The sequence below is a fragment of the Podarcis vaucheri genome, assembly GCF_965113315.1.
Source record: "Podarcis vaucheri genome assembly, chromosome: 6".
In the NCBI taxonomy this organism is placed as follows: Eukaryota; Metazoa; Chordata; class Lepidosauria; order Squamata; family Lacertidae; genus Podarcis; species Podarcis vaucheri.
In genome coordinates, this window is record NC_138764.1 from 104,475,434 (window position 1) to 104,546,898 (window position 71,465).

At 47.4% G+C, this 71,465-nt stretch overlaps 2 protein-coding genes across 4 annotated transcripts in view; one reads left to right on the forward strand and one right to left on the reverse strand.

Moving 5' to 3' along the window:
* The first annotated feature begins 1,587 nt into the window (after nt 1-1,587).
* Nucleotides 1,588-60,529, forward strand: TTLL9 (tubulin tyrosine ligase like 9). Of its 3 annotated transcripts, none has more exons than XM_082226245.1 (14): nt 1,589-1,699; nt 6,683-6,729; nt 11,421-11,513; nt 17,414-17,525; nt 23,681-23,866; nt 36,202-36,342; nt 38,520-38,610; nt 40,591-40,631; nt 41,074-41,161; nt 42,424-42,482; nt 52,476-52,672; nt 56,265-56,378; nt 57,994-58,115; nt 59,946-60,529. In XM_082226245.1, exons 1-14 carry the CDS (start codon nt 1,685-1,687, stop codon nt 60,014-60,016), a joined length of 1,377 nt encoding a protein of 458 aa, XP_082082371.1. In that variant the 5' UTR covers nt 1,589-1,684; the 3' UTR covers nt 60,017-60,529. The 3 variants fall into 3 exon arrangements, with proteins under 3 accessions (XP_082082373.1, XP_082082371.1, XP_082082372.1); XM_082226246.1 differs by having other exon boundaries at nt 36,202-36,270; XM_082226247.1 differs by lacking the exon at nt 57,994-58,115 and having other exon boundaries at nt 1,588-1,699.
* A 2,845-nt stretch (nt 60,530-63,374) lies between these two features.
* The window catches only part of PDRG1 (p53 and DNA damage regulated 1), an 11,821-nt gene continuing 3,730 nt past the window's right edge, over nt 63,375-71,465 (reverse strand). The window contains 3 exon segments of the mRNA XM_082226570.1: nt 63,375-63,826; nt 66,568-66,648; nt 68,481-68,555. Coding sequence (XP_082082696.1) covers nt 63,744-63,826; nt 66,568-66,648; nt 68,481-68,555 — 239 coding nt within the window. The 3' untranslated portion in view covers nt 63,375-63,743.

Below are 71,465 nucleotides of genomic sequence, written 5' to 3' on the forward strand. Positions count from 1 at the left end.
ATGGTTGTGGTTGTCAGCGCACAAGCATCCAAATTAAGTGCTCCTTAACTTTTCCTCATAGCTCAGTCGGTAGAGCAGGGGACTCATAATCTCAGGGTCCTCGAATCGAGTCCCATGTTGGGCAAAAGATTCCTGCATTTCAAAGGGTTGGACATCTCTGCGATTCTAAGTGCAACCTGACGCTCTGCTTGTTTACTCAGAAGCAAGCCCTATCAAGGAAGTAGAGCTTCCTCTCAGGTAAGTTTGTGTAGACATTGTTAACGGAGAAATCAGAGGGCTCCCTTGGATGAAAAGCAAAGACACCAACCAGGAATATTAGAGCAAAACAGCAGCCAGTAGGCTTGGCCTTTATTGAAACTGTCGCGACAGGACTCCAGCTCACAACAAGACGATGCAAGATGGAAGCCCCGAACAAAAGAGAACCCAAACTTTTATTAGCTGCTAATCCCCATGTTACATCCCCCCCAAACTACATCACTCATACATCACAGTTACATCATGAAAGGGGAGGTCTGGTGGCCGTAATCTGAGCATCCTGGACCCTGCCCCATGGTTCCCCTTGCCCTCCACCAAACATCTATCAAGTGTAACAAAATAGATCTTTACATTTCCCTGTTTCCCAGCCAAGTTTATCACACCCTTTTGTCTTCATCTGGGTTTGGTAGTTCTGGAATGGCTACCTGTCTGGCACTCAGGTATCAGGAGGCCAGGGATTATCGCTCAGGCAGAGGGGCTGCTGAGTAGCTGAGCTCACATGTCTATATGAATTTCTGAAGTTTTCCCAGTGAGCCAGTACATAGAGACATTGATCAGTGAATTCTTACATTTGGTATTCTGCAGCAGAGGCCCTTTGAATAGATAGGAAGAAACTGTGATGAAGTGTTTTGTGGGGACAAATCACAAAAGTCACCAAAGTGATTGTGCTGGTTTTGGCAGTGGGCTGCATGTGCATGATATCTGCTGGAGGGGCAATTCCCCCCCCCCCAACCTATACATAAATTCCTACAACAACTTCCAGGAGCCTAAAGGTGCCCAACTTGCTTGGCATTTATTCATTGCATATTATCTCGGAGCGTGCATCCTATTTTGTCCCTACGATGACCCAGTCAGTCAGGCTGAGAAACGGTGACAAAGGCAACTTGTCTCCAGCGTTGGCTTTTAGGCACTCTTCCAATGCAAACCCCTTGTGTTTCGGCAAACCGCTTAGGGATTTTATTTCCAGCTCGGCAATATGCAAAACAACAGCAATAACCTAAAAACAACAAGGAGGAGGAGGAACAGATGCCTTGCTCGGGGCTCAATCCTGCCTCCATCCCGTCGCCTCTCTGATCTCCCTAAGGTATGCCGCGTAGGCGGGCGGGGTGGCTGCAGCGCCGGGGCGAAAAGCACTCCAGGCATGCTCAGAGGCACTCTTGCCCCGCTGCGCTCCAGCAGGTGCCGAGCTCTGCCCAGTTTCAAGGCACGTTCCGGGGCTCAACCCTGCCTGCGATTAGTAGTCCGCCGCCCCCCCAAAGCAAGGACTCCGCGCCTCCCCCTCCTCTCCATTCATGCCTCGCCCGCCCTAGCTCAGGCCCCGCCCACCAGCCTCGAGCCCCGCCCCGGTTGCCGTGGGAACGGGACGCGCCGGATGGCGGCGGAGGCGGCTCTGGGCTGATTCCCCCTCCGGAGCAGAAAGAGGAGCGCCATGGCCAAGAACAAGGTGGGCGGCGGGAGGGATGAATGGGTTGGTGCTGGGGGGGGGACGCTAGGTGGGGAGGGGGACACTGGGTGGGAGGGAGCATTAAGGTGGGGAGGGGAGTAGATGGTTAGGGTACCTCCATATGGTCTTGTGACATTTCCAAGGAAGTAACTTTTCACGTTTAGGTATGCGCCCTCCAGCTTTGCACAGGTGTAAATCGGGACCTGATTCTGACACCCCAGTTGTCACATATAAGAGCATATTGTGGAGCCCAGTGCTTTGCTGTAGGCTCTCCTCCTGCACGATTAAAGGTAAAGGTAAAGGGACCCCTGAACATTAGGTCCAGTCGTGGCCGACTCTGGGTTGCGGCGCTCATCTCGCTTTATTGGCCAAGGGAGCCGGCGTACAGCTTCCGGGTCATGTGGCCAGCATGACTAAGCTACTTCTGGCGAACCAGAGCAGCGCACGGAAACGCCGTTTACCTTCTGCGGGAGCGGTACCTATTTATCTACTTGCACTTTGACTGCTTTCGAGCTGCTAGGTTGGCAGGAGCAGGGACTGAGCAACGGGAGCTCACCCCATCGCGGGGATTCGAACTGCCAACCTTCTGATCGGCAAGTCCTAGGCTCTGCAATACCCTTTAGTCTAAGGTTACCAGATGTCCCCGTTTCTCGGGCACAGTCCCCGTATTTACAGCTTTCTTAGCATTCACATGTACATAGCAAACAATAAGTGTCCCTGGATTCATTGAAATAAATCTGGTAACCTTACTTTAGTCCACTTCTTTAACAGCTACAAGAGAAAAACCTCCTGGGAAAAGCAGGGGTGGCCTACAATATCCCATAATAATGTGTTCTCAGGGGTTCTCATAGAATATGCCTTGGCAGTAGCTGTAGTATCCAAAACAGCAGACTGCCTGCTGCGTGGTGCCTTCTTAGCAGCAAATCAGACAAGCCATGGGAGGCCTGCGGTCAGGACCTCCTGCAGTTTTTCTTAAAATATTAATGGCAGCCACAGAGAGCAGAGGGTGGGGGGCAGGTGGGCGAGGAGCCATGCTTCTCCTATGCTCTTTTCTCAGCTCAGATTACACTACCACCCCCAACCTGCTGTTTGCCCCAAAATATTCCTGCAAGTTTCCCCCCACAGGCCAGACAGTATATCTGAGGGGGAGGGTAGTTTGCAAACAGAAAATGGTTTAGTGGGGAAAGTTGAATCCCTTCTTCACCAGCATTGTGGCTCTGGGGTCCCTTCCAGCTCTTGTTGTTGTTGTTTAGTCGTGTCTGACTCTTCGTGACCCCATGGACCAGAGCACGCCAGGCACTTCTGTCTTCCACTGCCTCCCGCAGTTTGGTCAGACTCATGCTGGTAGCTTCGAGAACACTGTCCCATCTTGTCCTCTGTCGTCCCCTTCTCCTTGTGCCCTCCATCTTTCCCAACATCAGGGTCTTTTCCAGGGAGTCTTCTCTTCTCATGAGGTGGCCAAAGTCTTGGAGCCTCAGCTTCAGGATCTGTCCTTCCAGTGAGCACTCAGGGCTGATTTCCTTCAGAATGGAGAGGTTTGATCTTCTTGCAGTCCATGGGACTCCCCAGAGTCTCCTCCAGCACCAAAATTCAAAAGCATCCATTCCTCGGCGATCAGCCTTCTTTATGGTCCAGCTCTCACTTCCATACATCACTACTGGGAAAGCCATAGCTTTCACTATACGGACCTTTGTCAGCAAGGTGATGTCTCTGCTTTTTAAGATGCTGTCTAGGTTTGTTGTTGCTTTTCTCGCAAGAAGCAGGCGTCTTTTAATTTTGTGACTGCTGTCACTATCTGCGGTGATCATGGAGCCCAAGAAAGTAAAATCTCTCACTGCCTCCATTTCTTCCCCTTCTGTTTGCCAGGAGGTGATGGGACCAGTGGCCATGATCTTCGTTTTTTTGATGTTGACCATACTTCAGACCACATTTTGCACTCTCCTCTTTCACCCTCATTAAGAGGTTCTTTAATTCCTCCTCACTTTCTGCCATCAAGGTTGTGTCATCTGCATATCTGAGGTTGTTGACATTTCTTCTGGCAATCTTAATACTGGCTCGTGGGATTCATCCAGCCCAACCTTTCGCATGATGAATTCTGCATATAAGTTAAATAAGCAGGGAGACAATATACAGCCTTGTCGTACTCCTTTCCCAATTTTGAACCAATCAGTTGTTCCACATCCAGTTCTAACTGTAGCTTCTTGTCCCACATAGAGATTTCTCTGGAGACAGATGAGGTGATCAGCTCTACCAATCTCTGATTCTATGATCCATACGATCCCCGTGGCTTCTGTTAATACTGTATTTCAAAACTTGCGGCAGTGAAGAGCAAAGACTTTCTGTGTCTGGTTTGGCCCTTAATTGTTCACGTGCAGCCATTGACCTTCGCTAGAGCCAAGATTTAGCGCACTCTGTTATTTCGCTACTGGAGACCTGGGAAGGGAGCTTAACCCTGCAACATGGCAGCAGCTCTTATCCACTTGCGCAAAGAAATTTTTACCATGGCATCCAACCCACCCTAAAAAAACTGGGGCAGTGCTTTGACCAGGAACTGTCGCTGGTAAACAAGGACAGCTGGGGCGTCTGAGGATGTCATCCGTCTCATTGGATCTTTTTTGTCAGCCTCAGAATTATTCAGTACAATATTTCAAAATGCTGTCCATATGAGCAAACAAACACTGAGTGGGTGTCTGTGACAATCACGTCTCATTCAGCAGTCTCAATTGCAGCGAATGTGCGATCTGGTGGAGAAAGAGGTATCATATGTTCCCCAACCACAGAGTATCGCAGCTTCAGTACTCAGAGAATGTGGTATCATCAGCACAACGAAAACATTACCAGGAGGGAAGAGAAGTATGGGCTGTGCATGACAAACAGGAAGACAAATACGTGTTCAGAATGTGATCCTAGAGATGCACTCAGTTGCCTTGATGCGATGCGACGGCCTGATCCACATGACAGTCAAGGCAGTCAGGTACCCGACAACTCAAGGAATCTTCTTCTTTGGTGATCACTCGTAACCCAATAAGATTGTCTTCCATGAACACAGTCTTAACAGTGTGTCCATAAGTGACTCTGGAGGCCAATTCTAGATCCACATGCCCTACCACAGTGGGGACATAGGTTTCCGGGCGGAAGTTGATTATGGTGAGGGTTTGCCAAACATGCCTTCCTCTTAGCATGTTCCTCCCTTTTGTCCTGAGTTCAAGCGTCTTCAAAGTCCATGACACCTTTGGTAAAGGCTGTTCTCCAATTGGAGCGCTTGCAGGCCAGTGTTTCCCAGTTGTCGGTGTTCATACTACATTTTTAAAGATTTGCCTTGAGACAGTCTTTAAACCTCTTTTGTTGACCACCGGCATTACGCTTTCCATTTTTAAGTTCGGTATAGAGTAGTTGCTTTGGAAGACGATCATCAGGCATCCGCACAACATGACCAGTCCAACAAGACTGATGTTGAAGAATCATTGCTTCGACACTGGTGATCTTTGCTTCTTCCAGTAACTGGTATTAGTTCGCCTGTCTTCCCAAGTGATGTGTAAAAAATTTTGGAGACACCGTTGATGGAATCTTTCAAGGCACACCTGGGAGCTGGCTTGCTGCCTTGTGATCCAGACGCCTTGCAGTCACGGGGAGTAGCGCCCTGTTCCTTCTTCCCAGACGAGACGTTGACTGCTCAGACCATTAAGCAGCCCATGCTAGTGCTGGGGACGAGCATTGGGTGCTTATTGTGCAAAAGTGGTCCTGCAAGAAGACTCCTGTTGATGTTCATGGCACACAATGGTTGCGATTCCCGCTATTAAAATGACTGTGTCTTGTTCAGCTCTGCTGGAGCAGAAAATCCCTGTTCTTAAGGGCAAAACAAGGGCCTGGTAAAATTACGTGTGTGCCAAGGGCAGAATGTAGAGATGGTGGGACTTTCCCCTTTTTCTTATTTTTCCTTGGCATGTCTCGTCTAGTATCCCCTACCCCCATAGTGGCCAACCCGATGCCTTATGGGAATCCCACAAGCCAGGGCCTCACCCACTTTTGTGCCATAGTGACTGGTACTCAAAGAAGGCGCCTCTGATTCTGGAGGTATCTTAAAGGCATCATTTTATTGGCATAGATAGACCAAACCGTGCTGATTGGAAGGTCAGAAGGTTTGAATCACCGTGGCTGGGTGAACTCCCATTGCTCAGTTCTAGCTCCTGCCAACCTAGCAGTTCGAAAGCACGTCAAAGTGTAAGTAGATAAATAGGTACCGGTCCGGCAGGAAGGTAAACGGTGTTTCCGTGCGCTGCTCTGGTTTGCTAGAAGTGGCTTAGTCATGCTGGCCACATGACCCGGAAGCTGTACGCCGGCTCCCTTGGCCAGTAAAGCGAGATGAGCGCTGCAACCCCAAAGTCATTTGCAACTGGACCTAACGGTTAGGGGTCCCTTTCCCCTTACCTTTAGCTAATTGGTAAATTAACTGATTAAAGTTATTAGCTGCTTTTTTTGAGGCCACCCAAATGAAGATGGCAATATGTACATTGTAATTTACAATTTACTGTAAAACAATTTATCCCTTCACTCCATGTCCCCACCCCACCCAACACCATTTTATCTTCCACAAGGGAGGGAGGGAGAAAAGCAAAAACAAGCCGTGAGTTGTTTTGCAAGAATTTGCAGCAGGGCTTGCCAGATCCCTGGCTTCTTTTGGAAGGAGAGAGAAAGTGTAAAATATTGTATCACTAATATACTTTCTTTTATAGACTGAGTGATATAAGAGACAGAGCCAAACAGAATATTTCAAATTTCTGGGTCATGGTATCACGTTTTTAGGAACTATCATCTCATTTTTAGTCGCCATTTCCTCGTAAAATGGAAGAAAAAAATATTTCTGATGTCTTGCATTATATTTGAGAGTACCTCATCATAACAGAGGAGTTGTTTTTTTTATTTTTAGGATACTCATTATTTCACATTCCAATTTAATTTGCTTTTCTTTTTATCTCGTTGCAGAACGTAAACTACAAAGGGCCTTATGGTTACCAAAAACTGAAAGAACGGTGAGTGATTGGTTGTCCCCCAATCCGATATCTGATCAAATAATTTAAAAATTGTTTCCTCTGGGGCCTGGTGTATTTTTGTGGACTCTCTTCTGTAATAGGCAGAGTGCAGGGAGTTGTATTCCAAACATCAACCGAAGTTAAGATTTTTGATGCAAGAAAAGTGTAGATTTTTCCATCGCTTTGAAAAGCCGAAACGCGTGCTGGGGTGATTTTTAGGCATTTCTCCACAATGGAGTATGGATGGCAGCTAACGGATTGAGGTTGAATCCTGACAAGACAGAAGTACTGTTCTTGGGGGACAGGGGGTGGGCAGGTGTGGAGAACTTCCTGATCCTGAATGGGGTAACTGTGCCCCTGAAGGACCAGGTGCGCAGCCTGGGAGTCATTTTGGACTCACAGCTGTCCATGGAGGTGCAGGTCAATTCTGTGTACAGGGCAGCTGTTTACCATCTCCATCTGGTACGCAGGCTGAGACCCTATCTGCCCACAGACTGTCTCTCCAGAGTGGTGCATGCTCTGGTTATCTCCTGCTTGGACTACTGCAATGTGCTCTACATGGGGCTGCCTTTGAAGGTGACTCGGAAACTGCAATTAATCCAGAATATGGCAGACTGGTGACTGGGAGCGGCTGCCGAGACCACATAACACCGGTCTTGAAAGATCTTCATTGGCTCCCAGTAAGTTTCCAAGCACAATTCAAAGTGTTGGTGCTGACCTTTAAAGTCCTAAACGGCCTCGATCCTGTATACCTGAAGGAGCATCTCCACCCCCATCATTCTGCCCGGACACTGAGGTCCAGCTCCGAGGGCCTTCTGGCGGTTCCCTCCCTGCGAGAAGCCAAGTTACAGGGAACCAGGCAGAGGGCCTTCTCGGTGGTGGCACCCACCGTGGAGAACGCCCTCCCAGCAACCCAGCCAGATGGGCAGGGTATAAATAATAAATTATTATTAGATTATGTCGGGTATTTCTCAGGGGTAAACCGCAAACACGTCTGCAACAAACTCCGCTAAAGTATAATCCCACAAAACTACGACTTGCCTATCTTGCCTGTGGAGATCTCTATGTTAACCAGAAGGTTGGTGGTTCGAGGCCTCTCAGGGATGGCTGTGGGCAGGATTCAAGCATTGCATGGGGTTGGACTGGATGACCTTTGGGGTCCCTTTGAACTCTACAATTCTATGATTCCATCTTCTTGCACACACAGTGGAGGCTGGTTCCCTGCCCCACCAACCTTGGCCTGCTCTCAGCCAGCCCCTACCTGCCTGCTTTCTGTCAGAATCTACGTTCGACTGAGCTACTCCTCCAGTTGAGTCTTCAGAATCCATCAGGCTCTCCTCCTCGGACGTGTGATTAACGACCTAAGCCTTTGATGAGGCTTCAGGCACGTTCCTATTATGCAGAGTATCCAAGCAGCAGAAGGAGATGGAAATATGTGCTACATTGCTACGTTTGTTCTAACTAGGACAGAAAAGAATATGCATCTGCTCTCTGTGGAACAAAAAACCAGGAAATCAGTAACATCAACATCAGTCTCCCGCGAGACTTCCAACAGTCTGGAATGTAAACAGAGTCTTGTGACTCCAAGCACTGCACAGTGGCATAACAGAAACCTAACACTTTCTTCTTACTTATAGCTAATTCCAGGGAGCTGTCAGCTTCCTCCTATTTAGTCTCCGTTTTGTCTTTGTAGAAGTCAACAGGGAGGAGGAAGAGAATGAAACCAGAATTAGTTGGCTCTTCCTCACGTTGGCTCTGGCGCCACCTACTGTTGGCCTCCCTGCCTCCTGCCCTACCAATCCCAAGGCACACCAGTTGCCACTGTGTACGCAAACCTATCCTGGCAAGTTGTGTTACCTAAAAGAGGGACACACACAAAAACAGGAGACAGTTTTCACCTGCCAACCGGATGTACTGACAAGTCTGGCAGTAAAACGAAGGACATCTGTCAACAGAAATGCTGTGGAAGGCCGGCAGACACTGAAAAACAGGGGATAGGAATCTGCCTTAAACCAAGTCCGGCCATTGCTGCCTCTTGATTAGCGCTGCCTACTTGCCATTCATGGCCTCAAACCCAGGCAGCTGGAATCTGCATTGAAATGCATTTCAGGTAGGCGGCGTATAATTTGAGCTGGGACTCCTCCAAACATGCCCCATATGACGAGGCTCAGTCGTCTCGCATTATTTTGATAACAATTGTGAAAGTCCCTTCTGCCAGGGATAGTTTGTCATGTTCAAAATGAAAGGATGGTTAAGCAAAAGGAAGGAGATGTCTTATAATTAGCAGATATTGCCTGGATCCAAAGAGCTTCTCTGTTCCCAGGGCTGGGGTGTTCATCAAATCTTCTCATCTGCATGGAGCACTTCTTTCGAGACAGAGAGGCGACTTAAAAGCGGGGGTCAGGGTGGGGGCTTTGCAATTCACTGCCCCACCTCTAGGAATGCCCAGTCTCTCAGCTGTGTGGCTGCTTTGGCTCCTGAGCCTAGTGCTTTACCAACTGCGCTGGCTATCGGTGGAGTACAGGGTCAGGTTTAAGGTGCTGGTTTTGACCTTTAAAGCCCTATGAGGCCTAGGACCCTCGTACCTACGGGACCGCCTCTCCTGGTATGCCCCGCGGAGCACCTTAAGGTCTACAAAGGACAACACTTTGGAGGTCCCAAGTTGCAAGGTGGTCAGATTGGTCTCAACTAGGGCCAGGGCCTTTTCAGTACTGGCCCCGACTTGGTGGAACACTCTGTCACAAAAGACTAGGGCCCTGCGGGACTTGACATCTTTCCGCAGGGCCTGCAAGACAGAGGTGTTCTGCCTGGCCTTTGGTTTGGACTCAGTCTGACCCTTATGTTTCCCTCCCCTTCTGGTTTTGATCTATGGGCTACTTTTAAAATGAGGCTGCATTTTAAATTGCATTTTAACCTGTATTTTAAATTGGGGATTCCCCCCCCTTGTGTTTTTACTGTGATTTTATTGGTGTTAGCTGCCCTGAGCCCGGCTCTGGCCAGGGAGGGCAGGGTATAAATAAAATTTATTATTATTATTATTATTATTATTATTATTATTAATCACACAAGCCCTTTTTCTGCCACATGGAGTGGAAAACTCATCTTTCCTATTTCCATTTGGGTCTCATGTGCCTTGCAAGCAAGCCACAAAGGTGTGACAGAGTACGTTCAGGATGGTGTTTGAGAAATGAGAAGAACTAGCAAAAGAAGAATGGATACAAAAACTTATGGAACATCATCATCATCATTTTATATGTATGCCGCCTTTCCGTTGTTGAAGCTACGTTCAAGGCGGCTTACAACATGACAAGATTTACATAACTACGAACATAACAGAAGTCATAAGCAATAAATAAAACACAACAAAACGTACACAACCAAATTGAAACAATTTCCACGCAAATCATAAGATCTAAAACTAAAGAGACAACAATGGTATCAATAACAGCAACAGCTCTCTCAGTCCTCCGTGAACAATACTTCAGCCCAAGAATCTGTTCAACAGCCTCCACTTTTGTAGCTGGAGTCAGAATATACAGAAATGGTGAAACTTACCAGAAAAATAAAAAATCAAGATAACAAACTTTTTATAAAAGAATGGAAACGGTTTATTGAATATTTACAAACAAACTGTAAACCGATAAGGACATTGGCAGGATTATTGTAATGACCAGCAGTTTTGTAAGAGCATATATTTAAAGCAGATGAATAAGAGAATAAGTTAGGTTAATTTGTAAAAAAAAATAATTTAAGGGACCACAGAAAGAGGAAGAAGGAAGTCGAGTTTTGATATGTTAGAAAGATTGTAAAACTATTGAAAACCGTGAGTAAAAATTAAAAGAAATAAATAAAAATAAACGAGAAGCGGTGCATAAACAATACATGGCAGGCTTTTGTAGGAGTCCAATAATTCTTTGGCGGAAGTTCTGTGACAGGTAAATTGCTATTGCTACAGGCTAGTAGTGTGTTTTATTTATTTATTTATTTCATGGCATTTATATACTGCTTAATAGTCATGGAACCACTAAGCAACTTACGAAACAAAACTGACTTAGAAGTGCCTTTACAGTTCTGCTGCAGCTGCATAGCTTAGATTTAGGAAGCCCACGACCCTCATCCATCGTGGCCAAGCTGGCGGGGGCTGATGGGAGATGTAGTCCAAAAAATCTCCCGCGCTCCAGGCTGGGGAAGGCTGCTCTAAGGTCTGGAGAGTGAGCGTTTTGCATCTTCCTCCCTGCCAGAGCCACCACCGCCCTTTAAACGCATCTTAATTGCATTTGTTGTGTAATTTGCTAGGTTAGAGAGAGAGAGAGAGATTAACAGATGACTTATTTGCAATGCAATGCACCGCTGCCCTAGAGCTGGGTCAAGACAGCAACTAGAACTGTTAATAGGGTGTATGAATACGTCCACAATATATATACACAAAAAGAAAACTATAGCTTAAACCTTAAAATGCCAACAGATTTTATTATAGCATAATGTTTTATTGAATTGAATGCATTCCAATTAATTGATTGTGATTTTATGTAAACTGTGTTACTTTTATTGTTGTTGGATGCTCTGAGCCCGGCTTCAGCTGGGGAGGGTGGGATATAAATACAATTATTTTATTATTATTATTATCATATCATCATCATCATCATCATCATCATCATCTAACGGGATCCATGTGTCTTGCTTATACACAGAGAACCCCGAGCTTGCATCCGGTTCAAGTGTGCCCTTACAAACACCATTTTAGACGTCCTTCGACAGCGACCAGGATGGGTTGAAGTGAAAGAGTAAGGCTTGCGGTTTTCTTCTTAAGGGCATGATGGGTGGCAAAAGGTCTGCAGGTCTTCCAGGACTCCGCTATACAGCTGCAAATAAAACGTTTTAAGTGGGTTGTAATGCGCATTATTCAAACGTTACACTAGATGACGACGTTGAGCTATGGTAAATTCAATATATTTTTCAAAACGTTTTTTTAAAAGCATTTTCACAACGTTTTTTTTAAAATATGTGTGTTGATTTCACCCCAGCCAAGATGAAGCTTCCTCCTCTTTTTTGTGTGCTGGGGGGGAAATGGATTCTGAAATTCCTACCAGGGATAGCTTTCAGGAAGGAGATTGCACACACACACACAGTTTTCAGACACTTGCACATGCTCAGAGAACAATGCACACAGTCAGCACTAAACAAAAGAGTCCTAGTTCACTGGGATTCTCTCATCGCTCCCAGCAGCCCCTTCTTCTGGCTTCAGTCCCAGAGAAATACATTGTCTTCTCTGCACACTGTTACTAAGGGCAGGGAGCGCAACTACCTCTGGGCTCATGTAGAGATTTGAGTACGTGGAAGGAAGAAATGGGAATGATGGGGATCCCAAACTGTGGAGTTTGGAGTTAATTTTGCTTCCTCTGTCTGCCTGCTGCAGCTTAGAAGTCAGCCAGCGGGACAGATTCATTCTGTATTGTCCATCAAAGCAGCTGCAGGTGATCATCCTATATGGATGTTTGCAAGGGGTTTGTATTCCCAACAGTGCCGGATTTACGTATAAGCTAAACAAGCTACAGCTTAGGGCCCACTCTCTTAAAGGTAAAGGTAAAGGGGCCTCTGACCATTAGGTCCAGTCGCAGACGACTCTGGGGTTGCGGTGCTCATCTCGCTTTACTGGCTGAGGGAGCCGGCGTACAGCTTCCGGGTCATGTGGCCAGCATGACTAAGCCGCTTCTGGCGAACCACAGCAGCGCACGGAAACGCTATTTACCTTCCCGCCGGAGTGGTACCTATTTATCTACTTGCACTTTGACGTGCTTTCGAACTGCTAGGTTGGCAGGAGCAGGGACCGAGCAATGGGAGCTCACCTCGTTGCGGGGATTCGAACTGCCGACCTTCTGATTGGCAAGTCCTAGGCTCTGTGGTTTAACCCACAGCGCCACCCGCGTCCCTTCCCCACTCTCTTGGGGGCCCCCCCAAAAAAATTAAAGGAAAAAACCCCTGGATGTACATTTCCAAAATATAAGATAAAAACGAAGCAAAAGAAAACCTACATACAGCAACCGTGTTTTGTGTTGTGTAGGCTCCTAGGATGTAAGTCATGGGCTCCGCCTGCTAGCCTGCTCCCTAAACTATCACTGGTTTGCTCATTTCTATATATAGGGTGCCTACATTCTGCATGGACTGGTTGCAGGGCAACATGTGCAAATGGCTTTAGATACCTTTTAGGTCCATCAGTTACCATAAAGCAGGGGTGAACGTTTTTAGGATTGAACTTATTGAGCTCTTTTTAAGGATTGAACTTGTTGAGTTTTATTAAGGATTTGACCCCAATAAATAAACTGCCCCCAAAATGGATTTTGGACATGCCTGCCATATGGCATATATTCCACAAAGGACAGCTGGGCATATAGAGGGCCCCATTACGTTTGGTGGCTTAGGGCAGGGGTCAGCAAACTTTTTCAGCAGGGGGCCGGTCCACTGTCCCTCAGACCATGTGGGGGACCTGATTATATGGCGGGGGGGGGAGAGAACGAATTCCTATGCCCCACAGATAACCCAGAAATGCATTTTACAGTGGTGCCTCGCAAGACGAAATTAATTCGTTCCGCAAGTTTTTTCTTGCGAGTTTTTCGTCTTGCGAAGCACGGTTTCCCATAGGAATGCATTGAAAATCAATTAATGCGTTCCTATGGAAACCGCTTGCCAGGCTGGCGGTGCGGAGAAGGGCTTTTCTCCCCACCGCAAGCCTTCAGGACAGGTACGGGAACAGAGGGGAAGGGGCGCAGCGCTTCTCCTCTGTTCCCGGGGCTTGCGGTGGGAGGAGGGTTTTTCCTCCCCACCGCCAACATTCAGAACAGCATTCTGAATGTTGGCGGTGGGAAGGAAAACCCTCCTCCCACCGCAAGTCTTCAGGACAGCCATCCGAAGGCTGGCGCGGGGAGAAGGGCTTTTCTCCCCACCGCCAGTCTTCAGAGGAGCCTTCCGAAGGCTGGCGTGGGGAGAAGGGCTTTCCGCCCCACCGCCAGCCTTTGGAGGAGCCTTCCGAAGGCTGGTGCGGGGAGAAGGGCTTTCCGCCCCACCGCCAGCCTTCGGAGGAGGTCCGAGGACAGCGGGGAAGACGCGCTGCGCTTCCCCGCTGTCCCGGAGATTTCCCTATGGGCTTTCGTCTTGCGAAGGAAGCCCATAGGGAAATTCGTTTTGCGAAGCGCCTCCAAAACGGAAAACCCTTTCGTCTAGCGGGTTTTCCGTCTTGCGAGGCGTTCGTCTTGCGGGGCACCACTGTAAATAAAAGGACACATTCTACCTCATGTAAAAACACATTGATTCCTGGACTGTCCACAGGCCAGATTTAGAAGGCGATTGGGCCGCATCCAGCTCCCAGGCCTTAGTTTGCCTACCCATGGCTTAGGGCCTCATCAAACCTAAATCCAGCCATGATTCCCAGCAAGGCAAGGGCTTCTTTTTTCAAGCCTCTGTGTTCCCCATATTTTCCCCCAAAGCCCCACATTCAAAGCTGCATCTCCTTTCCTCACTAAACACACCCGATTTCTCCTCAAGTCCTGGATATAAATGCAAACACGCTTCTCTCTTCCCGCTCTCTGGTCGTTCCCAAACATCAGTCGCTAGCCATATTCTTCTTCAGTCCCAGGATCCCTGTTTACTCCTCGGAAATGAAAAATGTGTGGGATCCATTCAGGCTGGAGATCATACATGCCTGAGCATAGATGCCTCCCTAGGCGCAGATAAATGGATGTCTTTGTGCTGCGTACGCTTGCTGTATTTACATTTCCAGAATGGAGTCCTGGAACAGCCGTGTAAAGAGGGACTTTCGTCTCCCCCAGCAAATGATCCTTTCTGCAGAACTACTTAAAATCAAACCACCTGTGATTGGGTGGTGGGTGAAGAGACCTGTGGCCATTTCCTTCTTTAAAAAGAGAAACTATGGTGGAATCTACACACGTAAAAAAACCACAACGCTGTGAAAACGCTTTTATAACACAGTCGTACCTCGGGTTGAATACGCTTCGAGTTGAGCGCATTCGAGTTGCGCTTCTCGGCAACCCGGAAGTAGTGGAGCGCGTTACTTCCGGGCTTCGCTGCTTGCACATGCGCAGATGCTCAAAATGACGTCACGCGCATGCGCAGAAGCGGCGAAAAGCGACGCAAGTGTGCGCAGACATGCCGTTGCTACTTACGTTTACTTCTAGATGCGAACGGGGCTCAGGAACGGATCTTGTTCATATCTAAAGGTACCACTGTAAATGTTTTGAAAAATATATTGAATTTGCCATAGTTGACCATCGCCGTCTAGTGTCACATTTGCATATTGCACTTTACAACACTTAAATCGTTTTATTTGCAGCTGTATAGAGAACTTGCAGAGTCGGCACAGCAGAGGAACACCCTTTTGCTAGATGTAATTTCCGCAATGATGATTTCAACTATTGCTGCTCGTTACTATTATTATTTCATCCCCTTTTGCACACACAATCTGCTTGCTTAAATATGTGGAGACCCTGATTCTGGCCTTGTTGGGGTCTGGGGTTTGAATGATGGGGCGTAAAGGTTCTCAGTGGGTAGATGGGTCAACTTTTTTTCTACCCACACCTGTTGAGAGTGTTGGGATGCTGCTGGGAGTCGGGGGCAATTGGAAGGCCCCCAGCTGGCTCCAGCCACCGGCCGGTAGCCGGGTGAGCCTTCTAGCCTCGACCAGGACGATCAGCTTCACACACCTCTGTCTCTGCCAGGATCTCGCAGCAGCCTTACATTCCTGTAAGCTACAGATAGGTAGCCGTGTTGGTCTGCCATAGTCAAAATAAAAAATATCCTTCCAGTAGCACCTTAAAGACCAACTAAGTTAGTTCTTGGTATGAGCTTTTGTGTGCATGCACACTTCTTCAGATACACTGAAACAGAAGTTGCCAGATCCTTCTATATAGTGAGAAGGTGTGGAGGGGTATTACTCAGAAGGGTGGTGGGAATGGGAGATTGGCAGATAGCTGAGATGAGCCTGTTGACGACTCTTAACGACTGCAATAGGTCCCCTTGCCTTTTCCTGTAAGACCTATTGCAGTCGTTAAGAGTCGTCAACAGGCTCATCTCAGCTATCTGCCAATCTCCCATTCCCACCACCCTTCTGAGTAATACCCCTCCACACCTTCTCACTATATAGAAGGATCTGGCAACTTCTGTTTCAGTGTATCTGAAGAAGTGTGCATGCACACGAAAGCTCATACCAAGAACTAACTTAGTTGGTCTTTAAGGTGCTACTGGAAGGATTTTTTTTATTCCTGTAAGCGCCATGGATCTGGGCCCAAAACCCTGTTGTTGGGATGCTGTCAGGGGCAATTGGCAGGCCCCCAGCTGCCTCCAGCCGGTAGCCGGGCAATACTCCAGTTCTCAGAACAGCGTCAAAACTGCGACTTAAGCCTCAGATATCTTTAGAGACTCTGAGCACACAAACCAGCAGAGATAAGACCTCTTTTGCATCAGAAGAGGCGGTCAGAGAAATGTGTAAGCATAATGTACAGCATTTTATTTAGTATAGTTCAGGAACAAAGGAAAACATGTCTGCTTCCCTTCGTCTCCAGCAAAACAGCACAAAGCAAAAGCTATATACAAACGGAAGTTCCCAGCGAGACTGTGCTGGAAGTAAACAGGCACATCAGTCATGCCTGTACTCTTTTAAGGTGGAACAGAACTATGTCCTAACAGAAAGTGGGTGCTTTGTTTCTGCAGGGGACCATTTCCTGTTGGTCTTTGAGGCCATAAAAGTCAGCTCTGGGGTCCACAGCTCACCTTGAAGCCCTCCCATTGATTTATAGTGCTGCTCTCCATGTTAATCCTATGCTTCATATTGCATTGACATTTTTTGGTTATTTATTTGAAATATTTATACCCCACTCTTTAGTGGGAAAGGCTCCCCTAGCAACTTAACAATCATCCGTAATAAGATAGTTCCCTGCCCTCAGGCATACAATCTAAAAATACATGACACATGAGGAAAAGCAGAGGAGAGGGGGGAAGCAAGCTCAGGCACCAGTTCTTCAAAGTTATAGTTCTTATAAAACGAGATGAGAATTGGCAAAGCTTTTGCTAAAATTGTTCCTGTCAGTGAGATGTCCCCTAAGAACAATCTTCAGAGGGCCATTCCATAATATGCTTTTGCTGCCAGTTAAAAATGAGGAGAGTTGCTCTAACAGAGATGCTTGGACGTGCTTTTCCTGGGCAGGAAGATGAGAGGTTTTCTGGGACTCCTTGTTTCCATTGCAATTCCTGGGAGATGAAACAGTGTGGAATATCAGAAATGCAACATGTTACCTGACAGCCGCCTCATTTGGCAGTCAAGGAAGCCACGTCGAGTCTTTATTTAACATATATTAAAAGGGCTCAGGTTGCACCTTTAAGTCTTAACTGAAATGATTTTGTTCCAAGAGCGACTGATAGGCTCTCATGTGACAGTTTGCAATAAACACACTGACATAAAATGCCTCTTTATTCATAGTTCTAGAAAATTGATATGCTCGGATGAAAGCAGTCCTGGGAGCGACATATGCTCTTAAATTAAAGGCCCAGGATGTTTATGGCATTTTAAGCCAGCCAGTTAATGGATCCATAAAAGCGGCGCAGCGAAGGAGCAAAAGGGACCTTGATGTGCTGTTTTTTGTGCCCAACTCGATGTTCTTCGACCTTTTCCCGACAGCGAAGGGGAGTGGGACTTCTACTGGTGTGATGTCCGCTGGCTCCAGGAGAACTTTGACCACACTTATATGGATGAGCATGTGCGCATCAGCCACTTCCGCAATCACTACGAGGTGAGAGGAACTTGGTGACTTGGTGCCAGCCGGGTCACACTAGAACGGAGTAGGGCTGGGCGATACCTGGTTTTCAACATCGCAATATATCACCAGCTGAACATAGCGATAAAGGTAAAGGTAAAGGGACCCCTGACCATTAGGTCCAGTCGTGACCGACGGGGGTTCAAACCGCCGACCTTCTGATCGGCAAGTCCTAGACTCTGTGGTTTAACCCACAGCGCCACCCGCATCCCTAAACATCGTGATATACATCGTGAAATAAGGATGGACTATGCAAAAGCTAAAGGGACGTGGGTGGCGCTGTGGGTTAAACCACAGAGCCTAGAACTTAGAATCATAGAATCATAGAGTTGGAAGAGACCACAAGGGCCATCGAGTCCAACCCCCTGCCAAGCAGGAAACACCATCAGAGCACTCCTGACATATGGTTGTCAAGCCTCTGCTTAAAGACCTCCAAAGTAGGAGACTCCACCACACTCCTTGGCAGCAAATTCCACTGTCAAACAGCTCTTACTGTCAGGAAGTTCTTCCTAATGTTTAGGTGGAATCTTCTTTCTTGTAGTTTGGATCCATTGCTCCGTGTCCGCTTCTCTGGAGCAGCAGAAAACAAACTTTCTCCCTCCTCTATGTGACATCCTTTTATATATTTGAACATGGCTATCATATCACCCCTTAACCTCCTCTTCTCCAGGCTAAACATGCCCAGATCCCTTAGCCGTTCCTCATAAGGCATCGTTTCCAGGCCTTTGACCATTTTGGTTGCCCTCCTCTGGACACGTTCCAGTTTGTCAGTGTCCTTCTTGAATTGTGGTGCCCAGAACTGGACACAGTACTCCAGGTGAGGTCTGACCAGAGCAGAATACAGTGGCACTATTACTTCCCTTGATCTAGATGCTATACTCCTATTGATGCAGCCCAGAATTGCATTGGCTTTTTTAGCTGCCGCATCACACTGTTGGCTCATGTCAAGTTTGTGGTCAACCAAGACTCCTAGATCCTTTTCACATGTACTGCTCTCAAGCCAGGTGTCACCCATCTTGTATTTGTGCCTCTCATTTTTTTTGCCCAAGTGCAATACTTTACATTTCTCCCTGTTAAAATTCATCTTGTTTGTTTTGGCCCAGTTCTCTAATCTGTCAAGGTCATTTTGAAGTGTGATCCTGTCCTCTGGGGTGTTAGCCACCCCTCCCAGTTTGGTGTCATCTGCACATTTGATCAGGATGCCCTTGAGTCCATCATCCAAGTCGTTGATAAAGATGTTGAATAAGACCGGGCCCAAGACAGAACCCTGTGGCACCCCACTAGTCACTCTTCTCCAGGATGAAGAGGAACCATTGATGAGCACCCTTTGGGTTCGGTCAGTCAGCCAGTTACAAATCCACTGAGTGGTAGCATAGTCAAGACCGCATTTTACCAGCTTCTTTACAAGAATATCATGGGGCACCTTGTCAAATGCCTTGCTGAAATCAAGGTAGGCTACATCCACTGCGTTCCCTTCATCTACCAGGCTTGTAATTCTGTCAAAAAAACGAGATCAGGTTAGTCTGACATGACTTATTTTTCAGAAATCCATGCTGACTATTGGTGATCACAGCATTCCTTTCTAGGTGCTCACAGACTGTTTGCTTAATGATCTGCTCCAGAATCTTCCCTGGTATTGATGTCAGACTCACTGGGTGGTAATTATTTGGGTCCTCTCTTTTCCCCTTTTTGAAAATAGGGACAACATTTGCCCTCCTCCAGTCTGCCGGGACTTCGCCTGTTCTCCAGGAATTCTCAAAGATGACTGCCAGTGGTTCTGAGATCACATCTGCCAGTTCTTCTAATACTCTTGGATGCAGTTCATCTGGCCCTGGAGACTTGAATACATCTAAACTAGCCAAATATTCTTGTACTATCTCCTTAGTTATTCTGGGCTGTGTTTCCTTTGCTGAATCATTTGCTCCAAATTCTTCAGGTCGGGCATTGTTTTCTTTATCGGAGAAGACTGAGGCAAAGAAGGCATTGAGGAGTTCAGCCCTTTCTGTGTCCCCTGTTTGCATTTCACCATCTTCTCCTCTGAGTGACCCCACTGTTTCTTTGTTCTTCCTTTTGCTACGAACATACCCATAAAAGCCTTTTTTGTTGCTTTTAACCTCTCTAGCAAGCCTGAGTTCATTCTGTGCTTTAGCTTTTCTGACTCTGTGTCTACACGTGCTGGCTATTTGTTTGAATTCCTCTTTGGTGGTTTCCCCCCTTTTCCATTTTTTGTACACATCCTTTCTTAATCTTAACTCAGTTAAAAGTTCTTTAGATAGCCACCCTGGCTTCTTTAGGCACCTTCCATGTTTCCGTCTCATTGGTATTGCCTGACGTTGTGCTTTTACTATCTCCCTCTTAACAAACTCCCAGCCATCATGAACTCCCTTTCCTTTTAGTATTACTGTCCATGGGATCTCACCCAGAACTTCCCTAAGTTTTATGAAGTCGGCTTTCTTAAAGTCAAGAAATTGAGTCCTAGTATGCTTGACTGCTCCTTTTCGCTGTATAGTAAACTTCAGAAGAGCATGATCACTCGCGCCTAATGATCCTTCCACTTCTACCCCACTAACCAGGTCATCAACATTGGTTAGGACCAGATCTAAAATGGCTGTTCCTCTTGTTGCTTCTCCCACTTTCTGGACAATGAAGTTGTCTGCAAGGCCAATGAGGAATCTGTTTGACCTTATGCTCTTGGCTGAGTTTGACATCCAACAAATATCCGGGTAATTGAAGTCCCCCATTACTACTATCTCCCTTCGTTTTGCATGCTTGGCCATCTGTTCCAGGAAGGCATCATCTATGTCCTCCGTTTGGCTTGGGGATCTACAGTAAACTCCCACAATGAGGTCTCTGTTATTCTTCTCTCCCTTAATTTTGACCCAAATGCTCTCACTTTGGCTTTGAGGTTCTAAATCTTGATGATCAGAAGGTCGGTGGTTCGAATCCCCACGACAGGGATCCCAATGCTCAGTCCCTGCTCCTGCCAACCTACCAGTTAGAAAGCACGTCAAAGTGCAAGTAGATAAATAGGTACCGCTCCGGCGGGAAGGTAAACGGCGTTTCCGTGCACTGCTCTGGTTCGCCAGAAGTGGCTTAGTCATGCTAGCCACATGACCCGGAAGCTGTACGCTGGCTCCCTCAACCAAGAAAGCGAGATGAGTGCCGCAACCCCGGAGTCGGCCACGACTGGACCTAATGGTCAGGGGTCCCTTTACCTTTATGCAAAGGCTGGCTTCACGGTTTCACCCACATTGGGATTTTTTTTGCATAGAACATACAGACCACAATTCACAATATATTGCCAGGTCAAAAACTATGAAACCGATATCACAATACGAACTTCAAACCGGTTTGGGTTGATGTATCAATAGATCACCCAACCCTGGTTTGAACTGAAAGCAACTTGGATAACATGGTCCCCCATGGAATCACCAGGTTTGCGGCTCTGCTCACAACCTCTTCCTCAAAACCCATCCATTGTTCTGAGAATCAGTGTCTTCCTTAAAAACAAGAGTAGTAGTAGTAGTAGTAGTAGTAGTAATAATAATAATAATAATAATAATAATAATAATAATAATGTATACCTCGCCCATCTGGCTGGGTTTCCCTAGCCACTCTGGGCGGGTCTCAACAGAATTAAAAGCACAATAAACCATCAAACATTAAAAGCTTCCCTAAACAGGGCTGCCTTCAGATGTCTTCTAAAAGTCAGATAGTTGTTTATTTCCTTGACATCTTATGGGAGGGCGTTCCACAGGGCGGGTGCCACCACCGAGAAGGCCCTCTGCCGTGAGTTTGGCCTTCATGGTTGTAGAGATGGGGGCAGCAGTGGTGGAGCTTCATACTCCAGCACCGGGGGGGGGGCAGAGAACAGGTGGGGGTGCGATGGCACCCTGCCTGGATTGTGCTCCCACGGGCGGTCTGCTCCCCCGCACTCCTCTTCCTCCTCCAGTAGGGGGCAGTGTCTCTTGTGTCAATTAACCATTTTATGCAAACAGCCTTGAGCTGTGCATCTTCATAAGAACATAAGAAGGGCCTGCTGGGATCAGGCCATCAGTCCACTTAGTCTCTCGGTGACCTACCAGATCCCCCAGTGGGAAGCCTGCAAAGCAACTGGAGCTCACCCCGTCGCGCTGATTCGAACTGCTGACCTCACGATCGGCAAGCCCAACAGGCTCCGTGGTTTAGACCAGAGCCACATGTGTTAAGTTGTGGGTGAACATATCAGATGACACAGCGATTCTTCAAACAGCTCTTGTTTATTCACAGGCCAGAACAGACCTGAACTGAAGGGTTCAGCCAGCCTGCTTATATAGAGCTCCAGTACAACACAACAGTAACCACTTTCTTTAACTATCCAATCAATGAACGTCACTTTCAATCCCTTATTTGCATATGTGGACCTGAGTGAAAACTATCCCCTTGCTGGCCCAGGGTGAGAACTTCAGTACATAACACCATGCATCCCCTCTAGGCGGGGGGGAGAGAGATCACGGGATCACATTCATCCAGTGGTGGAGTCCAGGGTCAGGTTTAAGATGCTGGTCTTGACCTTTAAAGCCCTATGTGGCCTAGGACCCTCCTACCTACGGGACCGCCTCTCCTGGTATGCCCCGTGGAGCACCTTAAGGTCGACAAATGACAACATTTTGGAGGTCCCAGGTCTCAAGGTGGTTAGATTGGTCTCAACTAGGGCTAGGGCCTTTTCAGTACTGGCCCCGACTTGGTGGAACGCTCTGTCCCAAGAGACCAGGGCCCTGCAGGACTTGACATCTTTCCGCAAAGCCTGCAAGACAACGCTGTTCCGCCTGGCCTTTGGTTTGGACTCAGTCTGACCCTTATGTTGCCCTCCACTTATGGTCTTGATCTATGGGCTACTTTTAAAATGAGACTGCATTTTAAATTGCATTTTAACCTGTATTTTATATTGGGTTTTTTTTCCTTATTATTTTTTTCCGGAATTTTACTGGTGTTAGCCGCCCTGAGCCCAGCTCTGGCCGGGGAGGGCGGGGTATAAATAACATTTATTACTATTATTATTATTGTTATTGTTATTTGAAGTTGACAAGGTTAGAGCAAAACCCCTTCACATTTTCAGCTCTCATTGATTTCAAACCTATTTCCTTTGGACACTTTTCCCCCCTTTTACTATTCTGAGTTGTCACAAGCCGAAGGATAGCCAATTATTAGTAATAGCTATTTCTTTTCTTATAAATTACTTACAGTACATCTGCGATAGGTGAAGGTCTGTGCATGTTTGGTAAGTCGTTCTATATAAACAGGCTTTCTCTCGCCCTTCTGTTTTCATTAGGAAGAAGGCATAAAAACATTTTTCACGCAGTATCTGTGATCAGTGAATCATCAGTTTTGCTGAATTAATCAAACAAAGTGGTTTTAATTGGGTTTTGAATAAATGCGCAGCTAATTGTTACTGTTTTGAACTGTGTTGTGTTGCTGTCTTCCTCAGCAGGTTGTGCAAACGGCTGTTCTGAACGATGCAAAGTAAATTAGTTTTTTACTTTTAAAAGACAACTGAAGGCGGCCCTGTTTAGCGAAGTTTTTAATGTCTGATGCTGTATTGTTTTTAATATTCAGTTGGAAGCCGCCCAGAGTGGCTGGGGAAACCCAGCCAGATGGGCGAGGTATAAATAAAAAATTATTATTACTATTATTATTATTATTATTATTATAGGGCAGGGTAGTGGGAACTGCTCTTGGGACGCGGGTGGCGCTGTGGGTTAAACCACAGAGCCTAGGGCTTGCCGATCAGAAGGTTGGTGGTTTGAATCCCCGTGACGGGGTGAGTTCCCGTTGCTCGGTCCCTGCTCCTGCCAACCTAGCAGTTCGAAAGCACATTAAAGTGCAAGTAGATAAATAGGTACCGCTCCGGCGGGAAGGGAAACGGCGTTTCCGTGCGCTGCTCTGGTTCGCCAGAAGCGGCTTAGTCATGCTGGCCACATGACCCGGAAGCTGTACGCCGGCTCCCTTGGCTAGTAAAGCGAGATGAGCGCTGCAACCCCAGAGTCGGCCACGACTGGACCTAATGGTCAGGGGTCCCTTTACCTTTACCTTTACCTTTACGACTGTATAGTATATGAGCTGGTTTTTTCTCATCCTTCGTGCCCCTGCAGCTGACTCGGAAGAACTACATCGTGAAGAACCTGAAGCGGTTTCGGAAGCAGCTGGAGAGGGACTCTGGGAAGCTGGAAGCCATGAAATGCGACTTCTTCCCCAAGACCTTTGAGATGCCCTCGGAGTACCACTTGTTTGTGGAGGAGTTCCGCAAGAACCCTGGAATCACCTGGATTATGAAGCCGGTAAGAGGGCTTATGGCCGAGGGGAAATGGGACGAGGTGGCTCCACCATTTATTTATTTATAATCATTTTTATTGATTTTCCAATAAAAAAATCCAATTAATATATCCAATCATAATACAGTAGTACCTTGGGATGCGAACGGGATCCGTTCCAGAGCCCCGTTCGCATCCTGAATAGAACGTAAGACACGACTGCATGTCTGTGCGTGCGCGGGTTGCATTTTGCCGCTTCTGCGCATGCGCGTGATGTCATTTTGAGCGTGTGCGCATGCATGAGCGGCAAAACCCGCTCCGTTACTTCGAGGTTGCCATGGAGCGCAACCCGAAAGCGCTCAACCTGAAGCACATTCAACCCGAGGTATGACTGTACTCCAATTAAAATAACAAACTAAAATAAAAAAGACCAAAACTATAGTCCGAATTATAATTATTTATTTTTTGGAGCTCCCCATGGTCTGGATCTCTGAAGCATATCTCCACATTCCAGTCCTGCCTTTCCTCATTGTTTCCATGTTTTCCATATCTCGATTTTGACACTTTATAATTCTCCGTCCCTGAGTTCACGATTCTCAATCATGTCAAACATCATATACTTTCATCCGTCAATTACAGCTTTATTAGCACTGTATTTTTCGCTCTATAAGACGCACCCGACCATAAGACGCACCTAGTTTTTAGAGGAGGAAAACAAGAAAAAAAATATTCTGAATCAAATGTTGTTGAAGAGGCTTTGCGTGGCTATCCCTGAAGCCAGAACAGCAAGAGGGACTGCTGCGCGCACACATTTCCCCTTACTTTTTAGGAGGGAAAAAGTGAGTCTTATAGAGCGAAAAATACGCTATATATTTTCCCAACTGCCTTTTTATCAGCGCAGCTTCCTCTGACTCCATTCCAATCTGGGATGTTGTCCAAGTCTGTTATCTGAAGTTTAATGGCGGAGCAACTCCCAATCATTAATTGTCCAAACCTTCCTTTTGAGCTTTATTGAACCAGGACCTTCCAAGTCAAATTGTTAGGCAAAACTGTTTGCAAAACTGTACTCCACAAATATCAGTCATTTGGCGATCGATCAGCCTTTGGAGACTGCACTCTTCCCCCTCCGGGCCCTAGAAGGGGGGGCTGCTAGACACCCAGGTGGCTCCACCATCGTCCTGGCACAAATTAAGCACACGCTTTCTCTGGAGGAGATTATGGCAGGGTCCACGGTGCTGCTGCTCCCAAGCTCCAGGCAGGCGGAAAAGGCAGCTGTGGCGAGGAAGGTTACAGTTCAGGTGTAGAAAGCACACTTCACCTGGGGGGAGCCTCTGATTTAGGGAGAGGATCTCAGGTAGGGAGGGGTGCGTGGTGCTTATAAGAATGTAATAATAATAATTTATTATTTATACCCCGCCCATCTGGCTGGGTTTCCCTAGCCACTCTGGGCGGCTTCCAACAAAATATTAAAATACAATAATCTATTAAACATTAAAGGCTTCCCTAAACAGGGCTGCCTTCAGATGTCTTCTAAAAGTCTGATACAGTGGTACCTCTGGTTACGTACTTAATTCCTTCCAGAGGTCCGTTCTTAACCTGAAACTGTTCTTAACCTGAAGCACCACTTTAGCTAATGGGGCCTTCTGCTGCCACCACGCTGCCGCCGCACGATTTCTGTTCTCATCCTGAAGCAAAGTTCTTAACCCAAGGTATTATTTCTGGGTTAGCGGAGTCTGTAACCTGAAGCGTATGTAACCTGAAGCATATGTAACCCGAGGTGCCACTGTAGTTGTTGTTCTCTTTGACATCTGGTGGGAGGGCGTTCCACAGGGCGGGTGCCACCACCGAGAAGGCCCTCTGCCTGTTTCCCTGTAACTTGGCTTTTCGCAGTGAGGGAACCGCCAGAAGGCCCTTGGCGCTGGATGTCAGTGTCCGGGCAGAATGATGGAGGTGGAGACGCTCCTTCAGGTATTCTGGACCAAGGCCGTTTAGGGCTTTCAAGGTCAGCACCAACACTTTGAATTGTGCTCGGAAACATACTGGGAGCCAGTGTAGGTCTTTCAGGACTGGTGTTATGTGGTCTCGGTGGCTGCTCCAAATCATATGCGTCTTAAACAGGTGGGGCAGTGTTTTCAACTCGGGTTGTGTGCAAGGGAGGCGAGCTGACTTTGCTGTGTTCTCTTAGCCAGTTATGGAGAAGGGGGGTGCAGTGAGGGCGGCATGCTACGGGTGTCATCCCTGAGGGGTGTGTGTGACAAAATCCCCCGTGGGCAGATCGCCACTGTGCCCATAGGGATGGGATGCACAGCGCCCATAGGGAAGAGGGGCACCGCGGGGCCTCAGCCGCCCTGCAGCTGGGGGGGCAGCAGTGGGCGGACAGAGGATGGGCCGGGCTGTCCCTATGGGCACCATGTGCCCCACCCCGTTCCTCCCTGTGGGCGGTTTGCCCCTCCCGGATGAGCGCACCATTCCTGGTGCCTGAGAGACTCCCTTCGCCGCTGCTCTTAGCTCAGGAACGTTGCACCCAAGCAGGGCACACCTATGCAAACCTACCGTATTTTTCGCTCTATAACACGCACCCGAGCATAACACGCACGTAGTTTTTAGAGGAGGAAAATCCGTAGGCATGCCACCCGTAGGCATTCCCTCCATAACACTCACAGACATTTCCCCTTACTTTTTAGGAGGAAAAAAAGTGAGTGTTATGGTGCAAAAAATGCGGTAATTTCTCCTAATATACACAGTTTGGCATGCAATAATTTTACCCAACATTCAGTTTTAGAAAGCAGAAAGCAACACATTTTTTCTATGCTAGTACAGTGGTACCTCGGGTTAAGTACGTAATTCGTTCTGGAGGTCCGTTCTTAACCTGAAACTGTTCTTAACCTGAAGCACCACTTTAGCTAATGGGGCCTCCTGCTGCCGCTGAGCGGCCGGAGCACGATTTCTGTTCTCATCCTGAAGCAAAGTTCTTGACCCGAGATACTATTTCTGGGTTAGCGGAGTCTGTAACCTGAAGCGTATGTAATCCGAGGTACCACTGTATCTGCATTTGTACTGGCACTTAGCCCACGTTTTGAACGTGTGCATGCATTATCCGGCACTGCAAAATTTCGGTTCCAAGGGATGGCTGTGTTTCGGTTTGAATATTGTTTCGGAAAGTGGAAACCAGGTAGGTTTTAAATGAGATCTGACTTGAATTTCTCTCTCACTCTCTGTGTGTGTGTGTGTGTGTGTGTGTGCGCGCGTGCACATAGATATATATAATAAATGAAACACTCTGAATTTTTTTCAACGGGTCTCTGTCGCCTTCCGTCCCCTGGAGCTCCGATTGCCCCTTTCGCAGACCTTAAGAGAAACAAGCTTTTCCTGGATGTAATATTCTGCTCACTCGCTTCCCCAAGGGAGCGGGGGGGGGCAAATCTGCCTCTTTGGGAGGCTAGCAAAGAAGCCGAGAGGAGGCGAGGCAAGGCATGCCGTCGCTGCCAGATGATGAGAGACGTTTTAGCATCATGGATACGGCCCCTCCGCGCATAATTACCTCCACACCCATCTGCGAGGCTCGCAGTGGGGCAGGTCGTTTGCCGGCCGATAAAAGCTGGCACCAGCCGCTTTTCGCCTCCCGCCTGCAAATGAGGGGCAGGCCTCCGAGTGGGGGAATGGGAGGCAATTATGCAAACGAGCGCGTGAATTACTGCCAGGAGGATAACAGCCAGCGATTATCTAAGTCTACAAATGATAATTTGTGTTAATTGCCAGCAAGAAACCTTGCATTAAGCTGATTTGGGCCCACATCCTCAATTAACATTGGGGAGGGAAAAGCAGGATACACGGAACGAGACTGTATTAAAAAGGTTGCAATTACCAACGTTGCGCCGACAAGTGGAAGGACGCAAGTTGAAGAAGGCTCTGGAGGTGGAGGCAGGAGTTCAGTTCTCCTCAGGTTCTGGTTAATAGATCCGTTTTTACTACCTTCTCCCTTTCGAAGGGGGAGAGGAAAATTAAGTTAAAAGTCAATATTCGCTTAAATACCTCGTTCACGCTGCGTATTCTAGAAAGGCCTTGGACTAGCAGGTGAAGTTGGTGCTTCCTCAGAGAGGTTGAGTTTGAGTGGTGCCTAATGAGAAGGACCTGGGAGTTCTGCGCTGCAAATTCTGCGAGCTGAAACCCGGAGTTTTATGCCTGCGATGTATCAAGGCGGAATATCTCACTGTCGCTTCATCGTTAGAGAATGGGATGCAGAGCAGAGCAGATGGAGATGCAAAAGAGAGCTTTTGTAGCGTTGGCAGCCCTGGGATCTAGGAAAGAATTAGGCAAAGGGTCTGGAACAGGAAGAGGGTCTGGAAAAGAAGGACGGGAACAAGGAGCAGCCAACCTCTTCGCTAGCCAACCTGGTTGCTAACCCAGTGGCCTACTTATCCGGTGTCAGGAGCCAGCCAGCGGTAACTCACACCCTGCAAGTTGGAGTTAACTCTTAATTAGCAAAAATGCAATCAACACAGGAGTGCCAGGCCTAATGAGCATGGCAACTCACTCCAATAGATCTTGCCCCCATGAAGCAATTGCTCAGACTGAAGGTCCCCACCTCCCCAAGTCCCCACCTCTCCAGGGTTTTCCCCAAGCAATCTGAGACTGCGTGTGATGGCCTGGGAATCGGATTCAGAGGCTGAACCTGAGGGATCCCAGCCTGCGCAGGAGTCCCCGCCTCCAGGACCAGCTGAGCCGGGGCTGGGGCTTGAACCTGAAGGGCCCTCACCTGTGCTGGATCTTCAGGAGCAGACACCAGCTGAATCTGCTCTGGCTCCTGAGGTGATGGAGGACCCATTGCCTGCAGGTGCTCCTCTCTCAGCCCCGTCAAGGGAAGGTGAGGTTGCCTCTGGGTCCGGGAACCCTCCAGCCTCTCCTGAGCTGCAGAGGCTCAGGGCAGAGAGGCGGAGGGAACTAAGTTCCCGCAGGAGGAGTGCCTGCCTCCAGGCCAGGAGAGGCGAGTCATCTGTGGACCGGGACTGCCCTATGCCTCGGGACAGATAAAAGCCAGCCAGCCCCAGTCCCAGGTTGCAGGAGCAACATTGTTGGTAACCTGTTTCTGCCGGCACCCTGTCCTGCTCTTCTGCCAGAGTTCCTGATCTCACCCGACTGCTTGCCTTGGACCCCGCTTCAGCCTTGACGGACAGCCTCCATACCACACCCTCGACCTCGGACTGGACTCAGACCACGCCGCCCGGTAACTCCCCAGGACCAGCACACTGCGCCTGAATGAAACTAAGATCGCCCAATCCTAGGCGCGCAGGAGGGTGGAGCGGGCTGGCCGCCTCAGCGTCTTGCTGGCTCGTTCACCCCCGAACTCGCGGTGCAGAGCTGCCCGCGGCAGAAGAGCCCACCACAGCGCTCTGACTGGTGGGCAGGCTCTTCCCCGGACTCAACTCTCGGGCCCCGGACTCTCGGGCTGGCGCCCCTGAGAGCCCGGCGCCCGGGTGCCCCGCACCCCTAGTGCCTATGGGTAAGACGGCCCTGTCTGGGAGACCGGTGGGGGGCTTTTTGCAGCAAGAGTGGGAGACACTCACCTGTGCATCTTCACTGGCCTGACCCATCTCTGTCTCTTGGCTTCCCTCCCGCTTCAGCTTCTGCCTCTGAGTCTGAACTTATCTCTTCCACAGACTCTCCCCACTCACTAAGCCCTGTTGCCTCTTCAGCTTCTGACACCTCCTTCTCCCAGTCTTCTTGAGAGCCAGTGTGGTGTAGTGGTTAAGAGCGGTAGTCTTGCAATCTGGTGAACCGGGTTCGCGTCTCTGCTCCTCCACATGCAGCTGCTGGGTGACCTTGGGCCAGTCACGCGTCTCTGAAGTCTCTCAGCCCCACTCACCTCACAGAGTGTTTGTTGTGGGAGAGGAAGGGAAAGGAGAATGTTAGCCGCTTGGAGCCTCCTTCGGATAGTGATAAAGCGGGATATCAAATCCAAACTCTTCTCTTCTTCTTCTCCTTCTCCGTCATCCCACCAAGACTCCCTGGACTCTGGGCTTTCTGTCAGGAGTTCAGCCTACACTCGAGTAGGACTCTGGCAGAGACACATGCCCTACTGGCATGTTCTCTCCCTCCTGGTCTTTCGTTGGGGAGCTTCAAAAGCTTTCTTCAGCCCGAACATCACGGCGACCAATGCCAACCGATACCGGCACACTTAGAGATCCGCAGAGTTTGCGCACCTTGTGTGACAGACCTCAGCAACTCAGCATTTTGGCTAATCTACTTTATTTAGAAACACACAGGGAGCACTGCAACATGGCTACCTCTCTCTCTATCATCAGACATCAAAGAGAAAAAGGACAAAGGACAAAAGTCCCACTTCACAGAACACAGTAACACAAACATCCTGTTTCCGTCACTTCCCACTCTGTGGAGTCAAAACATACACCGTCATGTGAAAGACAACAATCCCATGACTGCAATCATGGAGCAGGAATTCTAACATATTCTTCCCCTGGGGTTTCCCCATCTAGTTCCTCCCACCATTCCTCAGCATCCAACTGGCCCATGACATCTGGGATCTCTAGGATGGGGGGGGGGCAGATACAAATGCTTTGCAGGCAATAATAATAATAATAATAATAATAATAATAATAATAATAATAATATATTATTTCTACCCCATCCATCTGGCTGGGCTTCCCCAGCCACTCTGGGCGGCTTCCAACAAAATATTAAAATACCGTAATAAGGCCCATATAGTTAAAGCTATGGTTTTCCCAGTACAGTGGTACCTCGGATTACATATGTTTCAGGTTACAGACACTTCAGGTTACAGACTCCGCTAACCCAGAAATAGTACCTCAGGTTAAGAACTTTGCTTCAGGATGAGAACAGAAATCATGCTCTTGCGGCGCGGCAGCAGCAGGAGGCCCCATTAGCTAAAGTGGTGCTTCAGGTTAAGAACAGTTTCAGGTTAAGAACGGAGCTCCAGAACGAATTAAGTACTTAACCCGAGGTACCACTGTAGTGATGTATGGAAGTGAGAACTGGGCCATAAAGAAGGCTGATCGCCGAAGAATTGATGCTGTTGAATTCTGGTGCTGGAGGAGATTCTTGAGAGTCCCATGGACCCTAAGAAGATCAAACCTCTCCATTCTGAAGGAAATCAACCCTGAGTGCTCACTGGAAGGACAGATCCTGAAGCTGAGGCTCCAAGACTTTGGCCACCTCCTGAGAAGAGAAGACTCCCTGGAAAAGACCCTGATGTTGGGAAAGATGGAGGGCACAAGGAGAAGGGGACGACAGAGGACGAGATGGTGGGACAGTGTTCTCGAAGCTACCAGCATGAGTTTGACCAAACTGCGGGAGGCAGTGGAAGACAGGAGTGCCTGGTGTGCTCTGGTCCATGGGGTCACAAAGAGTCGGACACGACTAAACGACTAAACAATACATCAAACATTGAAAGCTTCCCCAAAACAGTAATGAATACTGTAGTAGATAGCACAGTTCTCTGCAGTGTCAGCCCAGCCCAGAGTGCATGAACCACCTTCCTTTGCTGACTAGCACCTGTCAATCCTCTCCCAGGCCCCCAAAGTCTGACCATCTTGGCACGGAAGGCTCCATGCCATACTCTGTTCTGATTTAAGCAGGTGCCGCTTAAACGAGGGGTGGGAGGTGTGGAGAATCTCGTGAAAAGAGCTGGCAATAAAAATATTTCTTTCTTTGCCTTACAAAATGTTCTGCTTGGGGGGGCGGGGGAATACATGGGCCTTAAAACTAGGAAGGTAATATACGAGACTGAGACAGGGACGTTTTAACAGCCCAATATCTCACTTCCTGCAAGGCTCGGAAAGCTTGCTTTATCACCTGGGGGAGCTGGGATTCCGGGATTTCAGAGCTGGTTTCGAGGAGGACACGGCCCCAGAAATCCAGGGGGGCTGTGTGTGGCTTTAGATGATTCTGTACACAGCCAGGGGCTCAGGTGGTAAGGATCAGGCCGCCCACTTACAGGATTGGCCACTGACATGCTAGGAGCCTGAGAGTTTCATGTACAGTGGTATCTTGGGTTACAGATGCTTCAGGTTACAGACACTTCAGGTTACAGACTCCGCTAACCCAGAAATAGTACCTCGGGTTAAGAACTTTGCTTCAGGATGGGAATAGAAATTGGGTGGTGATAGCCACTAGCTTAGATGGCTTTAAAATAGGAGTAGACAAATGGATGGGTGGTTCATAGCCATAATAATAATAATAATAATAATAATAATAATAATAATAATAATAATAATAATTTTATTTATGTCCCACCCTCCCCAGCCAAAGCCGGGCTCAGAGCGGCTAACAACAATAAAAGTAACACAGCATTCCAAAATCAATTCATTCTAAAATCAATTCAAAATCAAATTAATGGCAACCATTGGGCTAGAGTTCTGTGAGGATTACCAAAGGAGTGGGTTAGACTGCGCCTTGGCCAAAGGCCTGGTGGAACAGCTCTGTTTTGCAGGCCCTGCGGAAGGATGTCAAATCCCGCAGGGCCCTGGTCTCTTGTGACAGAGCGTTCCACCAGATTGGAGCCACAGCCAAAAAGGCCCTGGCTCTGGTCAAGGCTATCCTAACCTCCCTGTGGCCTGGGACCTCCAAGATGTTTTTATTTGAAGACTGTAAGGTCCTCCATGGGACATACCAGGAGAGGCGGTCCTGTAGGTACGAAGGTCCTAGGCCGTATAGGGCTTTAAAGGTCAATACCAGCACCTTAAACCTGATCCTGTACTCCACCGGGAGCCAGGGCAGCTGGTATAGCACCGGGTGAATGTGATCCCGTGGCAAGGATCCTGTAAGGAGTCTCGCTGCAGCATTCTACACCCGCTGGAGTTTCTGGGTCAGTCTCAAGGGCAGCCCCACATACAGCGGAACTTCAATGTACAGAATCAATTCCTACCTCCAAGGTGGTTTTCTCATCAGCATGGACTGCAAAGGTAACTTTAGCAGCCCTTGATTTACAACCAAAACATCTGTGGGGGTGGAAGCAGTCCCATTTAAAACTCCCCCCAATACTTGCAAGGGAAACTTTTTCCCTGTGCCGCTGGAGAGACAGGCTGCATAGCAACATGCAGAACCATAAAGATTTTACCAGCTCTCCTCTGGGATGGCCGGCATAACTCACCCGTGGCACCACCACTCATGAGTAATGCCACCATCCCAAATTTGTGCCCGTAAAACCTTTATATCATGGCACACCATCAAGCATTCCCTTTTATATTGCTAAATAAAATAGCATCGTCAGCTTGAGAAACACAGCAGGGAGGAGGCGGAGAGCTGTTCCGCTGAGCTGCAGCTGGAAAATTTGTGGGTGGCTGGTTTTAAGACAAACCGGGCGCCTCTTTGTAGCCTTCCTCCCAAACGACTTAAGGCTTTTCACAAATATCTTAATTGCTGGGTCCCAGAAGGTGCCTGTTATGTGATAAGGCAGTGTTTCCCAACCACTGTTCCGTGGCACACTAGTGTGCCGCAAGGTGTTGCCTGGTGTGCCGCGGGAAAAATTAAAAATTTCGAAAGATATTTTTTTTAAGTCAAATTTTCGATTGGGGCGCCGTCACTAGATGACCCCTGGGGTTCCCTCCCTCCCTCCCGCTCTGCGCCTCCCTCCTCCTCCTCCTCCGGGGAGGCCCTTCCTGGCTCTCGGCCAAGGCTTGGCGGCTGCCACTCACTCACTCGCTCGCCCACCCGTCCCTCCATCCCTGCACCCGGCCTCTCCTCCTCTGTCCCCGGCGCGGGGGCTGCCGGGATCCGTAGTCCCCTCGCCCTTGGGCTCCGCGCCCGCGCGGGGTGTGCAAACTACGTTTCCCAGCGTGGCCTGGCGGGCCGGGAGTTTTGTTTGAAGCGCTCTTCTCCCGGCCATGGAATGAGCGCAGCGGCGGCGGCCGGGCGGGCAGGGGCTCTTCCGCGCAGACCCCGCGCAGCCTGCCTGCGCCCCCGCGGAGATTGGGTGGCAGGATGGAGCCCGGGGATCCCCGCGGAGGCAGAGCGGCGGAGGCGGAGGCTGCCCCCCAGGTAGGGCTGCGTCGGGGGTGGTGGTTATTTTTGCAATGCTGCATCCGTGTCGGAGGGGACGCATCGGACCACGGGGAGACCCCTTGGCGGGCATGCAAGGCAATGCATGTGTGCAGGCGTTGCATGGAGTGCAGTGCAATGCAATGGCAACGCGGCGCCCTGCATGCATGCATGCAACTTCCACCGGCGCTCCGGACTTGGCAGGTGAGGGGGGTCCCCAGTGGGCGGCAGAGAGAGCCAGGGGGGAGCAGCGCTGCTCCCCGAGCCGAGCCCGGGGGGAAACTTCGGCGTCGTTGCGCCGGGTGTTGGAAGCGGAGGCTGGCGGGGGCCCCCTCACCTGCAAAACCTGGTCGCCTCTCATATATTTCTGCATTGCATTCATCGCCCGCTTTCTCCTCCAAGGAGCTCCCGGGGGCGCGCGTGGTTCTCCCCGTGTTATCCTCGCAACAACAGCCCTGCGAGGTGGGTCAGGCAAGTGGCCCAAGGGAGCACCCAGGGATTGTCCTGGCCAGGTGGGGTGATTTGAACCCTGCTCTCTGCCCGGTCTTCGTCCTCATTTAGCCCCCACATGTGCATGACTGTGCATGACTGAGGTTTCCCCCCCTCGTCTTGGCTATGGTGTGAGTCTGTGCTGTTAATTAATGGGGTTCTGCCTTCGGAGAAGATGAGCCAGCCCTCAAGGAGGTGATTATGTAATTTGCTAGCAATTCATGTCCCTCCCGGCGTGACGCTGCGCGCTGACGTCACGGGGCTGTAATGGTGGTGTGCCTCGAGATTTTTTTCATGAAACAAGTGTGCCTTTGCCCAAAAAAGGTTGGGAAACACTGTGATAAGGGACACAGGGGCCCCCTAAGCTGAAGTGTGATTCAGGTTCTACACTAAAACACAAACAAACGAAAAACCTCCTGTTCAAAGGTTTCAATTCTGTCATGTATATCCACACGCTTATTTTGCAGAAAATAACTTTATAGTGTTGAATGCGTCGTTTTCTTCCACAGGCAATGTTTGCAGTTTTTCATGGGCAGTGTTAGCAAAGGGACCGTAGTAATATTTATCACATCCGCATTCCATCTCTTCTCCAGGGAGCTCAAGGCAAAGTGCACGAGGTTATGCCATTTTTTTCTTAACAAGAAACCTGTAAACGTTGAGGGATGATGACTGGCCAGGGGTCACCTAGCAAGTGGCTTTGGATTCTGAACTCTGAACAGCCAAGTTAGCCAAATAATTGTAGGATAAAAGGTAAAGGGACCCCTGACCATTAGGTCCAGTCATGACCGACTCTGGAGTACTGTGTCCAGTTCTGGGCACCACAATTCAAGAAGGACACTGACAAACTGGAACGTGTCCAGAAGAGGGCAACCAAAATGGTCAAAGGCCTGGAAACGATGCCTTATGAGGAACGGCTAAGGGAGCTGGGCATGTTTAGCCTGGAGAAGAGGAGGTTAAGGGGTGATATGATAGCCATGTTCAAATATATAAAAGGATGTCACATAGAGGAGGGAGAAAGGTTGTTTTCTACTGCTCCAGAGAAGCGGACACGGAGCAATGGATCCAAACTACAAGAAAGAAGATTCCACCTAAACATTAGGAAGAACTTCCTGACAGTAAGAGCTGTTCGACAGTGGAATTTGCTGCCAAGGAGTGTGGTGGAGTCTCCTACTTTGGAGGTCTTTAAGCAGAGGCTTGACAACCATATGTCAGGAGTGCTCTGATGGTGTTTCCTGCTTGGCAGGGGGTTGGACTCGATGGCCCTTGGGGTCTCTTCCAACTCTATGATTCTATGATTCTATGATTCTATGGGGTTGCGGTGCTCATCTCGCTTTACTGGTGTACAACTTCCGGGTCATGTGGCCAGCATGACGAAGCCGCTTCTGGCGAACCAGAGCAGTGCACGGAAACGCCGTTTACCTTCCCCTCAGAGCGGTACCTATTTATCTACATGCACTTTGACGTGCTTTCGAACTTCTAGGTTGGCAGGAGCAGGGACCGAGCAACGGTAGCTCACCCCGTCGCGGGGATTCGAACCGCTGACCTTCTGATCGGCAAGCCCTAGGCTCAGTGGTTTAACCCACAGCACCACCCGCATCCCCCAGTTGTAGGATAAAAAGATGCAAAATGGTCAGCTTCCGATATTGGCTTAACTGGGGCAGGTTTTCAGAATCTGTTTCCTCTTGGTGCATCATGTGAATTGCTTTGGAGCAGAATTTATTGAGAAAGTTGTCATTTTATTTCTCTGCGAAGGACAGAGTGCAAAACAGTCACTTCGCAGCTTCCTTTTTTTGCAGGCCGAGAGAGAGGAAAACGGCAGGCGGACGAAGGGCTGGTAACGTTTTCCCTCTCTTTTGCAGGTTGCCCGGTCTCAAGGGAGAGGCATTTTTCTCTTCCGGAAGCTCAAGGATGTAATTGATTGGAGGAAGGTGAGATGCCTCCTTCTTCTCACCTCTCAGGAAGGGATTAGTTGGGAACAGCCTACCATACAGTTTTGCCCGGTGAGCAGCACCTTTGCATCAGCTGCTTAGGGATTGGGGCCCATATATTTCTTCCTGCCCTCTACTGTTTAGGGTGCCTTATGTATGGAGATCATGGGTGACCCTGGAGGCTTCTGGTCTCTCTGAGCCCTGGGAGATTTTCAGATGTAACTTGGCTCACACCAGAAAAGCACAAGAGTTCTAGTACGATGAGTGGGCTGACTATACTATTCACTCTGGACAGCACACCCAGAATCTTACTTTGGTTTAAAACCAACCAGACAAGCAGAATCTTCTAATTGCCATGATGTGCAGCTGCACACTTTGGCCTTTTTTGTTGGTTTTTGTAATATGGTTAAAATATAAAAGGAGGACTCCCTGAATGCCTAGATCCAGGTTTGGGGCAAATATTCCTTGGTGAGTGAGCTGCAGTGGAGATTTAAAATCACAAGCCATGCAGCAAAGTGAAGTGTGGAAACATAGGCTGTTAGACCTTTAAAACATTCCCTTGTAAGCTACTTCCAAGTTTCCCACTTCCTTCAGCATTGAAAGAGACCATGTTTGGTAAGTTAAAAATGGTTGACTTACAAACTCTTTAAAGGTCAGGTTCATGTGCTTTTCCATACAGCAGCAAGAAAAGACAGGCAGTACAACTTGGTTTCAAAAAGTGGTAAATGTTTCTAAATCATTTTTATAGAAACACAAAGATGGCTTACTAAAGCCACACAGTCTGAACTTGGAGCATCCAGATAAGACATTCTTATTGGTCAGGTTCATATGGTGGAAAATAAGAAGAAAAATCTTTGTTTCCTGAGAATGCCTCTAGGCATGCCCAGATGTAGTCTGGGGAAACAGATGGCAGCTGAAGGTCAGGGCTTGGCGTAGCAGCACAAACTGCCTGCCTGGTAAATAACATTTATTCAAAATTAGGGAGGGTTAAGGGGGCTTGCTGGTGCTGAGGGAAGTGTATTGGGGTGCCCTGGTGTGTTAGAGTAGAGCGCCCAGATTTAGGTGTATGGGGTCTCCCTCTTCCTCTTATTCAGGCCATAAAGGTAAAGGTAAAGGGACCCCTGACCATTAGGTCCAGTCGTGACCGACTCTGGGGTTGCGGCACTCATCTCACTTTACTGGCTGAGGGAGCCGGTGTACAGCTTCCGGGTCATGTGGCCAACAGGACTAAGCCGATTCTAGCGAAACCAGAGCAGCGCATGGAAACGCCGTTTGCCTTTCTGCTGGAGCGGTACCTATTTATCTACTTGCACTTTGACGTGCTTTCGAACTGCTAGGTTGGCAGGAGCAGGGACCGAGCAACCGGAGCTCACCCCATCGCGTTGATTCGAACCGCCCACCTTCTAATCGGCAAGTCCTAGGCTCTGTGGTTTAACCCACAGCACCACCCGCGTCTCGAATTCAGGCCATAGCTATCTCCGTATTTGGCTTTTGAAACGAATTTTCCTCCAGGTCTAGAAACCTAACAACGTTAGGTGGGATATACCTCCTGCTATATCAGATTTACCAAATGTGATGTTCCCCAGATGTTTTGGCCAACAACCCCCATCACCCCTGACCATCGGCCTTGCTGGCTAGAGTTGTATTCCAAAGCATATTGTGGGCAGCCTGCTACTGCCATTGTTCTTCTTATGTTGCATCTGTTAGTCGCTTTATACAAAAATGAAATGTCATGGGGGGAAAATGCAAACAGAAACAAATGGACTTTGGTGATTCAGCTTCTGGCTCCTCTTTATAGACCACTGAGGCCTGGATGTCTGGGTCAACGTGTGAGAGGCAATTTGGTCTAAAGGCCATTCTGGCCCTTCCTGTGTCTCTGTATTTCTCTGCTTTGTACAATAGCAGGCAAGCAGCCCTGAGCGAAGGCAAAAACACTTCCCATATTTAAGGCTGAATCTGACCTCAGGGGAAACGTCCTTCCCAGGCCCCCAGTGTAGCAGCGCACGGAAATGCCGTTTCCCTTCCCGCCGGAGTGGTACCTATTTATCTACTTGCACTTTGACGTGCTTTCGAACTGCTAGGTTGGCAGAAGCAGGGACTGAGCAACGGGAGCTCACCCCGTCGCAGGGATTCGAACTGCCGACCTTCTGATAGGCAAGTCCTAGGCTCTGTGGTTTAACCCGCAGGAGAATGTTAAACAGTGCTTCCATTCTTCCTGACCTAAGCAAGTCACCCGATCTCCTTCACAGGACGGTGTCCGCGTGGATGACCAGAAAGATGAAATTCCGGTAGAGAATTACGTAGCGCAGCGCTACATCGAGAACCCGTATTTAGTCGGTGGTGAGTTGCCTGCTTATCAGCCCAGAATATGTGTGCACACACAGACACACAATCCTGCGCCTCCGTCCCAAATTTGGAGTGAATTTCCCTTACCACCACTGTCTCATTAATAAGGTGGGTCACATGCACACACAGCCCCCTTTCTGGGATAGGCTGCCCAATGGAGATTGTATTTCCTACATCAGACTTAAGATGACCATTTGTACTAGTCTAAATGTACATGTCCGTGTGGCATGAATGGTTAGTGCCCACTCTTGCCCTCTGCATGTAGATCAGCAGATAACTTGTCTCTTTGGGAAGTCAGAGAGAAGCTCTAATTCCCACTAGTTCCAGCTGCCTGCAATTGATACTGTATGCTCCGTCGGAGGTGAATGATGTTTGCGGCTCGCTCAGTAAACTATCCGGTGATTTGTTCTGTAGCGGATAAGGCACTTCTATTGTTTCTGATTGACTTTGACTTTTCTACAAGTATCTGTTTCTGTGGTTTTTGTTGCTTAACCCTGACAGCTATTGGTAGCAATTACACAGCCTTGAGCGGTAAAACCTTCAGTTCCTCTGTTTACCTTTCAGCCGCTTCGCTGATGAGGCTGAAACATCCCAGCAGGGCTTTGGGTTTCCATGTTTCAATTCTTTCATCTATCATCATCATGGTCCTTTACAACCCTAAAATTCTATGTATGATTCTATGCTATAAAGATTCACACAGGTCCTGCTTTAAAAACGTTTGCTATGAGAAAATTCACTTATCCAAACACAACGAGTTAGTACCCAAACCTTGCTATACACACTGTGGATTCAGATATTCAAACACAGAGCATTTTTACTATTGCCTTTTGCTGGTTGACTGAAGAACAGGGGGGGAAGAGAGTGGCAAGAGCAATTTTTTCCTGGGTTTTCCTCTCTCTTTTTGCCCTTTGGAGGTCAACATTCTGTGCTTGGGAACGCATTAGAAATCTCCCCATAGGAATCAGTGAAAATCCTCAACTTGTTATGTGAACACTCACCTAACGGATGATATCCAGGGAACACATTCTGTTCTGTAAGTGGGACCTGCGTGTACATAATAGTCCTTACATAAGCAAAAAAGACAGTTTGCTGCCCCAAGGTGCTTACAGTCTAAGAGTACCTCCAGACTGGGAGTACGGGTGTATTCTGCAACATGTCAACAATAAGAGTGTACTGGTGGTGGATTTGTACCAGACCACCCACACAACCCTCTCAGTTGTCCTGCAATGCTTCCCCAGTGCTGCTGCATTAGTGCTGCCTGAAGGGGCACTATTGTGATAGTAAAGGTAAAGGGACCCCTGACCATTAGGTCCAGTCATGACCGGCTCTGGGGTTGCGGCGCTCATCTCGCTTTACTGGCCGAGAGAGCTGACATTTGTCCGCAGACTGTTTTTCCAGGTCATGTGGCCAGCATGACTAAGCCGCTTCTGGCGAACCAGAGCAGCGCATGGAAATGCCGTTTACCTTCCCGCCGGAGCGGTACCTATTTATCTACTTGCACTTTGACATGCCTTTGAACTGCTAGCTTGGCAGGAGCAGGGACAGGACAACAGGAGCACACCCCATTGTGGGGATTTGAACCGCCGACCTTCTGATCAGCAAGTCCTAGGCTCTGTGGTTTAACCCACAGCGCCACCCGCGTCCCAGCACAACAAAAGTGGACACCCCCCCCCCCGGAATATTTGTGGTATAAAAGTTACAAGACTTCAGGAGGAAGTTACGGGGCAAGCGCTGATTGGAAGTGAAGCGCTTTGTTTGCCCCCAAAACCTTTGCAGATACAAACAGTATCGAACATGGGATTGTGTATAACTGCCCTGATACCGCCAGGAGCACAAATCACCATGAGAGCCCAAACGAAAGGAAACACAGAGGAAACTAGCGCAAATGTAATGCCATCCTTCAGTCCTGAGAATGAGGAATAAATAGCACAGGTGGAGCAGTAATTCATAAAGCTATTTCTCTTGGGTTCACAGGGCGGAAGTTTGACTTGAGAGTGTACGTCCTAGTCATGTCGGTGAGTGAACAGGCCGTCACCCCTGCAGTGCCTAGCCCGTCCCCTAAATTGATGTGATAGCCAGCTGGGAGGGACTTCTACCTGAAGGAGTGTCTCCACCCCCATCGTTCAGCCCGGACACTCAGGTCCAGCACCGAGGGCCTTCTGGCGGTTCCCTCCCTGCGAGAAGCCAAGTTACAGGGAACCAGGCAAAGGGCATTCTTGGTGGTGGCACCCACCCTGTGGAACGCCCTCCCACCAGATGTCAAAGAGAGAAACAACTACCTGATATTTAGAAAACATCTGAAGGCAGCCCTGTTTAGGGAAGTTTTTTATGGCTGACATTTTGATGTGCTTTTGGTCTTTGTTGGAAGCCGCCCAGAGTGGCTGGGGAACAAAGAATAAATTATTATTGTTTTTGTTGCTGCTGCTGCTGCTCACCACCACTTTCTCTTCCTCCCAGTATATCCCACTCAAAGCCTGGCTTTACCGGGATGGCTTTGCTCGCTTCTCCAACACCCGCTTCACCCTGAACACCATCGATGACCACTGTATCCTGACCTGTCTGCACATTGCATGAGCTGCTTCAGGATGGAACAACTTTTTGTCAGCTGTTGGGTGGGGTGGGGGAGGGACATTTGCAACAAGATGCCCGTGTCCTTGGTGCAGGAAGATTGCAGAGCAGGTCTGGCAGCCAAGGTGAGCAGCCTTGCCTGAAGTCCCTGGCAGATCAAGGCAGCTGCAATCACTGAAACAGTCTTCCAGCTCATTTTGGGACCACTGAGGACCAAACTGCATGTGATGCTAAATGCATCACTGCATAGGAAGCTACTCCATATCTGTTTCTATATGTTCTATTTATTGTGTTTATACCCTGCCCTTTTATGTGGGAGGAAAATATTAATCCCTGTGACCCACGTGTGTGGGGTGAATTGGCTGGGTGCCTGGATTCAAAATGCAGGGCTAAACTCACACTCCAGCAGGAAAGAGACCTCACTAGCAGAGTTTAAACACACAGAAGTCAAGCAGCAATATAGCGTTAGGAAGGCAGGTTGTTAGAACTTTTTAATCTGCATGCGAACAGTGCCCTTCTCTTTCTACCGCTTTTGCAATGAACAGACCACACACAGTTAAGTAAGTTTAAAATAATTTACTTACAAAACATTCCATAGGTCAGATTCATGCATTTATCCAAGCAGCAGCAAAGAGAACGCAGGCAGAATAATCTTGGGTAGAAAACAGAAAGATAGTGTCAAACACATGCTCTAAGCTTGGCGCTTGCTTAGGCATGTCTTCCTTGGTCAGTTACATGATGCAGAGAGAGTGAGGGAACAGGAAGAGAAGGCTTCACTTCCTCCCTCATTGGAGATGAGTGGGCGTGACCTACGTAACTGAGTCTAGGAATTTAACTCTGTGATCTTAACCCATTCAGTCACTAAGACTGAATCTACACACAAGAAAAACCCGCTATAAATAAGTCATAAATTGTTATAACGAAAGAAAAAAACTGTATGTAAAATCACATGGGCAAAGTTTTGTGCTCTATATCGCCCTCTGGTGCCGCATGTTTATAACGAAGTTATAGCATTGCAACATGGCTGATGTAGCCGAGTCCTAACCTCTCCTCCACGGAGCGCAAGGTGGCACGCAAGGTGCTCCCCTTCCCCATTTAATCCCCATGGCAACCCCATGGGCAGGAGGATAGATGAACTGAGTAGCCAGGGCAAAGGGAAGCCGTTTTGGATGCCAGGTTCATATTTTGGATTCCGGGAGCATCTCTTTCATATCATCCTTACCTCCCGCCTCCTGCCAGATGTTCACCTGACAAACGTAGCCGTGCAGAAGACAGCCCCTGACTACGACCCCGAAAAGGTGAGCAATGAGGGCCCAGCAACCCAGGTACCCAAACCCTTCTGTTTAAGGGGCCGGGGTGGTTTGGCTGGGGGCTGGGCGAGGCCACACTTAAAATCCTCACCTGTAGCAGGAAGACCAATGGGTTAAGAGTCAAGATAGATGCAACATTTTAACTGTAGCCCCTTTGGGCTCTGCATTTTGGGGGTGCCACTTCACCCTTTTTACAACTTGCCCTGCACATAGGTAAAGGTAAAGGGGCTCCTGACCATTAGGTCCAGTCGTGGACGACTCTGGGGTTGCGGTGCTCATCTCGCTTTATTGGCCGAGGGAGCCGGCGTACAGCTTCTGGGTCATGTGGCCAGCATGACTAAGCCACTTCTGGCAAACCAGAGCAGCGCATGGAAACGCTGTTTACTTTCCCGCAGGAGCGGTACCTATTTATCTACTTGCACTTTGACGTGCTTTTGAACTGCTAGGTGGGCAGGAGCAGGGACCGAGCAACGGAAGCTCACCCCGTCGTGGGGATTCGAACCGCCGACCTTCTGATCAGCAAGTCCCAGGCTCTGTGGTTTAACCCACAGCACCACCCATGTCCCTGCACATACAGTAAGCCAAATGCAAGGTTTGGCCTCAATTCTTTCCCCTCCTTTCGCTGTCAGGTGGGCTGTTCAAAAGTGGCACATGCACATTTAAAGTGATGTGTATGTCTGCCAGCTCTGCTTCAGGGATTTAAAAACAATTGCAAAACTCCTCTGGAAACCAGGCAAGGAAAGAAAGTGTGTTGGTAACATGAACTTTGCCCAACTAAAACTGAATCAGTCCAAGTTACTTCAAACTGAATTGAGGGTGGGGTTCACTCCAGGGGAGGTACATAGGGCACTTTGAAACCACCTCTGTCTTCACCCCTGGGCTCTCACTTATGGCTGGGGGAACTGGAAACCTCAAGGGCTGCCTCTTTTCATATGAACTTACCCAGAACCTGAGATCATCTTCTGAGACCCTCCTTTCATGTGCCTCCTCCTCAAGAGGTCTGGAGGGTGGCAACACGAGGACAGGGCCTCCTCTGCAGTGGCTCCCCATCTGTCGAATGCTCTCCCCAGGTGTATAATGAAGGCACCGGGCACCAATACATCGATCTATTGCCCAAAACCAGTTTGAAGTCCATTTCATGAAATCAGTTTCATACTTTTTGACCTGGCAATATATTTTGAATCCGTGCAAAAATCACTGTGGGGGGGAAAAACACGTGAAGCCAGCCAGTGCCTCTACACAGCTCCCTCCCTATTTCAGACATCATGATATCGCAATGTTTAGCTGCTGATAGATATATTGCGATGTTGAAAACCAGAGGTTTCCCAGCCCTACGCAAGGGCTAGTTGAAGAGGCCTGGGGAGCCACACTCTGCTTCTGGCCTGAGGTTCCCCACTCTGAGTGCAATACTTTAGGTGCAGGGAGTGCCTCAGTACTGTGCTGTTCCTGTAAGGTACTTGACATGTGGGATGTAAACACAGGAGCAGTCAATGACAACATTCCTAGAGTGTACATGTTAGAACATGGGGAGGGATGTCTGTCCAGCAAGCAGGTAAACTTCCTGGGGACGGACTTCCTCCGCGTGTGACCAGAGGTGGGTGTGGCCTCACCTGTGCAGGTAATGACAAAAGCACAGGGCAGGCAGCCATCTCTCTCTCTCTGCCATTTTCCTTCGACGAGGAAGCATCTAAAGATGCTCTCTTGGGACTTCCGGAGGCGGCGCGAAGCAAGTAATGGCGGTCCTCTTTGCGCTGCGAAGAGGGGCTCCGCAGGAAAGGGTCGTTCGCTGCGGCAAAGCGACGACCCACTAAGAAAAACCACGAGCAGAGTGAGCTCGTGGCCGTGGGATCCGGCGGGCACCAAGAGCGACCCCCGAAACGAAGAAGGGACCCCGTAAGGGGTTCCGGAAGCGCGGAGGGGAAGCGGTGCTGTGGATTCATCGCTCTTTCTGCGGGAGTGAAGCCGCGCGGCTGTTACTGATGAGCGCCGACCTTTCTTCCTTCTACATTGGATTACAAATCAACTACTCGTGAGTAAGACTTACTCGAAATTGGATTACAAATTTATGAATTCGGCTGAAAGCGGGAGACGAGAAAAAGGAAGTCCGTCTCCCGACGATGCTTAGTGATCAAAGGCAAAGATCTGACAAGCTGGAAGCAGCACAGAGAGGTTTTAAAGTGAGAGACATCATACGTCCAGAGAAGTCGGAAACTGAAGGAGGCAAGTTACTCTTATTTTCTTGTTTTTTCTGTACCTTATTTGGGGACTTTCTCCTCTGCTAGACCTTTAAAAACTTTAAAGACTTTAAAACCCCCAGTCCCCGGACTTGCAGCGGGACAAAAGGCTACTTTGCGGATACATTTACAACCTGAAATGGATATTTAGAGGCATTACTGTTGGATACAATTAAACAACTGTATTTTGCACCTTTTAAGAAACTTGTGGCAACATAGTGAGAGCTCTGCTAGAGGGAAAAGGTCTTTTCCAAGGATTATTGTTAATTTACTTAACTGAAGGAACTTTAATGGCGACTGAAACTTTGTTTCTTCTTTCCTGAACTGTAACATCACTCCCTCTAGTGGAGTTTGGGATTTACAACTTTCTGGGAACCAACTTTGCTTTGTCTCTCTGCGGTTTGGTTGTTTACTCCAAGGCCTGCCTTTCTCATGAAATCTTTGACAGTTTGACCTTGAATCCTAAGACAGGTGTGGAATGAGTGACAGAGTGAAAACAAGAGCTGCGTCGAAGGCAGGGAAAGGCAAACTGACACAAACAACCCTGTTTTCTCAGGGACGTAGATCTTCGGTCCCTGCTGTTTTACAGACTGCACCCTCGCCAACAACTCCAGCTGAAGAAGCTGAACAATTAACAGGCGAGGATATGGCATCAGGAGGATCTAACACTTTGTTAGAGGAAATGCTACAACAATTCGCAATTTTGAATAAAAAAGTGGATGATCAAACTGCAAAAATTGACTTAGCCACATCCTCAATTACCAAACTTTCTGAACAGGTGGCTAAACACTCACAAGATATTGGTAATCTAAACGACGTAACATCTGAAAATCGAAAATTGGCGGAGGCTGCGATTGGGAAAGCAGAGGCTGCAGCCAAAGGAGTGGAGGAACTGAAAGGAGAGGTAAGGCCGCTCCACAAACATATTACGGACCAGCAGGCCTACCTGTCTTTGGTGGAATTGCGAAACAGGGAAAATAATTTGAGATTACGCTCTATCCCAGAGATTGAGAAAGAGGATTTGACTGGTTTCTTAACGGCAGAATTTTCCAAATTCTGGGGTATAAATCAAGATACAGACTTCAAAATAACGACTGCATTTAGATTGGGAAGAGTTGCCGGGAAGGACAGGCCTAGAGACTGTTTGATTATTTTAAGGACTAAACAGGAGAGAGACAAGCTACTTGATTTACACTTCAACAAAGCACTCGTGATCCAGGACAGAAGAGCACAAATTTACAAGGATATTCCTAAACAATTACTGGATCTAAGAGCTAACTATACGGATTTAGCTGGACTTTTGAGAGGTAACGGAATACCTTACAGGTGGGAGTTTCCACAAGGTCTTTCGTTTAAATACAAAGGAAAGAAGATAAAAATCAAAACGAAAGAGGATAGCCAGAAGTTTCTACACGACCACGGAGAAGACTTACAGAAAGGAGCGGCAGCTATTTGGCCACCACCAGAGTTAGGAAAAGAGTTACCACCTTCGGATTCGGACAAAAAAGAAGATACCCAACAAGAGTAACAACAGATTGACACAAGATGTCTCTGCAGCTGTATAGTTGGAACATTAATGGCGCGAATTCCCCTGAAAAACGCAAAAGGATCTTCCATATTTTAAAGAAAGAAAATTTGGATATAATTTGTTTGCAAGAAACACATGTGACCAGGCTACACAGGAAGGTGTTAACAAATAAAAGATTAGGCCAAGAATTTATCTCATCAGACAGAGTAAAGAAGAGAGGCGTGGTGATTTACGCCAAAGAGAATCTTTCACCAAAATTTTTGTTTAAAGATGAACAAGGAAGAATCCTGGCTATTGAAATTTCGACCCAAGGAGAAAAAGTTTTGATATTGGGAATTTATGCACCAAATGAGGGGAAATCAGAATTTTATAAGAAGCTGCATGAGACATTATTGGACTATCTGGACTATTCTAACATCATTATGATGGGAGATATGAATGGGGTTGTCTCTACTTTGATGGATAAGTCACAGAATCAGAACTTGACTAAAGACGGAAGACTACCAAAAACTTTCTTTGAACTAACTGACAATATGGATTTAATCGATCTATGGAGGACGAGAAACCCCCTAGGTAAAGAAGGAACTTTCTTTTCTGAAGCCCACCTGTCATGGACAAGAATCGACCAAATTTGGACAACTAGAGGGCTGGCACCTAAGACTACAAAAATAGAAATCTGCCCAAAGACTTGCTCCGACCATAACGCTTTGAAAATGGAAATGAGATTTACTACTACCGATTCCTTCAGATGGAAAATGAATGACAACCTGCTAAGAGATCAAGAGATTGTAAAGAAGGCCCAAAAAGCTTTAAAGGACTATTTTGAAATCAACTTAAATACCTCGGTGGAAAAAAGAACAATCTGGGACGCGAGTAAAGCTGTTATGAGAGGGTTTCTGATACAACAGAATACGATTAAGAAAAAACTCTGGAATGGTAAAAAAGACAAGATATTGGAGAGGATAAGAGACGGTGAGAAAAAATTAAGATTGAATCCAAAATCAAAAGAGACTTTAAGAGAAATTAAATTCCACCAGTCACAATATGCGCAACTGATCAACCAAGAAGTGGAATGGAGAATTAAACAAATGAAACAAAGATCATTTGAGTCGGCAAATAAATGTGGGAAACTGCTAGCTTGGCAGTTGAAAAAGAGACAAAAATTAAATTATGTTACCAATCTAGAAGTTGAAGGAAAGAACATCCAGAAACCCGGAGAAATTAGAAAGTGCTTCCAGAAATATTTCAAAAAATTATACACACAAGGATCCGAGGATGTAGCCGAGATAGAACAATTTTTGAAAGAAAATGGCCTTCCAGAACTATCTCAAGAGAAGAGATCAATCTTGAATTGCAAAATAACACAACAGGAAATTGAGGATGCCATTCAGAATATGCAGTTGGGCAAATCTCCAGGACCGGATGGACTCACCTCCAAGTATTATAGGACGTTAAAAGACTATTTGATACAACCACTAGAGGAGGTTTGTAACCAGATTATGGGGGGAGGGAAGGCACCGGATACGTGGAAAGAAGCATTCATCACACTGATACCTAAAGTGGAAACTGAAAAGACTCAACTTAAGAACTACCGCCCCATCTCACTCCTAAACGTGGATTACAAAATATTTGCGGATGTTTTGGCTAACAGATTTAAAAAAGTATTAAATGAAGTAATCCATAAGGACCAAGCAGGCTTTCTCCCAGGTAGACATTTGTTTGACAACACCAGGAATATTATCGATATTCTGGAACTTTTACAAACAAATATTAACACCAAAGCAGTGTTAATTTTTATTGATGCGGAGAAGGCCTTTGACAATATTTCTTGGAAATTTATGAAGAAAAACTTGGAAGGGATGGGAGTGGGAAGGGGGTTTGAGAATGGAATAGAGGCAATCTATTCTGAACAAAAAGCTAAGTTGATAGTGAACAATGTGGTGACAGAAGAACTTCATATTGAAAAAGGAACACGCCAGGGGTGCCCCCTATCCCCTTTATTGTTTATTTCGGTCCTGGAAGTTTTGCTGAACATGATAAGGGAGGATCGGCAGGTACAAGGAATACGGGTCGGAGCGAAACAATATAAACTGAAAGCATTTGCAGATGATCTGGTTTTAACACTACAGGAGCCAGAACCCAGTACAAAAAGAGTTTTGGATCTGATCCAGAAATTTGGTCGGGTGGCGGGTTTTAAGCTGAACAAGCAAAAAACTAAGGTGTTAGGGAAAAATCTGACGGCTATGGAAACAGAAGGGTTTCAGAAAGAGACAGAACTAAACATTGTTAAAAAAGTGAAATACCTGGGGGTGAACTTGTCTTCTAAGAATTTGAATTTATTTAAAGACAATTATGAGAAATGTTGGCTAGAAGTTAAAAAAGATTTAGAAATTTGGTCAAGACTGAAATTATCCTTGTTAGGCCGAATTGCAGCTATAAAGATGAACGTTTTGCCAAAGATGTTGTTTTTGTTTCAGGCCCTGCAGATTGTGGACAGAGTGGAATGTTTTGGAAAGTGGCAGAAGGATATTTCTAGGTTTGTCTGGCAGGGCAAAAAGCCCCGAATAAAGTTCAAAATATTAACTGATGCAAAAGAGAGAGGGGGGTTTGCCCTGCCGGACTTAAGGTTATATTATGAAGCGGCGGCCTTCTGCTGGATGAAAGATTGGATTTTACTAGAAAACACTGATGTCCTAGATCTGGAAGGCTTTAACAATTCGTTAGGTTGGCATGCGTATTTGTGGTATGACAAGGGTAAATCATATGGAATGTTTAAAAACCATATTGTCAGAAAAGCAATATATATGGTCTGGAAAAAATATAAAGACTTATTGGAGAGTAAAACTCCGAGGTGGATTTCACCAATAGAGGCCAAAGCTCGGAAAACAACCAATATGGAGGCATACTGGCCGAAATATTGGGAAATAATAGAAAATATTGGAGGTAATTGGAGACTGCAGAGCTTTGAAAAACTAAAGGATAAGGTGCAAAACTGGCTGCATTATGCCCAAATTAATGAGGTTTTTAAGTTAGATAAAAAAACAGGTTTCCAGGTGGAAAAATCGAAACTTGAGACAGAATTGCTTGAACCAAAGACCAAGTTATTATCGAGAATGTATAACTTGCTGCTTAAATGGAATACTCAGGATGAGACAGTTAAATCAGCAATGATAAAATGGGCCCAGGACATTGGTTATAATATTATGTCTGAAGACTGGGAAAGGTTATGGACCACCGGTATGAAATTTACTGCATGTAATGCTTTGAAAGAAAACATTATGAAGATGGTATACAGGTGGTACATGACCCCGGTTAAGCTAGCTAAGATTTACCATTTGTCCGATAACAAATGTTGGAAATGTAAGGAAGCTGAGGGGACATTCTTTCACCTCTGGTGGACTTGCCCAAGACTGAAGGCCTTCTGGGAAATGATCTATAATGAGTTAAAAAAGGTGTTTAAGTACACCTTTCCCAAGAAACCAGAGGCCTTCCTTCTGGGCATTGTCGGCCAGAAGGTGCTTAAAAAGGATAGAACCTTTTTTATGTACGCTACAACAGCAGCAAGAATTCTTATCGCCAAGCATTGGAAGACCCAAGATTTGCCCACACTGGAGGACTGGCACTCGCAACTGATGAACTACATGGAACTAGCCGAGATGACTGCAAGGATCCGGGACTTGGGAGAAGAAGCAATGGAGGAGGACTGGAAAAAATTTAAAGACTATTTGCAAAAGTATTATAAGTTATATGAAACATAAGATGTCGTATGATTGGGAACTTAGCTCCAGTAATGAAACTTGAATATTTAAGAAATTTGATAAGATTTATGAAAGAACCAAGATTTAAATGGGTAAAAACGATATTATGGTATATTTTTAGAGTATATGGTGACCAAGAGATTTAAATCTAAATTGCAATTGAAAATATAAAGAAATACACGAAATAAGGGTATAATTTGCTGATAAATTTATTGTTAAGAATGCATTGTGCGGGGGACGGGGGAAGTCCAATGGAAATCTGAAATAAGTCATTGAAGTGGTTGTGTTTCTTTTCTTTTTTATTTCTTTTCTTCTTGTCTTTTCTTTTTATTCTTTGATTGTTCTGTTATTTCTGTAAAAAATGTAATAAAAATTATTATAAAAAAAAAAAATAAAGATGCTCTCTTGGCTCTCAGCCAAGAGAGGAGATAAGGTCTATCTTGCAACAAGATAGATTCTAAATATATGTAACCTTTTTAAGCCTGTCTGCCTTCCGGGATCATATTGTGAACAGGACGTGAGTAAACTCTTTTATACTTTTATAAAGACTGTGTTGTGTCTTGTATTTTAAGAGGGAACAAAGGGGAAATTACCAGAGTAATTATTATAGAGGTTCTAGCGAACCTGTGCACACGTTACCGTTGCGAACTTGAAGGGGAATGTCTATAAACTCTGCTGATATTTTGGGAACTTGTTAGCACAAGTTGGATAAGGATATAATTAGTCAATATATCCTCTCCTGCACCCCAGAACATTCCCACATGACATTGCTGCCGTCCCACCAGCTGCTGGGCTACCAGCCTCATGGAAACATTCTTGTGATATAAATGGAGTACCAACGCTAGATGTCGAGTTGGGTTTTTATAAGCAGCTGCCACTGTCGCTCTTGGCTGTTTTGGCCTGTGTCCAGTCTATCGATCCTCTTTAGGGCTCGCCCTTTTTCCACAGAGCTCAGAGCAACAGCTGATCTCTTTTGGTCTCTTAGCAATCTTGAGAGGTAGAGTAAACTGAGAGGCGGGGGACGAGTGGGGATTTGAACCCGAGTGTAATGGGTATGAGTTACTCGTGCGTAAACTGGTGCCTTTCTTGGCTAATTTGCCTTGTTAAACCTTTCTGACTGCACAGCCCTTGCTCATTGCGGCTGCCTCAGTCGCTGGCAGAATCCGTCAGTGGGCATTTCTTGAACCTCTTCCAACATAAAAGTTGTTTGACACCCAGTCTCCTCCTCCTCTCACTGCGCAGGAGTCTTCTGCGCAGGGAAGGCGTGGGTAGCAGAGGACCTGGGCTTTCCTCACTGATGTCCAGTGAAGAGTCCTGGAGCCCTCTCTCCAATTCCCCCATCTGCCCCCCTTTATCCCTGGTGTTGCGCTGATTAGCTTCCCCCTCTCCTGAGCTGTTTCTCCCCCTGCTGCTGGGTCCTTCGCCAGCATCATCTGGGAGCCTCCCCTTCGCCTCTCCCTCCGATGTCAGTTCCCTGACACCGAGTCTCTCCAGCCCAAACCCATCTCTCTGTGTCCCTCTTTGTTGGCAGTCAGTAGAAATTGCACAAAACAAATGAAATACCATGAAAATCCCTGAAACGAGAACTAATCGACTGGAAATATTATCTTATGAAAATAAACTCAATAATAAACATCAAAGAGTTTAAGGAAAAAATTAGAAAAACCTCAAATTGAATGAAATCTTAATGGGATGCCAGCTACAAACATCGTTTCACTGAACTATTCAGTTTCCTCAGGAGGAAATAGAAAAATCATGAACCTTGAATGACCAAAATTCACAGGAAGGGGGTAGAACTCCCAAAAATTCTGAAATATTTATAATCCTGGGCCGACCTAGGTGAAGCAAAGCGTAGCAATAAAGGACTGAGGACTCAAAGGTACAATTTCTAATATTGAATTTACAAAAAAGGTTTGGAAACCCAAGTGGCAAGTTTTAAACAAAGCCAATTTAGAGGAAGCAAAGCCCAGTAGTAAAGAGTTGGGGACTCAGCTGTGAAAATTCTAGTGTTGCCTTTACGAAAAGGTTTAAAAAACCTAAATGGCACAAATTGAAAGAAAGGAATACAAGATAAGCTGTTTTAGATTTTTCCCCCTTAAACTCTTTGATTCTTATTATTTAGTTTATTTTCATAAGATAATATTTTTAGTCGATTACGTCTCGTTTCAGGGATTTTCACGGTACAGTGGTACCTTGGGTTACAGACGCTTCAGGTTACATACGCTTTAGGTTACAGACTCCGCTAACCCAGAAATAGTGCTTCAGGTTAAGAACTTTGCTTCAGGATGAGAACAGAAATCGGGCTCCGGCAGCGCGGCAGCAGCTGGAAGCCCCATTAGCTAAAGTGGTGCTTCAGGTTAAGAACAGTTTCAGGTTAAGTACGGACCTCCGGAAAAAATTAAGTACTTAACCCGAGGTACCACTGTATTTCACTTGTTTTGTGCAACCTCTTTGTCGGCAGGGCTGCAAGTGGATGATCCAGAAGTTTCGCCTCTACCTGACGGCCAAGCACGGGGCGGAAGCCGTGGAGAACCTCTTCGCCGAGATGGACAACATTTTCATCAAGAGCCTGCAGAGCGTCCAGAAAGTCATCATCAGCGACAAGCACTGCTTTGAGCTCTACGGCTACGATATCCTGATCGACCAAGACCTCAAGCCGTAAGGGGGGGGGGAGAGAGAGGGTCAGAGGATACTCCCAAGGGAAGGGAGTTGCTCTGGATCAGAAGAGGAAGAGGAGGAAGAGGAGAGACAGCAGGAACTGGAAGGGCTAGCTGGGCAGCAGACAGTTCAAGGGAAGGAAGGAAAGATTGCAAGGCGTTGGAAACAGGAGATTTTTTAAGGGTTCGTGGGTATCTCGCCTGCTCCCAATATCCAGTTATGTGGCTCTTTCCAATATCACACAACAGGGCCGCCACATAGTGGATTCAGATAACCAAAGTAGAAGGAGGGTTAAGAGCAGCCTTCTCCGACGTGGTGCCCTCCATTTGCTCTAGACTACAACTCCCATCATGCCTGACCATTTGCTGCACTGGCTGCTGGGAGCTGGGAGTCCCGACTGTTAATGGAGAAATCTGAGGGCTCCCTTGGACAAAAAACAAGGACACCAGCCAGGAATACCAGAGCAAAACAGCAGCCAGTAGGCTTGGTCTTTGTTGAAGACTGTCGCGACAGGACTCCCACCTGTCACAAGGTGGAACAAGATGGAAGCCCCGAACAAAAGAGAACCCAAACTTTTATTAGCTGCTAATCCCCATGTTACACATACCCCCAAACTACACCACTAATACATCACGGTTACATCATGAAAGGGGAGGTCTGGTGGCCATAATCAGAGCATCCTGGACCCTGCCCCATGGTTCCCCTTGCCCTCCACCAAACACCCATCAAGTGAAACAAAAAAGATATTTACATTTCCCTGTTGCCCAGCCAAGTTAATCACATCCTTTTGTCTTCATCTGGGTTTGTTATTTCTGGAATGGCACTCAGATATCAGGATGCCAGGGATTATCACTCAGGCAGAGGGGCTGCTGAGGAGCTGAGCTCACATGTCTATATGAATTTCTGAAGTTTCCCCAGTGAGCCAGTACATAGAGACATTGATCAGTGAATTCTTACACTTGGTATCGTGCAGCAGAGGTCCTTTGAATAGATAGGAAGAAACTGTGATGAAGTGTTTTGTGGGGACAAATCACAAAAGTCACCAAAGTGATTGTGCTGGTTTTGGTAGTGGGCTGCATGTGCATGATATCTGCTGGAGGGGCAACCCCCCCCCCCCGCCCCAACCTATACATAAATTCCTGCAACACGACAACATTTGGAGGGCACCAAGTTGGGGAAGGCCGATTCAGAGCCCTACAGAGTTTTCAGCACAATCCTATCCATGCCTACTCGGAAGGAAGTCCCTATGGGTTTCACGGGGTGGGGGGGAGTTCCCCCACGTAGGTGGATATTGAATTATGGCCGTTGGCTGTCTTAACTGCTGTATTCCGAGGGGAAAGCGTAGATCCGTAGGGAGTAGGACTCTTTAACTGAATTCTCAGTTTTCTCACAATGCAGTAAGTCTCGGGGGGTTGGGGAAATTGAAACTGGTTTAAATCCAATTTTCGTTCGCAGGGGCAAATGTAGTTGGAGGGGAACCTTTGCATCTTGCCATTCCCTTCCATTGTCCAAAGGAAGAAGAGGTCAGCAAGGCAGGATTGTGCCTTTTCTCGCCCTTCTAGCCTCCAGCCATCCTCTCGCCTGCCCACCCATGTTTCCCCTCCGCCCTTGGCAAGGAAATCTGGCACAATCAATTTCAGACCTGCCACTCTCCTTTCGAGCTCTGCCCTCTTGGCCTTGCCCCCCTTCCCTCCCTCTGCTGTGGCTGCTGGTTCAATTAGCGCCTTGGTGGCTTGTCAGCATTGCTCCGGTGCCTCTGCCTCAACCCTGGGGACAGCTTTATTTAAAAGGAGCCGATAAGCAGACGCCAGGCAGCCACCGTCTGGAGCAGCGACTCTGCATTGTCTGACGCGCTCAGAGGAACATGGAGCCTGCCTCCCTCGGCACTCGACAGAGACTGAGTAGCAAATCCCAGGGCCTTGCAGTTAGAGGACTGTAGCCCAGCTTCTTTGCATTATTCGGCTGGCTCTTCCCAGAGCCTTTGGGTGGGAATTTGCACCCAGGTCTTCAAAAGTCTGGGGCAGATGGGGCTTGCTTACCTGGGAAGGTAGCCCATCTAGGAGAAGGAAGACTCTGGTCCTAAACCTCCCAGGATTCATTGAGAATGAGAATAATAATAATAATAATAATAATAATAATAATAATAATAATAATAATTTATTATTATTATTATTATTATTATTATTATTATTAATTATTTATACCCCGCCCATCTGGCTGGGTTTCCCCAGCCACTCTAGGCGACTTCCAACAAAGATAAAAAATACATTAAAATGTCACACATTAAAATCTTCCCTAAACAGGGCTGTCTTCAGATGTATTCTCAATGTCAGGTAGTTGCTTATCTCTTTGACATCTGATGGGAGGGCGTTCCACAGGGTGGGCGCCACCACTGAGAAGGCCCTCTGCCTGGTTCCCTGTAACTTGGCTTCTCGCAGTGAGGGAACCGCCAGAAGGCCCTCGGCGCTGGGCCTCATCATCCGGGCAGAACGATGGGGGTGGAGACGCTCCTTCAGGTATACAGAGTGTTTGCTGTGGGGGAGGAAGGGAAAGGGGATTGTTAGCCGCTTTGAGACTCCTTAAGGGGAGTGAAAGGCGGGATATCAAGTCCAAACTCTTCTCTTCTTCTTCTATGACCAAGCAGAAGAATCCAGGGAGGGTCTATGGAGGTTAGAAGGGGCTGAATTCTCAGTAGTCCCATTCAGTCCTATGGGATGAAGCAGTTGGCAAGGTTGTTGGGGATAGCCCCAAACTTGCTTCCCCTACAAGCCACTGATGGCACAAATAGCACAGCCTGGTAGCGTGCTCAGATACACCCCTTTAATTTCCTCACCTATAGGGACACTTCCTCAAAGACAGCAGGCTGGCTGACGAATGAAGCAGGATTCTGCATGCTAATAATAATAATAATAATAATAATAATAATAATAATAATAATAATAATTTTATTTATACCCCGCCCTCCCCAGCCAAGGCCAGGCTCAGGGCGGCTAACAAGCAATAATAAAAACAAGTTGAATGAATACAACTTAAAAACAAGATTAAAATACAACATGGAAACATTAAAATGCAGCCTCGTCACAGGAGGAGAAAGGAATGCACCTCTCGCACCCGTATCAACCAGTCAGCCTCCACAGGACAGTTTTGCATCGGTGAACCGCCTCCCCTTCACCAAACCACACGGATCCACAATGAAAAGACAAGCCACAAGCCTGATCTCCTTAGCTCCGGGTGCATTAAGCACACAAAGAAGAAGAAGAAGAAGAAGAAGAAGAAGAAGAAGAAGAAGAAGAAGAAGAGGAGGAGTTTGGATTTGAATTTGATATCCCTCTTTATCACTACCCGAAGGAGTCTCAAAGCGCTAATATTCTCCTTTCCCTTCCTCCCCCACAACAAACACTCTGTGAGGTGAGTGGGGCTGAGAGACTTCAGATAAGTGTGACTAGCCCAAGATCACCCAGCAGCTGCATGTGGAGGAACAGGGAATCGAACCCGGTTCACCAGATTACGAGTCTATCGCTCTTAACCACTACACCACAATGGCTCTCAGCCCCTTCCAGCCCCCATTGCTTTCTTTTGCTGTCCTTGGCAGGTGGCTTCTTGAAGTTAATGCTTCCCCCTCCCTCACGGCCAGCAGCCAGGAGGACTATGAACTCAAGACCCATCTTCTGGAGGACACCCTGAACATAGTGGACATGGAGGGCAGGTGAGTAGAGCACTTAGCCTGTGTGCCTCGTGCCTGTCATTTCAGTTGGCTCTGTTGCTGTTGCGTCATTTAGTCGTGTCCAACTCTTCGTGACCCCCTGGACCAGAGCACGCCAGGCCCTCCTGTCTTCCACTGCCTCCCGCAGTTTGGTCAAACTCATGCTGGTAGCTTCGAGAACACTGTCCCACCATCTTGTCCTCTGTCGTCCCCTTCTCCTTGTGCCCTCCATCTTTCCCAACATAAAGGTCTTTTCCAGGGAGTCTTCCTTCTCATGAGGTGGCCAAAGTATTGGAGCCTCAGCTTCAGGATCTGTCCTTCCAGTGAGCACTCAGGGCCGATTTCCTTCAGAATGGATAGGTTTGATCTTCTTGCAGTCCATGGGACTCTCAGTTGGCTCTGCTAACCTGTATAGTGTGCCTTCCGCTCTGTCGATCCACCTGAGGGTGCGGCAGGAGTCTTTGCCCTATGGAAATAAGCAACAAGACATGTGCACTGCTTACGACTCCCACAGTTTTCCTGCATTCTCAAGTGCTGCAACCCTCAATCTTATGCAGTGCATTCAAAGCCAAGTGCAATTTCATGGGAGATGTTTCAAACCTGCTTTCCTGTGCTGACCATCTTTCTGCAAAACCACCCAGTCCTCCTCGGTCTTTCCAACCTCCTTTTGCAGGAACTTCTTCCTGGGTTCCTCCTGAAGCAAAGTTTATTTGTTTTTGTTTTTAAATAATTTTTCTTATTATTAATTGACATCCATACACAATCTTAGGTACATGTACAGCCTTAAATAGTTATACCATTAAATATTGATTTAAACTTGTATTTGTACATGCTCTTTTCTTATAATTTCTAACTAAACAATAATAAACCAAAATAAAAATCCAGTAAACTAAATTATATGAAAACAGACTTCCCGTCATTTCCCGATGTAAATTACATTTACAACATTGAATGTAGTTATACTACTTACCTTACTCTTAGTATAGTTTCTAGTACTTTCCTATAACATACCATACCGTTTTCGCTTGCTTAGTAGTATTTAAGTTACACAAGGGTCATTCAAACTCTGCCATAGATGTTATGTCGTTGTTATATTTTTGTAGGTATTTCTTAAACATATCCCATTTTTGCATGAATGATTGCTCCGTATTTCCCCTTAATCTATCTGTCAATTAAGCCAATTCTGCATAGTCTAATAACTTATTCTGCCATTCCCTTACTGTTGGTACTTTCCCCCCTTTCCAGTTCAATGCAATTAATAACCGGGCAGCCGAAGCAAAGTTTATTTCTGTTGCTAATCCACTCCCTTTAAAAGACTCGGGGCAATTAAGGAAGACGATATATGCCAACGCACCTTGCCAGGAAAGCGCTGGGTCAATAAACCAGGTGGATGGCTCTGTTCTAGGGTGATCATCAGAAGCAGTTTTCTGAATTCTCAATGCCATGCAGCCCTTGTACAGGAGACGGATAAGCGCTAAACTCACCTCTGTCCTCCCAATCTGCCATCTCGACATCCCCTCCAAGGTTGGAGCTTGGATGAGCAAATCCATCCCAGGAAGGGAGATGCAGAGCAAAGGATACAGGCCTGCCCTTGACTCTCAAGCCTTTGCTCCTACAGGTTGACGGGGAAGGAGAAGCGTGTCGGAGGCTTTGACCTAATCTGGAACGACGGTCCCGTCAGCAGAGAAGATGGGAATCTGGACACACCCATGAACGGCTTCGTTGCAAACACCCACCTAGGTATTCAGCCGAGTGGCTCTTAGGAGACATAGGCAGGGTGGGGGCTGCAGGCGTTGCTGTTTCCCCACCCCCAGATGTGTCAAACCCATCTCAGCACTGGAGAGTGGTGGCTGGGATCATCATCATCACAATAATAATTTTTATTATTATTATTATTTATTTATACCCCGCCCATCTGGGTGGCTTCCAACAAAGTACTAAAATACAGTAGTCTTTTAAACATTAAAAGCTTCCCTAAACAGGGCTGCCTTCAGATGTCTTCTAAAAGTCTGGTAGTTGTTGTTCTCTTTGACATCTGTTGGGAGGGCGTTCCACAGGGCAGGTGCCACCACCGAGAAGGCCCTCTGACTGGTTCCCTGTAACTTGGCTTCTCACAGTGAGGGAACCGCCAGAAGGCCCTCGGAGCTGGACCTCAGTGTCCAGGCAGAACAATGGGGGTGGAGACGCTCCTTCAGCTATATTGGACCGAGGCCATTTAGGGCTTTAAAGGTCAACACCAACACTTTGAATTGTGCTCAGAAACGTACTGGGAGCCAATGTAGGTTTTTCAAGACCGGTGTTATGTGGTCTCGGCGGCCGCTCCCAATCACCAGTCTAGCTGCTGCGTTCTGGATTAGTTGTAGTTTCCGGGTCACCTTCAAAGGTAGCCCCACGTAGAGTGCATTGCAGTAGTCCAAGCGGGCGATAACTAGAGCATGTACCACTCTGGTGAGACAGTCCACAGGCAGGGAGGGTCTCAGCCTGCGTGCCAGATGGAGCTGGTAAACAGCTGCCCTGGACACAGAATGGACCTGCACCTCCATGGACAGCTATGAGTCCAAGATGACTCCCAGGCTGCACACCTGGTCCTTCAGGGGCACAGTTACCCCATTCAGGATCAGGGAGTCCTCCACACCCGCCTACCTCCTGTCCCCCCAAAACAGTACTTCTGTCTTGTCAGGATTCAACCTCAATCTGTTAGCTGCCATCCGTCCTCCAACCGCCTCCAGACACTCACACAGGACCTTCACCGCCTTCACTGGTTCTGATTTGAAAGAGAGGTAGAGCTGGGTATCATCTGCATACTGATGAACACCCAGTCCAAACCCCCTGATGATCTCTCCCAGGGCCTGCATGTAGATACTGAAAAGCCACGGGTTGCGTTTTGCCGCTTCCGTGCATGCACGTGACATCATTTTGAGCATCTGCACATGCGCAAGCAGCGAAACCTGGAAGTAACGTGCTCCGTTACTTCCGGGTTGCCACGGAGCGCAACCCGAAAGCTCTCAACCTGAAGCACATTCAACCCGAGGTACGACTGTAAGTTGAATCCATTGGTTCAAGTCCAGAGCAGGAATTATGGGAATAGATCTTGACAGGTTAATTCAGGGTAGTTGTTTCTGAATCAGCCTAGCTCTTTTAAGTTGCTGCTGGCGATTCATTCAATATTCTTGGAGATGATACTGATATTATCATACTTCTTTTTTAAAAATCCCTTATGCGTTGCTGCTTTAAGCCACCGCAACCCCCTCAACTTCACCACCCATTTCACTTGAATAGCTTCCCAAAAGGCACACAGTACAGATTATCACGGTGTTGTGGTCCGTTCTTTGCTTGATGCTGACTTGAGGAAACTCGGCTCTCTCTTCCCACCTCCAACTCCATCAGTCTCAGCGCCTATCACAGGCTGTCAGGTAGTACTAAGGGGGGGGCGAGAAGCTCCTGCAGCGTTTCCTGGGGGCACACTTTCAAACTGACTGAACCACGGCTCAGCCAGAGAGGCAGATTATCTCCTCGCTCCGTGGAAGGGGACAAGTCACATGTAACACCTTGTTATCGCTTTCATTTCAGGCTACAACAATGACAGGAAGAAACAGCTGAGGCAGCTTTTCAAGTCTTTTCAGACGCAGCAGAAAGTTTAAACATTGCAGCGGAGAAATGGTCAGATGTCGGAGTGTGCGTGTGTGTGTGTGTGTCTCCGGGCTCTGGAGTTGAAGTGAGGTCCTTGCCGGCTTTGCTGCCTCATTTATGTGTCTGCAGGGATTTCCTCCGCTTTGGGGAGCTTCAGGTACGCTGTTGAGAAGATTCCCTTTCCCAGCAGGCTGACCAAGCACTGGACACAGAACAGCTTTTAACCTGGGCATGTTGGAAAAGCCTGGTCTATTGCACCGTGTTTTGGGGCAGGAAGATGGTGCACTACTCACCTGGCCAGGTGCAAGCAGTGCTTAACATGGACAGCATCCGTGGGGGCGACAGCCAGGGGAGGAATACAATTGTTGCTCCGCCAACTGATTACAGCAAATCAACTGGCACCTTCCACATGCAAGGCTGAAAAGAGAGATGCGTCCCACCCAAAGACCCACTGCCTTGACTAAAATGCATTGCAGCAAGCATGAATAAAAATTAATGCCTTAGTACTGCTAAGGACCCAGAAACATGTCCCTTTGGTTCTTGACTAGAGAATAATGTTACGGGGTGGCAGCGAGGCAGAGCATACCAGAACCACCTTCTGGTCCTCAATAACTGTTTCCCTGGAAGTGTACCCCTTCCTTCCCTTTTGCACACTCATTGCTATAAGGAATGAAGCCTAGGACTTACCACTGAGCCTAGGACTTGCCAATCAGAAGGTCGGCGGTTCGAATCCCCGCGACGGGGTGAGCTCCTGTTGCTCAGTCCCTGCTCCTGCCAGCATGTCAAAGTGCAAGTAGATAAATAGATACCACTCCGGCGGGAAGGTAAATGGCGTTTCCATGCGCTGCTCTGGTTCACCAAAAGCAGCTTAGTCATGCTGGCCACATGACCCGGAAGCTGTACGCCGGCTCCCTTGGCCAATAAAGCGAGATGAGCGCTGCAACCCCAGAGTCGGTCACAACTGGACCTAATGGTCAGAGGTCCCTTTACCTATCTCATAACCAAAGCACAAGGCTTCGGTGGATGGGTTTGCTCAGGTTCCAGTGTAAAGGTTGGATATATACATGCAGTGGTACCTTGGTTCTCAAACTTAATCCGTTCCGGAAGTCTGTTCTAAAACCAAAGCGTTCCAAAACCAAGGTGCGCTTTCCCACAGAAAGTAATGCAAAATGGATTAATCTGTTCCAGACTTTTAAAAACCACCCCAAAACAGCAATTTAGCATGAATTTTACTATCTAAGGAGACCACTGATCCGTAAAATGAAAGCAGTAAACCATGTACTGCAGTCACACAATCCATCAGTAGATGAACTGGGTCCCACAAAATCACAAAAACAAAAGAGCCGCAAAAACAAAAAAGTAAAATAAATAGCAAAAAAAAGCGTAACACTCAAAACGGAAGTGTGGCACTCAAAATGGAAGTGTGGCACTCAACTCGGAAGCGTAACACTCAAAACGGAGCATGTTTGGCTTTTGAAAAAAGTTCACAAACCGGAACACTTACTTCCGGGTTTGCAGTGTTTGGGTTCCAAGTTATTTTGAGTACCAGGGTACCACCCTGAACGGAAACTGGATTGTGTGCAGAGAATCCCCTGCTTTTTCTCAAGAAGCAGAATAGAATTTCGAGCCTGGCAGCAGGAGCAACACAGGGGTGGTGGAGCCAGGAATAGCACTTGCAGACGCAACTGGGCATCATTCACCCCCTCCAGTGAGATAACCTGATCTCAACACCACTTCTGAGGGTGGGCGCACATTGCTACCTTCCCCTGGCAGCACTGATCAGCTTTCACCGCATCACGGACTGCCACTTGATGGCTGGTCTTGTGAATGCTCCAAGAGCCCAGCTCGCCTACAAGTTTGGGCGCAAGGGGCATTTTGAAAGTTTCAAGACACAGGAAAACGACAGCAGTGATAAGAAGTCTGTGGGCCTCCACATGCTGCTACTATCACCCCCAAGCAGCATGACTGCTCTCAGGGATGATGGGAGTTGTAGTCTAGCAATATCTGGAAGGCCACAGGTTCCTCATTCCTGGGTTTGTGGTCACAAGTGACCTTTGTCCAACCACACAGGTCCATCATGGGATTGTGTTGCTTAACCCTTTGACATTCTTTCTTAATTTTTAAAAATGTATTTACTAAATTTGTAACTGCCCTTCATCTGTAGATCTCAGGCCGGGTCACAAGAGAAAAATACAAGATAAAAAACACAAAATACCTAATAAAAGCAAGAACCAGTAGCTTCCCTGCTCGCTTAGGCAATGCCACCTGCAGCAGCTCCTCCCTAGTGCCAAGACAAATCACCACAGTAACTTCTGCTCTGCCCAGAGTTGCTGCCGAGCTCTTTGTCTTCTCTGGAGCTTAAGGGATCTGCCTACTGTTGACGGACAAGTAGGTGAGCTTGCCATGAAGCCTATTCCATAAAGCTCTGGTGATTTCATCGTCAAAGAAGGAGAAATGTACCTGGAGGATTTTACATAAAATAAATACGATGTGAGAGTGGGAAGACGGGAGACACGGCAGGCTTCCAGGAAGTGGACTGGTGGATGTCCAGGCCAGGATTACAAGTGACTTCACAGAATCTTATCTCTAAACCTACGTCGCCACTAGACTCCTCAGCACCCTCATCATGTAAAAATGGAAACTACAGTGGTACCTTGGTTTAAGAACAGCCCTGTTTACAAACTATTCGGTTTATGAACTCCGCAAAACTGGAAGTGGTGTCCTGGTTTGCGAACTTTACCTCGGTCTAAGAACGGAATCCGAACTGTGGAAAGGCACCGGCGGCGGGAGGCCTCATTAGGGAAAGGGTGCCTCGGTTTAAGAACGGTTTCGGTTTAAGAACGGACTTCCGGAACGGATTAAGTTCGTAAACCAAGGTACCACTGTACTGGTTAATGCGGTCATTTAAAGTAAACAGGATGAAGCTTCTTTTGGAAAGCCAGGAGTGGAGAAGTTTGCCACCTACTGGTAACACAAGGTGCAGGTTGAAAGAGACAAGAGCTCACAACTTTGTTACTCTGGCAAAGCCAGGATTCCCAGGCTTGATTACCTTGACTTAAACCAATGATCAGTGCCTACAGTTCCATACAGCCTGCCCCATTTTAAGCTGGAAGAAGCTGCGCAGAAGTGCCAGGTGTTTGGCAGGAGCGGAGGGAGGAGGCAGGCATTCCCAGCTGCGCCATTTGGTGTTTTCGCACACCTGGCTCACAACCCCCTTCCCACAGCAAGACAGCCTGTTGGGCAAAAGGGGCATGTGTGGCTTTCTGGGCTTTGTGCCCAGAGTTTTAACACATAGGAATTGATGAGCTCGGGCGAAGAATCTTAACACAAGCAAGCTGAACAAAAGAACACTTTCCATCGCCACACCGCTTTTGGATTTGAGCATACAATTTATTAGTACAAAGACGTGTGCATAGTGTCCTGTTCCTGCCGCTTCCTTTCCAGCAGTCGGAACTCAGCAACCCATCTTATGACGACAACATTGCAACCTCTTACTCTTCGGACTTCAATGCTTGTGCTTCAGTCAGGCTGTCAAAGCCGCAGAAGGACACCAGGTTGAGCATTTTGCTTCACCCAAGCCCAAACTTCTCCAACAAAGGATGCCAGGGATCAGATGCTCAACAGCTCAGGAAACCCCCTTCTTCAGGCATACGCGAAGCTGTCTTTTGAAAAGCGAGCAGTTCTCTCGAGTTTTTTCTGTGCAGGAGGCAGCTGCTAAATCCACACCAGGAAGCCGCTTCAACCATCCACCACGTTTCTCATGAACCGCATCTCTTCAGCGCTCAAAGGCTTCAGGCTGTAGCCTTTCAGCTCTGGCTTACCTTTGGAAAGAGCAAGGATTACATGAAAATGATGTACAGATGGTATATAACACCAGTGCAGATAGGAAGAATGTATAAAACCGGCTCAAACACATGTTGGAAATGTAAGGTAAAAGAAGGGACTTTTTCCCATATGTGGTGGGACTGTAGTAAAATTTAAAAATTTGGAGAAATGATATATAACGAGTTGAAGAAAATGTTCCAATTAACATTTGTAAAAAAAAGCCTGAATCATTTTTGTTAGGGACCTGCCAAGGAAACTGAAAAGCATCTTCATGTATGCGACAACGGCGGCAAGAGTCTTAATAGCACAAGGATGGAAGAACGAGGAAATCCCGACCAAAGAACTGTGGCAAGAGAAATTGATGGACTATGCAGAATTGGCGAAACTGACACACAAACTACGCGACAAGGACAACTGTGACTTTAAAGACGAACGGGAAATACTTTACAAAGTATTTAAAGAAACAACAAAATGAACTGGACTCCTTGGCAGGGTTTGAATAAACATACAGTGGTGCCCCGCAAGACGAATGCCTCGCAAGACGGAAAACCTGCTAGACGAAAGGGTTTTCCGTTTTTGAGCTGCTTTGCAAGACGATTTTCCCTATGGGCTTGCTTTGCAAGATGAAAACGTCTTGCGAGTGTTCCGATTTTTTCCCCGCTCCCCCCCCCTTTTTCTAAGCAGCTAATAGCCTTTTAGCTGCTAATCCGCTAAGCCTTTAATAGCCGCTAAACCGCTAATAGCGCTAATCGGGTTGCTTCGCAAGACAAAAAAACCGCTAGACGAAGAGACTCGCGGAACGGATTAATTTCGTCTTGCGAGGCACCACTGTACACAATTTTTTGATTGGTAACATATGGACCTTTGCAATTAAGGATCTTTACAATTTTGTAATATGCAGAGAATAATATGTGCTGAAAAACCAGATAGAGGAGCTGAGGGAAGTCTGGGGGTGGGTGTTCTTTTTGGGGGAGGGGGAAAATGGGGGGGGGGGGAGAATGAGGATGATGTATTTTTCATAAATTGTTATGTTGAAATTCTTAATAAAAATATTTAAAAAAAATAGGAAAGAGCAAGGAGGTGAAGAGTGTTAAAAAGGTTGGGAGGAGCCGTAGTAGAAGCGCCAGCCGAGCCACTGGGGAATCTGCAGCTTCCTTTGCAAAGTGTGGCTTTGGCTCCCTTGCCTGGATTGCTGGGGACCAGATGTGCCATCACTGGCCGTGAAGTGCTCAGCGGTAAAGGACAAACATTTGGCCCAAGAAGCTTAGAGCTGGGACAGAGGTGAGCAAATACAGTTTGAATTGATTCAGTTTCTGCCAAAGGACACTCAGAAGACTACAGCCTCATTGGTGGGGGACGGGGGAAGGAAAGAAGGAGCCTGCTCTGGAATAGCACGAGGGACTCGGCGACCTTCAGGCCCTGCAGCTTTATGAACTGTCAATAAGGGATAAATAAAAAAAAACACATTCCACTGTGGCAATGCGGCTAAAGCTTTGCTTAATGATGCATCCTCGCTTGGACACTGATAGAAGGGAAAGGGGTTTAGATGGTGGAAACCAGACAAACTAGGCGAGGGATCCTTCACACAGCTAACCATTGTGTGGATGAATTTCAAAAGGTACAGAGCAGGTGGGGGAACTCCGTGCCCCCCCTCCCACAACGGAAGTTCAAAACCTTTTGCTCCACGCTGCGATCCCAAATCGGATCTACCCTCCCCAAAAGAAATCCTGCAATTTGCGTTGAAAGAAAAGCTTTGGCAGAAATGGGAGCGTTTACTCCAGTGCAAATAGTAGGTGTGTGGGGCCTGATCCCAAGCCAAGACTGCTGCAGAGGGGGCCAAGGTGAAAACCTCTCTACCTCACGCTAGGATTCTGATCTAGAATCCTGTAACTGCTATAAACTTTGAACTCATTTATAGCTTTCCTTTACACTTTGTTGGAAGCCGCCCAGAGTGGCTGGGGCGACCGAGTCAGATAGACATGGTACAACAAATTTTGTTGTTGCTGTTGTTCCGCAGAAACCTTTTCTTACAATTGTCTCATTCCATGGAGGAAACACTTTGACCAAAAAGTAGGCTGTTCCAGAGCACTCCCCAGCAGCAGGGAAGCTCCAAGGTCTTCTGGGTCTCTGCCAGGTCTCATGGCTGCCTGGTTGATATTGACCAGTGACAGAGCCTTTTCAGTGGTAGTTCCCCATTTGTAGAATGCCCTCCCGGATGAGGTGCACTTGTCTCCCTCATTACTGACTTTCGGGGGAAATCTCAAAAGGTTCCTGTTCACCCAGACATTTGATGGTTGAAAGGCATTGCCCCTGAGATCACTGTTTTTGGAGTGTTGCGTGGTTGTATTTCTTTTGTTTGATTATTGATGTGTTTCCTGCCCTGAGGTCCTTTGAGAGGAAGGGCAAGATCTAAACTAAACAAAAACCAACAAAATTACCCTGCCTCGCCTCAGCTTCCACTACACCCCTTGCTTAGCTTATAGACGCGAACACCCCAATAAGTAGACTTGAACCAGCCTATTCTCAGATATTTATAAGCGTACACCTGTTCTTAAAAGAATAATCCTGCTCACCCCAAACCACTATGGTTATCCCAAACCACTATCGCTGATCGAGATGGCATGAAGAGTGGAGGCAAGAAGGCAACTTCTAAGCCCCGAGCACTTGATCAAGAGTCAACCAACCCATTGTTCCCCATCAAACGCAGGCACCTTATTCCAGCCTGTCTGGCAAATACCTTGAGCTTCCAAGAGACGGTTGACCTTCACTTTCAGCTCCTTCCGCAACTTGGCTATTTCTTCATCTAGGAGTTCTTGATCTGGAGAAAAAGCAGTGACATGTCACCTGGAAGATTTGAGACTCAATACCTGAATTAACTCTTATTACTCCCTGCTTTGTCTCTCGGTTGCAAGCACTGTGGTAGAAGGACTCTTTCTCCGCACTGGAAAGCTTGCCGTTGTGTTGTATTAAGATGCCGCCCTGCCTTTCAACTCATTAAAGGTAAAGGGACCCCTGACCATTAGGTCCAGTCATGACGAACTCTGCGGTTGCGGCACTCATCTCACTTTATAGGCCGAGGGAGCCGGCGTACAGCTTCCGGGTCATGTGGCCAACATGACTAAGCCACTTCTGGCAAACCAGAGCAGCGCATGGAAACGCTGTTTACCTCCCCCCGGAGCGGTACCTATTTATCTACTTGCACTTTGACGTGCTTTCAAACTGCTAGGTTGGCAGTTCCCATTTAAGCTTCAGTTTAAACCAGTATGAATTACATCTCACTGGCGACTACAAGCCAAAGTTTTTTATTTACTGCAACTAAACACAACAATTTGGGGACATCTCTTGCACACCAAGAATTTCAATAAAATTCCAACACATGGATTTTGCTGTACACTACTACTACTAATTGGGGACGCGGGTGGTGCTGTGGGTAAAACCTCAGCACCTAGGACTTGCCGATCGCATGGTCGGCGGTTCGAATCCCCGTGGCGGGGTGCGCTCCCATCGTTCAGTCCCAGCTCCTGCCCACCTAGCAGTTCGAAAGCACCCCTAAGTGCAAGTAGATAAATAGGTACCGCTTTATAGCGGGAAGGTAAACGGCGTTTCCGTGTGCTGCTCTGGTGCCGGTTTGCCGGAGCAGCGTCGTCACGCTGGCCACGTGACCCAGAAGTGTCTGTGGACAGTGCTGGCTCCCGGCCTCTAGAGTGAGATGAGTGCACAACCCTAGAGTCTGTCAAGACTGGCCCGTATGGGCAGGGGTACCTTTACCTTTACTACTACTAATTACACGAATACTAAACTAGTACACTGTTGTAAACTGCCGATATAATTCTATGATACAATGGTATAACAATATTTTTATAAATAAATACAAATAAATAATACAGTTGCATTTGAAAGGAGGATGGGATTTCCCCTCAAGGCTGGCTGGGTAACAGTTCAGGGGCTCTGTGTAATGTACAATTTGGCTGATTTGCTTCAGTCACTTTAGGCCTCAAAAGTTGTTGTTATTTAAATTTAGATTCTCTAGAAACACACAGTTAATACAACGTTGTCCCCATCTTCAAAAAGGGGGAGGGGAGAAGACTCGGGTAACTACCAACTGGTCAGCTTGACATCGATACTAGGAAAGGTCCCATAGCAGAAATTAAACGGTTAACAGTTAGAAAAGGATGCTGTGACTACTAAGACCCAGCATGGGTTTCTCGAAAACAAGTCATGGCAGGTTAATCTCATTTCTCATATAGTTACTAGCTTGGGGGATCAGGGGAATGCTGTGGACATAGTGTATCTTGATTTCAGTAAGGCTTTTGACAATGTCCTCTTTCCCCTTCAGTGGCCAGTTACTCAGCTTCTTCCCCCCTCTGTCTCTGGGGACAATTATCCCCCAATCCCCCCCAATTCATTTTAAATAACATCAAGCTGGTCAACAGGCCTCATAACCGCAGGGTGCAGGCAAAAGTTTGACAGCGTGTGACAAAACCTTAGAAGCTTGCATGCACTCAGACGGCATCTACCACATCAGCACAAAGTTGCCAAGATGGTACAAACTATGAAAAGAGAACCAAGATGATGAACTGCAAATTGACTTGGCTCTCGAAACCACAGATTTTTCCATGCAGGTGACAGAAAACATAACGGGGCTCTTACCTCTCTGCAACATGTCCTTGGTTTTTGCTTTCCCAAACTGCACAAACATGTTCCCAAAGCAAACCATGACTTTATCTGAAAAGAAGAAAACGAATCTGCATTAAAGAATCATAGAATTGTGGAGGTGGGAAGGGACCCTGAGGGTCATCAAGTCTCACCCAATGCAATGCAAGAATCTCAACTAAAACACCCATGGCAGATGATCATCCAATCTCTGCTTAAAAACCTCCAAGGAAGTGAAGGAGAGTCCACGAACTCCTGAGCGAGTCCCTTCCACTGCCAAACAACTCTTTCCGTCAGAAAGTTCTTCCTAATATTTATCTGGAATCTCCCTGCTTGCCATCTGAATCCATTGGTTCGGGTCCTACCTGATGACTTAAAGCAGGCATGGCCAAACTTGGCCCTCCAGCTGGGCCTACAACTCCCATCATCTCTAGCTAAGAGGACCAGTGGTCAGGAATGATGGGGATTGCAGTACCCAAACAGCTGGAGGGCCAAGTTTGGTCATGCCTGACCTAAAGCTCATGAACACCTTCTAAGTCTCATTAGAACAACCACCTAACAAAATAAATAGAGTGGTACCTCGGGTTAAGAACTTAATTCGTTCTGGAGGTCTGTTCTTAATCAAAATGGTTCTTAACCTGAGGTACCACTTTAGCTAATGGGGCCTCCCGCTGCTGCTGCACCCCCGGACACGATTTCTGTTCTCATCCTGAAGCAAAGTTCTTAATCCGAGGTACTATTTCTGGGTTAGTGGAGTCTGTAACCTGAAGCGTCTGTAACCTGAAGCATCTGTAACCCGAGGTACCACTGTGGTACCTCTGGATGCGAGCGGGATCCCTTCTGGAGCCCCGTTCGCATCCTGAAGCGAACGCAACCCGCACCTGCGGGTCGCGATTTGCTGTTTCCGCGCATTATGTCATTTTAAGTGTCTGCGCATACGCGAGCGGCGAAACCCGGAAGTAACGCGCTCCGTTACTTCCGGGTCGCCGCGGAGCATAACCTGAAAACACTCAACCTGAAGCACTTTTAACCCGAGGTATGACTGTATACCCAGATCTGCCCTACCCCTTACCAAACTGGAAGCCGTATTCAACTAACTTGTTGTGCTAGTGGACATCAGTGTGGGAATTCTCACTAGCACAACAGGACTTTATCCCACCCTTTCCTCCCTCTGTGCCCTCCTCAACTTTGCTCAAGAGGGCTGGGAGAACCCCCAGAACAGCACGTGGGATGGTGGTGCTGAAGGGAGATGGTTGCACTGGGCAAACAGAAATTCCTGGGCTGACAGAACGGTCTCTTTAGCACTACTCTTGAATGCAACCCAGTTTCTTGGCCTTTTGGCTAAGATCAAGTGTAGTGATGCAACCCAGTTGGTGGGGCTGGGATGGGAGGAAGTCAATGGACTCTGAAAAGCTGCCTGAGAATGAGAAATATTCCACAAGAGAGGGGTAAAGCAGACACCATCATTGGACAAAGACTCAGCACAAAGGCCTGGCCTAAGACGCGCATGAAGCAAAGCACCATCGCAGGCCCAGCGCGTTTATTCCGCCTTGCCCTCATTAATGCAAAAGGCTTGCTGCGTGTGAGGGAAGCCAGGCAATTTGCTGAGCACAATCTTTCCCCGGGGAGAAGAGGAGACGCGGCTGCCACTTGCGGCAGACGTTAGTCACCCAACTTAACGTGTCACCAGAAAACATTTGGATAGGACGGGCAGGCTGAAGGCTGGCAGCAAGGGAGCGGGGAGCCAGCGCAATTTGTGAAATGTAACAGTAACTATTATAAGTTATCACTAAACACTACAGTTACTGCATTATTTCCCGTAATGGCATCTGCATTTATAGTTACCAGCAGCACTGCAAAAATTCATGACGCAAAAGCCGTGACTGGGATCAGGCTGATTCCCTGTCCTGCTACTAAGCAGGATTATGAAACTTCTGCTGTCTGCTCTATTGAGCGGATACCGAGAAAAGAAGAGAAACTGCCATTCTTCTGACCTTATAAAGTGATTTATTTATACAGGTGTGGAGGGAAAGGATCTAATTATTAAGAGACAGCCCAACACAGAGCTGAAGACATATTTCAAATTTCCAAGCATCACATTTCTAGGTGTTCAGATGATTTCCCCTCCACCTGAGTGTACCACACCCCAATACAATGTACCGCAATACAAATGCAAGCAATTTAAACCAAACCTAACAAATATAGAAAGTCTAAGGCAAAATCAAAAAGCGGTTGTAACATTTACAGAAGAGGTAAGGCAGTCTGTCAACAAGTAACTTGGTCCTGAGCTGTATAGGGCCTTATAGGAACTTGTCGTAATCACGGTGCATTCAACTTCTACAGCGGCATCTGCAGCCAATTACTCATTTCTACAATTATGAGCTTGTTTCTCACTTCATGCTGGGATGGCCATCTTAGCCTCTCTTACAGTGCATGAAGGAGACAGCTGCATTTGATAAGCTTGCTCTAGTCATAATGCTCAAGAAGAAATGAAAGAGTTATTCCACATAACAAAATTGCCCTTGCTGTTATCTGAATTCTTTCTATCGCATCCTTCAAAATAATGCTAGCTTAGCAAGGGGCAGTTTCTATTAGGTTTATAGTTCCAGCGGTAAATAATAAAATAGGCGGAGGTCAGAGAAAATACAGGAGTCTCAAATGCTCGGCTCTGCCCTCGCCGGTCCTGGAAGGATCCTTTAAAAAAGTCCCATATGCTCAGAGACTTTGCGCCTGTTCATTGGGGGAGATAGGAAGCCCAGAGAACTTGGTTTTTTTTGATGTCCCTTTTATGAAGAGGCACGTAGTGAGACCATTGATCCCCTGCTGGTGAGGCTCGCTGACCTCCCGGAAAAGCAAAAAATCGACCTTTTCTTGTTAGGCAAAGATCATAAGACGACCCGGATGGTCGCCAGATTCTGTGTAGGCGCAGACCATGCCCCGACCCAAACTAGTTTGTTAAGAAAATCCCCAAACTTGGTTCCA

What these genes read in the sequence shown, in the direction of transcription:
- TTLL9 (XM_082226245.1), top strand. An exon ending in TACCAAAAACTGAAAGAACG is followed by an intron (nt 6,730 to 11,420) that starts GTGAGTGATTGG and finishes GCTTATACACAG; the next exon opens with AGAACCCCGAGCTTGCATCC. An exon ending in GAACACCATCGATGACCACT is followed by an intron (nt 41,162 to 42,423) that starts GTATCCTGACCT and finishes GCCTCCTGCCAG; the next exon opens with ATGTTCACCTGACAAACGTA.